Consider the following 72,089-nt stretch of genomic DNA (forward strand, 5'->3'; position numbering starts at 1 on the left):
TAGAAGTGTGAAGGACCAGGAAGTGGCAATGATTAGCAAGGGGGAAGTTCGAAAGGCACTACAAAGAATGAAAAATGGAAAGACAGCTGGTCCTGATGACATACCGGAAGCAATTGGAGAGGTGGCTGTGGAGTTTTTGAACAACTTATTCAACATAATACTAGCAGGCAAGAAGATCCCTGAAGAATGGAGGAAAAGTGTGCTAGTTTCCATTTTTAAGAATAAAGGGCACTTGAAGAGCTGTGGCAACTATAGAGGAATAAAGTTGATGAGCCACACGATGACGTTATGGGAAAAAGTAGTGGAGGGTAGACCAGAAGTCAGTATTTGTGAGCAACAGGATGGTTTCATGCCTAGAAAGAGTACCAGAGATGCATTATTTGCTTTGAGAGTGTGAAATGAAAAGCACAGAGAAAGTCAGAAGGAGCTACATTGTGTCTTTGCGGATCTAGAGAAAGCCTATGATAGAGTACCAAGAGAGGAATTGTGGTACTGCATGCGCAAGTCTGGTGTGGCGGAGAAACATGTTAGAATAGTACGGGACATGTATGAGGGCAGCAGAACAGCGGTGAGGTGTGCCGTTGGTGTGTCAGAAGAACTTTAGGTGGAGTACATCAGGGATCCACGCTGAGCCCCTTCTTGTTTGGGGTCGTAATGGATAGGCTGACAGTTGAGGTGAGACTGGAATCCCCTTGGACTATGATCACAGATGATACTGTGATCTGCAATACAAGCAGGGAGCAGGTGGTGGAACAATTAGAAAGATGGAGGCACACACATTGGGAGAGGAATGAAGATTAGCCAAAGTAAAACAGAATAAATGTGCATGAGTGTGAGGGGCAAAGGAGGAGGAGTGATCGCGAAGGTGCCTGACTTCAAATATTTGGGGTCAACAATACAGACCAATGGAGAGGGTGGTAAAGAAGTGAAGAAACGGGTCCAAGCAGGGTGGAACAGTTGGCGGAAGGTGTCTGGTGCTCTATGCGACAGAAGAGTCTAGGATGAAGGCCAAAGTTTACAAAACTGTGGTGAGGCTGGCCATGATGTACAGATTAGAGATGGTGGCACGGAAGAGAGACAGGCAGGAGAGTACTTGGTGTGTCTTTTGGTAGGAAAGGGGAGAAGGAGACTTGGTGGTGGAACCCCAAATTACAGGGAGTCATACAAGGAAAGAGATTAGCGAAGAAGAAGTGGGACACTGAGAAGACTGAGGAGAGGGAAAAGGAGGACATCGAAATGCGACGTAGGGCAAAGGTAATGGTGGCAAAAGCTAAACAAGAGGCATATGAAGACATGTACACCAGGTTGGACACAAAAGGAGAAAAGGATCTCTACAGGTTGGGCAGATAGAGGGATAGAGATTGGGAAGGATGTGCAGCAGGTATGGGTGATTAAGGATAGAGATGGAAATGTGTTGACTGGTGCCAGTAGTCTGCTAAATAGATGGAAAGAATACTTTGAGAAGTTGATGAATGAAGAAAATGAGAGAGAAGGAAGAGTTGAAGAGGCAAGTGTGAAGGACCAGGAAGCAGCAATGATTAGTAAGGGGAAGTCAGAAAGGCACTACAAAGGATGAAAAATGGAAAGGCAGTTGGTCCTGATGACATACCGCTGGAGGTATGGAAGCGATTTGGAGAGATGGCTGTGGAGTTTTTGACCAACTTATTCAACAGAATACTAGCGGGTGAGAAGATACCTGAAGAATGGAGGAAAAGTGTCCTAGTTCCCATTTTTAAGAACAAAGGCGATGTTCAGAGCTGTGGGAATTATAGAGGAATAAAGTTGATGAGCCACACAATTAAGTTATGGGAAAGAGTAGTGGAGGCTAGACTCAGGACAGAAGTAAATATCTGGGAGTAACAGTATGGTTTCATGCCTAGAAAGAGTACCACATATGCACTATTGGCCTTGATGATGCTCATGGAAAAGTACAGAGAAGGTCAGAAGGAGCTACATTGTGTCTTTGTGGATCTAGAGAAAGCCTATGACAGAGTACCAAGAGAGGAACTGTGGTACTGCATGTGTAAGTCTGGTGTGGCAGAGAAGTATGTTAGAATAGTACAGGACATGTATGATGGCAGCAGAACAATGGTGAGGTGTGCCCTTGGTGTGACACAAGAATTTAAGGTGGAGGTGGGACTGGATCAGGGATCAGCTCTGAGCCCCTTCCTGTTTGCAGTGGTATTGGATAGGCTGACAGATGAGGTTAGACTGGAATCCCCTTGGACCATGATGTTCGCAGATGATATTATGATATGCAGTGAAAGCAGGGAGCATGCCCTGGAACAATTAGAAAGATGGAGACATGCACCGGAAAGTAGAGGAATGAAGATTAGCCGAAGTAAAACAGAATATATGTGTGTGAATGAGAGAGGTGGAGGGGGAAGAGTGAGGCTACAGGGAGAAGAGATAGTGAGGGTGGAGGAATTCAAATATTTAAGGTCAACAATTCAGAGCAACGGTGAGTGTGGTAAGGAAGTGAAGAAAGCAGGTTGGAACAGCTGGCGGAAGGTGTCTGGTGTGTTATGTGACAGAAGAGTCTCTGCTAGGATGAAGGGCAAAGTCTACAAAACAGTGGTGAGGCCGGCCATGATGTACGGATGAGAGACGGTGGCACTGAAGAAACACCAGGAAGCAGAACTGGAGGTAGCAGAAATGAAGATGTTGAGGTTCTCGCTCGGAGTGAACAGGTTGGGTAGGATTAGAAATAAGCTCAGCTCAGACAGCCAAAGTTGGATGTTTTGGAGACAAAATTCGAGAGATCAGACTTCGATGGTTTGGACATGTTCAGAGGTGAGAGAGTGAGTATATTGGTGGAAGGGTGCTGAGGCAAAAGAGCGAGAGGAAGACAAAAGGAAGGTTTATGGATGTGGTGAGGGAAGGCATGAGGGCAGTTGGGGTTAGAGAGGAAGATGCAGAAGATAGGCTAAAATGGAAAAAGATGACACGCTGTGGCGACCCCTAACGGGACAAGCCGAAAGGAAAAGAAGACTTACCGGTGAAAAGTTACTTCTCGCGACTGCCTGCACGGTTTTGACAACCAATAGCGCAACAAGATTCAAACAGATTGACACCTAAAAAAGCCAAACCTGATATATTCCAATTAAATCCGATGTTATTATGTTGCACAATGTACAATTGTAATGATGTCAAAGGATGTCAACTTCCATGCGAAATAGTACCCAAAGCAATGTTTTGCCCTGACCAGATGTTGAAGCCGCATTACCACGCTAAAGGGGTCTGTGAGGAGTCTATCCGATGTTATGTTGCACAATGTCCAATTGTAATGATGTCAATGGATGTCAACTTTCATGCGAAATAGTACCCAAAGCAATGTTTTGCCCTGACCAGATGTTGAAGCCGCATTACCACGCCAAATGTTAGTTCCGCCATGGTCAACAGCCTCTGACTTCCGGTCAGGACAAAAAGCATGGTAAACAATCAACATATTGTTCTGGAAAACGCTGCGATAAATCTATATACTTGTGATGTTTTGGATCCCTGAATTTAATCCAAACATTTGCAGAATGCCCAGGAAGGTTTTCAAGATATATTGACATATACATATCTAATAGAAGGCACAGACCTTCACAATATTCTCATGATATATTTTCCACGTTCATAATTATAATAATTAATTATGAAGGTTAAACTTAAACACACTTACCGGAGAAAAGTTACTTCTTTGTAACCGCCTTCACGGTTTTGACAGCTAACAGCGCAACAAGAATTACCCATATTGACACCAAAAAAGCTAAACCTAACGTATTCCAATATTATGTTTCACAATGTACAATTTTAAGGATATCAAAGGATGTCAACTTTCAACTGAAATAGTACCCAAAGCAATGTTTTGCCCTGACCGGAAGTTAAATCCGAATTACCAGGTTAAAGTGATTTGTGTCATTGCACATTGGCAGATTATTTCACAGCGCAGCTGGGACGTCATACGGGCGGAGTGGAAAGAAGAAGCGAGTAGGAGAACGACCTCCATTTTATTACGCCTGAGACTTAAGTTTAGCGTGAGTTACGGGAAATTCTTTCAAGCTATTCCTAGAAGATGGGGAATAGGGTCACCCGCGAGGATTATGAATGGGTTTATACTGACCAACCACATGCTAACAGGAGGAAAGAGATCCTTGGTAAGTTAAAGTCTTTTTAGTAAATTTGAATAAAGTTGAACGTTATCACTTGAGCCCAGAGTATGCTGCTTTACCCTTGTGAGATTATTATACGTGTTCATTGGCAACCTTATAAATAATCATTCAAACAATGTTATCGCCTTACAGTCTAAGTTAACTATCAAACGTTAGCGAAGATTCAAGATCGTTGCCCCATACATATCATCGCAGAAGCTAAGCCAACGCAGTTACCTGTTCGTGAATGTAATGTAGTGTACACCAGTGGTTTTTAAACATTTTCCACGAAGTACCACCTAAAAACATACTTAGCTCCACGTGGGCCCAATATGTATATATTAAGTGGCGCAACGTCGGCCTCACGGTTCTTAGGACCCGTGTTCGATCCGGCTCAGCCTGTGTGGAGTTTGCATGTTCTCGCAGTGCCTGCGTCGGTTTTCTCCTTTCCTCCAACATCCCAAAAATATGCAACATAATTGGGCACTCTAAATTTCCCCTAGGTGCGATTTGTCTCTATGTGCCTTACGATTGGCTAGCAACCAGTTCAGGGTGCACCGCGCCTCCTTGCTTATCCCGTTGACAGCTGGGATAGGCTCCAGCACTAACACCTAACCCTCGTGAGGATAAGCGGCAAAAAGAAAATGGATGGATGGATATTAGACCAAAGTGTTCATTGAAAACTAAACGGGTTGCATTTTGTAAAGTGTATTTACTATCATTACAATCCACTGTACAGTAGCTACCTTTTAAATATCAGCACTTCACTAAAATATAGGGGGGAAAACTCCTTATTCCATTAACAGGAATGAAGAGTATCAGATAAAATCACAAGGTAGATATGGTTTGATGCAAAATGTTTCTCATTTTCAATTGTTAAAATATGCTATGCATTTTTTTCAATGTTAATTGTAAATGAAACTTTTTCTGAGTGGTCAACAGCTCTCAAAACAAGTGTTGAACTGTTTCAAGAGCATGGATTGATAACATAACTTTTTTTTTTTTTAAACCCCACTGACTCCGTGAATGGCTCACCAGCAAGACCAAGCCATGATACTTCCTGCGAGGAATGATCAGAATCCTCTTAATTTGCTCTCGTACAATAACAGGCAATCTATTGTCTGGGAATACTTTTGAAACAAGGGATTAAAATGACATTTAAAAAAAGGTTAGCGGTAATGTTGTAATGCTGATTATTATTGTTACTTGGGCAATTTTGCAAATGATACAGAGTCTTCTAGCAATTTAGAAGAGTTGGAAATAACAGAACTGTCCAGTCATGATTTTTCCGTTTATTGACAAAATTCCGTCTTTTTAAATTGCATGGATTAAAAAAAATTTTTTGTTGTTCTGCAATATTCCGATCGTAACCCGTGCCAGAATCCACATGTGTTCATTTTCCGATCCAACTTTTGCAAGCGAGGCGGAACGAGGCGGAAAATGTGATGCGCGTCTGTTGATTGGTCGAATGTGGAACAGGCAGGTAATGGCGTCATTTGCAAGTGAACACATTGGCCGTGCTCGAGAGGAAAGACACTTCGCGAGTGAAAGAAATTGATAGAAATGTCAAAAATGAGTTTCGATGGGATTGGATGGAAGGAGAAATCGTCTACCATTGGAAAGAAGGTAGTTACCACTCTGTTAAGCGACTTCATTTGCAAAATTGATCGACTAGGTAAAGGAAACATGCATGTTAACTATGGATCAAGAGGTTTTAAGGCATTGGAAGTTCATGCGAAACGACAAAAAAACACTTAAATCAACTGGAAGCAAGGAAAACAAAAATTTTTGGTACATTCGGATGTCAAACCAAGGCCAACAAACCTTATGGACTTCATCCCTTGTTTACTTCCACTACTCCTGGTATTGAGAGGCAAGAGCCACCGAAACAACCAACCCCAGTTGCAGACAGGGTCGTCAATGACGAGGTGACAGTTCAGAAGTAATTACTTGTAAATATGTCTGTATTATTTACTGATAATGAAACATCAAATTCATGCGTTTGAATCATTTACAAAACCAATAACTTAAAACGTTTTTAAATGGATAAAATATACACGTTATGAGAGCACGCTTGCATGCCATGATGCAAATCTGAATTCAATTTAGTTTCAGTTCTACTAGTTCACTTAGTTGAATTTGTAATTTTTTGGGGTAAAGGACACAACAGCAAACTCCTTTTTACATTTTCCTTTGCCAATACAGCTCACTCTACCAGAGACTGTTCTTTTTCTGTCTCTCTCTTTCTTGGCTCCTTCGTGGCAAACATTACATCCAAAGCTGCTCACGGCCACTTCTGACACCATGTGTTGTCTTGTTATATTGCAGTCACTCACATTTGAAAAAAATGTATGGGTGTGGTCAGTCATGCCCGCAGATTTAAAGTTGCGGGCGGTGTTGTTTGTAGTTATGAGTGTACCCCTTTAAGAGCAGAGAGGGGCGGTGTCAAGTTGTTTTAAAACATTTCTGATACCTCACTCAGGAGTTCGGTATCAAATTTTAATAGGTTCGTCGGAGATAGGCACTCAGAAATGAAGACAAGACACACTTCTGGCTACCAACAATTGGCACTTTATTGGTCCCACACAGAAATGGTAACACAAGCACAAATCACGTGGTATGAAGCTAAGTAATATCCAACCAGCTCTTAGAAGAATATCCAGCTCTTACCGTGCGCCAATAGGAGGGAGAGCCAACACTCCAGGTAGAGAGCAGCTTCAATACCGGCTGGGCATCCGTACGCAACCCGCAGCAGACTCTACCGAGAGTATCTAAAGTTCTCCTTTTATACTCTAAGCGTGTGCGGAAGGAGGGGTGAGTGGCCAATTCATCCCGCCTGACGCCACACTATTCTTTGTTACCAACAAATGGCGTTGCACGACATCATATAACACAAAAACATCTTTTTATGACATTGCTGGTTATTCAAAGCTATTGCGATCGTCTTTTAGGTTATACAAAGCTATTGCGAAACATATACGAAGCTATTGCGAAACATCTTTTAATTATGGAAAAACAACACAATAAAATTATTCTTACTTCACAAGTAAACAAGGAAGTAGAAGTGGGCTACGCAGCAGAGACGGTGCTTCCGTGTTTAAAAAAGTTTTTTTTTTAGAATGACCAATAATGAAATAGAATGACCAAGTTACAAAGATCTACCCACTACTAAAATGCAAAACATGTTTATTTTAAAGTACATTGAGTATTCTTTATGTGTAAATGTATGTTTTTGTACCTTGCATAACAGCATCAGCCAATGTTGCACAATACAACATAACTACGAAATTTTTTTGTAACTGAGTTCACGTTGATCACTAAACACCACATGAATGAAAATGCACATTTGAGCTGTCATTCACGTTATTAGATTCGTCCAACTGCAGTGAGAAGCACTAACAAGCGCCGATGTCCTTCCACACATCCAGGGATGAGAATTTTCTGCGGATTCGCGGAATTACGAGTTTTTTCAGCTGAAAATGTAATTGTTTTGAAAGGTGTAGATTCGTTGGAATTTTTTTTTTACGGCTTGACGTGGGGCGAGGCTGTGATCAAGATCGGTCGCCAGCATCTATCAGCAACGCTAGTCAAATTAGTCACAGCTGTGATGTCGGAAAAGGGCAGTGCTACCTGTATTAAATTTGGTGTTTATAATAAAACAACGTTCCGGTTTCCGTCAGCATTTTGGTGGTACTTCATCGGTATTTTCACTCTGTTAACATTTCGTAGAGAAGCATTCTGTTTACTACGGCATAAATATAACTTATAGAAATACGTATGCATATGTTATCAAGCGGTCTGCACGTTTTCCAGTATTGCTGAAGTCTTGGAGCGAAAAGATGAAGATCATGCCAGGGAAATTTATACAAACCCTGGAGTAAAAAACTGTTTCAGATAGGCAATGGCTTGAAAAAAGTGTAACCATGCAGATGGGAATGAAAACGGTATCAACATGTCTAACCGAACACATACAAAAAGTGGATGTTCCTGGCAAAGTGCTGTGGATTTATCCAGGAGCATATCCAAACCAGGAAACACAAAGGTAAGTTGGATGTAAATTTTTCAAAGATTATGTAATTGACAACTGTTAATACAATTGGGCCTCTCTGTAGCACTAGCCCTGTAGATCAAGCATTTTATCACTCACATTTATATTTCATGATCTCTCTGTCTCTCGCTCATCTGTACTGAAGTATAATTTGTAAGTGCAGTATCCTATTTGATATAAATTTCACTGTCTACATTTTAATATCTGAAGTTTGGCAAAATTATTTTGGTTGTTTGGACTCATATTTTAAGTTTTCAAAATGTTATGACTGCCCTGCAGTTACACTGTTAGAAGTAACCGGAGGTACCATTTAACAGTATTTTATTAAAAAATGTTGTGCCCAAAGGGGGGCGCACCCCCCTTTTACACTTATTGAGCACCCCTATTGTAGACTATCACACGATTCGTCACTTTAAACTGCTCCCTTTGCAATGGTCTATAACGGGAACCACGAACGGGTAAAGGCACTCTGTAAGAGCTACACAATGTAGGATGTTAATAGACTTATCTCTTACATGTTCTAAATGAAGAAGATTTTCCATTTTGCACAACTGTTTTAAGGAATAGTTCCTACAAACAGAAATGTCTCTTGTTCTTTGTTCTTGTTGTGTGGTTGTTCTTTGTTCTGAATGTCATACCAGGGGAGCACCGACTGCCGGAGAAAAATTCCTTGCGTGTTTTTACGCACTTAGCCAAGAAAGTTGATTCTTATTTCCTACATTTCAGAACTAGGCTAGGTAGATTTTTTTTCATTTATTTATTTTTTTCTAATCCTACAATATAACATCTTTTCCGGAAGACAGCGTGCACCTAATAATAAGCCGCACCCACTCTTTGTAGTGTTTTCCCTCCCATACACGAGCCATGCCTTACCATACACTGCATATATATATATATATATATATATAATATATATATATATATATATATATATATATATACACACACACACAGTACGTACTAGTACATTTTGAAACTAGATATTTAAACAAAAAGACTTTGTAACCCCTCTTTTAGCCGTCACCTTATTGTGGTGAAGGGGTTTGCGTGTCGCAATGATCCTTGGAGCAAAGTTGTCTAGGGCTTAATGCCTCATGAAGGGTTATCAGTGGCAAACAGGTCCTGTGTCAGGGACCACACAAGTCACAATTCCATAAACCCTATGATGATTAAAAATAATAGATCTAGGTTTCCCGGGCACGGGTCACTGGGGCCCCCTTCTTGACCCAGGCCTGGAGGTGGGGATCAAAAGCGAGTGCCTGGTGGCCGAGCCTGCACCAAATGGGGCTCGGTGGGGCACAGCCCGAAAGGGTAATGTGGGTCCCCCTTTCCATGGACTCACCACCTGTGGGAGTGGCCATAGGGGTTTGGTGGAATGTGAGCTGGGCGGTGGCTGAAGACAGGGACCTTAGCGATCCGATCCCCGGCTACAGAAATTGGCTCTAGGAACGTGGAATGTCACCTCTCTGGCAGGGAAGGAGCCGACTAGATATTATGGGCCTCTTTTCCACACACTGCTTGGGCTGTGGTACCAGACCTCCTGAGATGACTTGAATTCTGTTCCACTGTGGAGTTGTTGATGGTGAGAGGCGTTAAGCAGGTGTGGGTATAGTAATTACTTCCCAGGTCAACACCAGTATGTTAGCAATCACCCCGGCGGATGAGAGAGTGAGCCTCCCTCCACCTTCGGGTCTTGACTGTTGTTTGGGCCTATGCGCCAAACAATGTTTTTGGAGTCCTGAGAGGGGGTGCTGGAAAATGCTCTTACTAGGGACTCCATCGTCTGCTGGGGGACTTCCATGCTCAGGTGGGATATGATGGTGAGACAGGGAGGGTGTAACTGGGAACAATGCCCTGTGATCAGAACCCGAGTGACCGGACTTCTGTGCTCATCACGAGTTGTCCATAACGAACACCATGTTCAGGCATAAGAGCGTCCATGTTACACTAGGCAACAGGACAGCATAGGTTGCAGTTCGATGATTGTCTCTTGCAGCCATGTCTTGGATACAGGTGAAGGTAGGGCTTAAGCTGTCAACTGATCACCACCTGGTGGTGAGTAGGCTCCGATGGTGGAGGAAGATACTGGTCTGACGTGGAAGGCTCAAACGTATTGTGATGGTCTGCTGTAAATGGCTGGCAGATTCCCCTGTCAAAAGGATTTTCAACTCCTGTGTCTGACAGAACTTTGGTCATGTTCAAGGGATAGTGGGGGACATTGAGTCCAAATGGACTATGTTTCGCACCGCCATAGCTGAGGCGGTCGACCATAGCTGTGATTGTGAGGTGGTCCGTGCCTGTTGTGGCAGCAATTCCCATGTGGCGGTCAGTGCCTGTCATTGCTGTAACCCCGGAATACGTTGGTGGACACATACGATGAAGCTTGCCATCAAGTTGAAGAAGGAGTCCTCTCAGGCCTTTTTGGCCTGTGGGACTCCCGAGGCAGCTGAAGGATACCGACTGGCTAGGGGGAATGCAGCTCTGGTGGTCGCCTAGGCAAAAACTAGAAGGGGGAGGGTTAAGAATTGAAGCTCTTCATAAAATAGATGGCAGCATCTCAAGACATCAACCAGGAAGTAAAATTAAATGCAAATGGACAATGACCCGAAGCATGCAACTGCTAAAATGGTTAAAAATGTTGCTTGAGGGTAACAAAGTTAATGTGTTGGAGTAGCCATCACAAAGCCCTGATCTGAATTTGATTGACAATTTGTGAGCAGATCTGAAAAGGCATGTGCGAGTAAGGCAAATTACAAACCGGAGTGAGTCACACCAGTTCCGTCAAGAGTAATGGGAATCCAGCAGAGTACTGTCAAAAGCTTGTCGAAGGTTACCCAAAATGTTCGACCCAAGTCATGCAGTTCAAAGAAAATTCTACTCAATAATTGAAAAATGAATGTAAACTTTTGACCTCAACAAAAATAAGGCTTGGAAAAAAAAAAAAAAAGCTCTTGGTTCCAAATTCCTGACTGCCCCAACAGTTTTACACCACGTAACGAATATGTCTGACGGGGGCGGCACAAATGAGCGTGTGCGCTACGCGCTGCACATAAAGCACAGAGTTAAGTCGGGTGTTTGATAATGGCGTCAGGTCGCTATCAAAACGAGTGCTCAGACTATGTAGAGAGGAGCGTAAAGGGCACATTAAAAAAACGTGAGGGCGCGCACCCTTCAAAATGCCCGACGCCATAGTTTAACAGCAGCCGTGGTGAGCGGCGGGATGGCCATGTACCACTTACCTGTGGGCGCTGCTGCACCCTGAGTATGTTGTGCATTAAAGCCGTTTTTCATGCCACTTGTAGCCACATCGTTGTGTGTACGTACATGCATGTGTTCACGAGCATCAGCTCGGGTAACTGCCTCATCCCATGTCAAAGCGTTACTGAGCCATATCAAGTCAAGTTCCGGTTTCATGTTTTGCCATGTCCGATTTTTGACATTGTTTCAAGGTTTTTGGACCAAACCTTTATGAATTTTTATCTCGTTATGCACGCGAGAGCATGAATTAACGAGAATTGACAAGAAAAGGATGGCACCATGTGCTTGAGAGGGAGTAAAAATATAGTTTATAAAAAAAAACTACCTTCCAACCCGACTTCTGAGATATAGGAAATGGGAACCACAACATTTTTAGCCTAGTAAAAATTTCAATGAAATTCTCATTATTGTGGCTTTTAACAAAATTAAATAATTTTGGTGATCCTGACTGACTTGAAACCGGAGAGATTTAGTCTCATTTGACTTCAGCGACACAAAAAGTGAAATGGGTGTTTATAACAGCGTATGTCAACTTCTGGCTTCTCCCCAATCCAAGTCATGGTGTCAACTTCATACTGGTCATCGGCAATCTGTTTTAATTAATATTTTGATGGTCTCTACAATTTTTTTTATGAGCATACAATAATGTACCTTGACAAACATATTAACAATAATCTTATTATGTCATTTACCAATGTGACTGCTGTGATGAAAGTCCTCCGGATTTTCCCGGAATTCCAGATTTTTAAATTTTCATGAAAATTGTTCCGGAAAATTGAGGGAAAATTGCCTAAAATTAATCTGGATATTAGTTGACAACATTGAACGAACATGCATTTGAGTTCGTTGGTTTGCTTTTACGAGCGTAGCCACGTTGAGGCACTAACACGAGTAACAGTAACACCCCCTCCCTCGCATTCTCTCAAGACGTCGCTTATTTTGTGTGGTCTTGACATTAATTTATGTGTTTATTTCATAAACGTTAACTAAACAAGCCTGCTCCAAAACAACCGCTATTCACCCGGAAACAGGAAATGCAAGTTAACCGTACTGACCATGTACGAAAGTGCATGTTCAGAACTGCGTCACGTATTGCGAGCGCATTTACGTCGAAAGTCATCAACATCATGAGCCATGTCAAAGGAAATTCAGTTACACCGGGGGTTCTCACTGCGTCGATCGCGAGGCAGTGTGATGGCACGCACCCCCCCCCCCAAAAAAAAAAAAAAATTGCCCGATTTTTATTTATTTATTTTGGGTCAGGACTTAGACTTAGAAATTTTACTTTCAATTTTGGTCTGAATTTTGTTCACAGATATCGCCAGAATGCACCACAGCCAATTATTTTTTCCAAAATTTCACAGGGGGCATGCCCCCGGACCCCCGAGTGCTCACATTTGTATTTTCACGAAAGTCCACTTTCATCTCTGACTGTACCGGGCAACAAGTTACCATCATACTCTACCTGGAACGTCCAACCTCAACGGTGGTGTTGGTGTTGTTGGGTTCCTCTTCTCCTCCTTCAGACTACATTTTACACTCAGGCAATGCATATGCAGTTTTCTCCACAAAAGCAAGACAGCTCTTGTGAATTATCTTTTTTTTTTTGTTTGTTTTGTTTTGTTTTTTTTATGTTAGGTGTTGGGATGGAATTAAAAAAAAAAAAAAAGCACACTGTCATCTTTGATGACTGCTCTATTTTTTCTCGGAGTATTTCTGCGGAGTGGAAGCCCTACTTCTTTCCTCACAAAACTTTTAAGTTATCTTTTGTATTCAGGTTTGTGTTTTGGTCAGATTTCTATCCAGTTCCCATTGTTCTATTTCTTTATCATCACAATTCTTTCTCACACAAGACTCTGGTGTTAAATTCAGAAGTGCTTTTTCTTTTTGTAATATTTACCTGAAATCTTCCTCCATTTCTCCCCCCTTTCTTTTGATGGTGTCTACTTGACAGATCCTGTGGGGGTACAAGTGTGTGTCAACCCAATAATCATCCAAATCTGCATCTCTCCCTTTTCTTCTGTATTCCTCATGTGAAATTGGATTGCTGTAAATAGCTGCCCTATGCTTTGCCTGCCTTTTTAGCTGCTGCCTTCTTCTTTTCAACGGAAGCTTGCCTGCAACAAAATTCCATACACTATATCATTATTCACCGCGACATTTCATTAAAACAGAAATACAGAGAAATAGATGTACCACTCCAAAACTATTTAATCAGACAAATTATAGTAGGTTGCTTCTCCTACTCTATACATTTTTTACAGCACCGCTGACTGGCTGAGTTTTAATAGTCAGTGAATAGTGCTATTAAATGTGATAAATGTCATGTAAGATATGGAAATGAGCAAGGATTGTGCTGCTTCACCCGCGTAGGAAAGACAAGTCTGATGACACAACCAGAAAGTCGATCAGTGAACTGTGGCCTCGGGTGTCTTGGTGCCAAGTGCACATATGGCCATCCTTATGCTTGAACTTGATGTTCATTAGGTACAACCTGTGATGAGCACAGAAGTCCAATAACAAAACCCCAAGCCTCCCAGTCATGCTTTTTCAGGTCTCACTATCATTGCCGACATGAGCATTGAAGTCCAAAACGTAGAAGAATTGACTCCTCAGGGGGAGCGCTCTCCAGCAGCCCTCCAAGGACTCAAAAAAGGGTGGGTACTCTGAACTGCTGTTTGGTTTACAGGGACGAACAATAGTTCGGACCCATCCCCCACACAAAGGGAGGCAGAGGCTACTCTCTCGTGCATCGCAGTGAACTCCAATGTCCAGGCACTGAGCCGGGGCGCAATAAATATACCAACCATACCTTACTGACCTAATAGGGCCATCTAATTGCAAGTGGCTATGGCCACAGATGACAAGATTAACATAATGATCAAACTCTTTTTCCTGAATGTCTCATCTTGATCTGTCCAAAATTCATAAACGTTCTGACATGGAGCATTATAAGCACAATACACTTTTTAGTAAGTGAAATTAACCTTTCAATAAAAAACATTCATTTACCAGGTTTAGATTATTTAATACTCAATAAAAAGAAGACATGCAGCTGTTTTTTTTTTGTTTGTTTGTTTTTTCAAGTGGTAAAACTACAGGGTTGAATCTGATGTGGTCAAAAATTTGGGTGCATCTAATTTTTATGCTGGTGCAGCCCAAAAAAATTTTGATGCACCAATGCAGAACAAAATCACAGTGAAAGATTAGTGTAGAGCCCTGGCATATTTCTTTTAATCCATGTGGTTTCATCCATCAATTCAATAATAGCTAGTGCTGTCAGTCGGGTGTTAGTAAAACCACATTATTATTGGTTAGTACGTTAAGCTTTACTCTGAAATAATCAAACCTGATATTGGGAACTTCACTGTTTTTGGAAAACAAAATGAGATCCAGTTAGATCAGGAACATTTTCCAAAGTAATTTTTTTTATGAATGTATTGTTTTCTGATACGTTTTTTTTTTTTCTTTTTCTTCTCACAGTGAAATATCCCCAAATCAAGTCTCTGATGGGTCCCGACCTCAGGCTGAAATGGATTGTGTGCATCATGGTGGTGATACAATTTTTAGCTTTTTATTTAATCAAAGATATGGACTGGAAATGGGTTTTGTTTTGGACTTATGCCTTTGGGAGCTGTATCAACCATTCAATGACTCTTGCTATCCATGAGATCTCCCACAATACCGCTTTTGGAAACAACAAAGCTATGTGGAACCGATACTTTGGCATGTTTGCCAACCTCCCAATTGGCTTACCTTATTCTGCCTCATTCAAACGCTATCACTTAGACCATCACCGCTACCTTGGAGGAGATGGTGTAGATGTCGATATCCCAACTGATTTTGAAGGCTGGTTCTTCTGTACACGTTTCCGCAAGTTCATCTGGATTATTCTGCAGCCTCTTTTCTACACCATACGACCTCTGTGTATCAACCCTAAACCCGTAACTAATTTGGAGCTGACCAATGTTTTTGTCCAATTCGTGTTTAACATTCTGCTCTTTTGGGTGGGGGGAGTTAAACCTGTGGTATACATGCTGGCTGGCTCCATGCTGGGTATGGGTTTACACCCCATCTCTGGTCACTTTATAGCTGAACACTACATGTTCCTCAAGGGTCATGAAACCTACTCCTACTATGGCTCCCTCAATCTGCTCACCTTCAATGTAGGGTATCACAATGAGCACCATGACTTCCCCAGCATTCCGGGACGTAGGCTACCTATGGTTAGTAAACCAGAAAGATCTTATTAATAATTTCTTTGAGTTATGTTATCAGCAAAGGGAGCAATGCCCCCACAAAGTTCACCTGAGCTCCTCTCATGACAGTAAAATCACATGGGCTTCTTTTTTCATAAATTTTTTTTCATCAATTTTTTTTCAACAATTATTTTATTGAAAAGATTTTCTCATGTAAAATGTATTTTTTTGTGTAAACGAGTATCAGAAAGTGTTGAAGACAAAGACTCCCAATTTTTCTTTATAGCTGACATTTGGAGCACAAAAAGTATTTATACTCTGCCGAGATGCCATTGTAAACTTGTAAATCCCCGTTTGCCACTAGTTATGAGATTGCAAAACTTTAAAAATTATTTGGATTTATTTGTGCTACACATGAGTCAGCGGTTGTTTTGGATTAATTGTCAAAATCCAATGAAAGAACAAGTCCCGAATCAGATTTTCACATTAAAATCAAAACTAGCCATAGAGTAAAATGTTACTTTATTCTGACAAGCACTACAATGCTGTCCACACCTGCTGCCATTTTGACTTTGTGCGCAAAGCGTCTAGTTGTGAACGCATTGTAGCTTCACTGAGAACCCCAAATATTTTATTTTTCAAATAAGTAGATAAACGAGCTTTGCAGTGAAAGACGCTTGCATTTGCCTCTCTCTCCAATGACCTGCATGGGTACCATCAAAGTGCCACCACGGATTCAGACTACAGCATGGCGACATTTTAATGGGAGAAAGTTGATCCAACACAGCGTGAACCTAGGATGGCTAGATATAGTCAGGTGGCTAAATTGGAGCAGGCTAACTGGAATGGCGACAACTTGGTCTTGTCCGTGAGGATTTATGGCACTAACGATCAGTATTAACCAGCTCCAGCAATCAACCTGCGGCCAAGGTACGGTGAGGGATCTTCCTTGAAGTAAGAAGTTTTAAACTATTAAATAAAACTTTTCTGGACAAAGAAATGTCAGCTAAAAGGTGTTTTTCAAAAGAAATCACAAACATCTCAGGCTACTTTCTTACCAGTTGTTGATGTGCTGGGTTATGCTTAAAAAAATCCAGAGCGAAGTAATTTTAGTTCACAATGTGTAGAAGCTGCTCCCTTATAAAGAACAGCTCCAGGAATTCTGCTGGCTGGTCAGAGTCCAGGTATGTGGTGCCAGACAGATGGTGCCATGAAGTTTTGTGAGGTCCCAGTTGGCAGACAACCAGCCATGAACAGCCACACCACTGCTTGATGCAACTCCTTCCCATAAATGATAAAAAAAATAATTAGCATAAAAAATGAAAAATACCATTGCTGGAGTGTAATGCAGCCCTATGGGGGCACAAGCAAATGCAATCTGGAGGCCGTTCCCAAGCCCGGATAAATGCAGAGGTTTGTGTCAGGAAGGGCATCCAGCGTGAAACTGTGCCGAACAAATATGAGCGGTCATCTAAAGAATCCCATACCGGATCGGTCGTGACCCAGGCTAACAACACCTGCACCGGGCATCGGTGGAATTTCAGTTACTGTGGGTCAAAAACAAAGAAGAAGGGGAATGCACAGACCCTACAACTGAGTGTAGGGAGTTTGAATGTTGGGACTATGACTGGAAAAGCTTAGGAGTTGGTTGACATGATGATTAGGAGAAAGATTGATATTCTGTGCATCCAAGAGAGCAGGTGGAAAGGTAGTAAGGTTAGAGGTTTAGGAGCGAGGTTTAAATTATTCTACCACGGAGTAGATGGGAAGAGAAATGGAGTAGGGGTTATTTTAAAGGAAGCGCGAGCTAAGAATGTCTTGGAGGTGAAGAGAGTATCAGATCGAGTGAAGAGACTAAAATTTGAAATTGAGGGTGTTATGTATAATGTGGTTAGCGGCTATGCCCCACAGGTAGGATGTGACCTAGAGTTGAAAGAGCAATTCTGGAAGGAACTAGATGAAGTAGTTCTGAGCATCCCAGACAGCGAGAGAGTTGTGATTGGTGCAGAATGTAATGGACATGTTGGTGAAGGAAACAGGGGCAATGAAGAAGTGATGGGTAAGTATTGCCGACAGGAAAGGAACTTTGAGTGACAAATGGTGGTGGACTTTGCAAAAAGGATGGAAATGTCTGTAGTGAACACTTATTTCCAGAAGAGGCAGGAACATAGAGTGACCTACAAGAGCGGAGGTTGAAGCACGCAGGTGGATTATATTTTGTGCAGACCATGTAAACTCAAGGAGGTAACTGTAGGGTAGTGGTAGGGAAAAGTATAGCTCAACAGCATAGGATGGTGGTGTGTAGGATGACTCTGGTGGTGGGAATTGATCAGAGAGACAGGCAGGAGAGTACTTGGTGTGTCTTTTGGTAGGAAAGGGGAGAAGGAGACTTGGTGGTGGAACCCCAAAATACAGGGAGTCATACAAGGAAAGAGATTAAGCAAAGAAGAAGTGGGACACTTGAGAGGACGGACGAGAAGTGAAAGGAATACATTGAAATGCGACGTAGGGCAAAGGTAGAGGTGGCGATGGCTAAACAAGGGGCATATGACGACATGTACACCAGGTTAGACATGAAAGAAGGAGGAAAGGATCTCTACAGGTTCCCCAGACAGAAGGATAGAGATGGGAACTATCTGAAGCAGGTAAGCGTGATTAAAGTGATTATAATGTGCAATTTTCTAATGCAAATTATATTATGTCGATGAAAATATATGTTCACTTGTACCATAAAATACGTATCCTGTTAATGTTTTTTTCCCCAAAAATATGTTTTGGAATTAAATTCAGCGGACTCTGACCTAGTTTCCATCAACTGAAAAATGACTCATTTCGGGGGCAACGCCTCTGACATCACTCAAGGTGGACCGACTATTGTGTGACTTACATGAGCATGGAGACTCGCTGGATTTGAGAATTGCTCAGTGATTGTAAGCTAAAACCAATCCATAACAATTGTGAACACGTGTGTGGTTCAGTTTTGTCGCAATTCGAATAATTTTGGTCAGTGTCCATTATTTTCCCAAAGACCCTAGCCTCAGAAGGCAGTGGGTAAGCTTTGAGCAAACGAAGAGGGCTAATTTTTCCAAACCCGGTCAACAGTCACTGTCACCTGAACCTGGACACGCTTCAACAAGCTTAGCCCCCCCAAATAAAGGGAAAGAGCTTTTGTTAAAAGACAAGTTGCGGAGGTGTGTTTATAATCTTTTTATTTCATGAAAACGTTGAACACTGTTTATATGGTTGAATGATAGAAGCACACGTTGTACTTAGCGGAAAATATTTTATTACTGCAAATACTTTGATCATTCACAGCTAGAAAAACAGGATAATGTATGCAAATGGCAGCACGGTGGAGCAGCTGGAAAGTGTTGCTCTCACAGTACTGAGAACCCGTGTTCCTTCCTGACTCAACCCTCTGCATTTATCCGGGCTTGGGACCGGCCGACAGGTCTCGTTGTGCCCTGTAATTTGTTGGCAACCAGTTCCGGGTGTACCCTACCTCTTGCCCATTGAAAGCTGGGATAGGCTCCAGCACTGCTGCGACCCTTGTGAGAATAAATAGCTAAGAAAATGGATACAAACCTTTGTATTTATTTATTTTTATTTATTAATTTTGTTGCAGGTTTTTTAATTTTAATAAAATATTACATAACATTAAAACAAGCAGTATTACATGCTAGTCATTCACAGGAGACTTATTTGCAACTTATCAAAAACAATTTTTGAACCATTTGAATAGAATGAAATAAACCTGTGCTTCATCTATACACCCATCCATAAATTTTCTTTGCCGCTTATCCTCACGAGAGTCGCGGAGAGTGGGGCCTATCCCAGCTGTTAATGAGCAGGAGGCGGGGTACGCCCTCAACTGGTCGCCAGCTAATCTCAGGGCACATGGAGACAGACAACCATTGCACTCACAATCACACCCAGGGGCAATTTAGAGTCACCAATTAATGCATGGGCCAGGAAGGAACCGGGTTCTCAGAACTGTGAGGCCAACGCTTTACCAGGTAGGCCACCATTTTATCAATACATTTTTTCTTATTTTTATAAACTTTGAACCTTATTTTTCCATTAATTAAAGATGTCGCAGGAAGCATCTTCTGCACAAGAGGTTGACATCAAACCCGCAGATGCTGAATCTCCATCTTTGGTCCATTCCAAAAGTTGCCAGACTGAAGTGGCTATTCATGATGAAACAGATCTCTCCTACAGCAGAGAGAATACTGCAACATGTATTTTAAGGTGTTCTCAAAGTACTCTTATTGAAAGACCAAATAATAATTCTGTGCTGTTATATAACATATTTATACAAAATATAAGCATACATTTCAATAAAAATGCTATGATTCTACTTCTGTGGTGTGTTTACTTCATATACAAACAAATACATCAACATTTAAACAAAGGGGAATAAATCAGGATGTAGAACAATTAAATCCTGTGTACTCTTGGCCCTCTGGACAAAGGATAGAAGTGACACGCGGTTATTTCTGCCAAAAATTTCCCAACACCATCTCACAAGCTGTCTATAAGCAGTATGGTCGCATTAACCTGAAAATATGACAATTTTCCAGAATGGGAACAAGCATTGATTGGACAAATGCTGCTTTTTGTAGGGTGACATGGAGGAGCAGCTGTCAATCAAAATCAATCAATCAAAAGCCTTTGTCATTATATGCGGTGCATACAACGAAATGAGTGCTTCTCTACAAGGTGCAAAGTGATATAAAATTGAAAAACATCTGTGGTAAAAATGACAGATAAAACATCAAGGCACAGTTATTGCTAAGATAAATAAGTGCACAAAAGTGCCGTTGCATAATATTCCATTACTGTACTATTATGTTCACTGGTTTTGAATTCAAGGATTTGATGGCTCTGGGGAAAAAGCTGTCCTTGAATCTGGTTGTCCCAGTTTTGTGGGACCTGTACCGTGTGCCAGAGGGCAGCAGGTTAAACAGGTGATGACCAGGATGTGAAGAGTCCTTTACAATATTAGTGGCTCTGCTGTGATAGCGGGAGTTGCCTATGTCTTCTATGGAGGGCAGAGAGCAGCCAGTGATCTTCTGGGGACTGTTGACCAATCTTTGCAGAACTTTCCTGTTCGGTGCTGTGCACACTGACACTGACACACTGTGATGCATTATGTGAGGATGCTCTCCACGGTGGTTTTGTAGAAGGCCTATACCAGCTTAGCTTCCAAGTTGTTCTTCCTGAGCACTCTCTGGAAGTGGAGTCGCTGCTGGGCCTTTTTCACCACCGCAGTGGTATTTACAGTCCAAGGGAGTTTGGCCGTGATTTAGACTCCCAGAAATTTAAAAGAGTGGACCCTATCCACACACTTCCCATTGATGAACAGTGGGACTGGGTCGACATCGGACCTCCGGTAGTCCAGGGTGATTTCTGTCATTTTTGTGGTGTTCAGTGTAAGGTTGCTTACAGAACACCACTTTGACCATTTACCAATCTTGTCTCTGTAGGCAGACTCATCTTCTTCTGAGATGAGCCCGAACATGTCATCAGCAAACTTGATGGGGAGTTGCTGGGACGAGCTGGTATGAAGTCTCATGTGTACAGAGAGTATAGCAGAGGACTCAGTACACAGTATTTGGGGGACCCGGTACAGAGGGTGATTGAGGGAGAGAGGTGTGTTTGTAAGTATATTTGACAGACTGTGGACGGTTTGTGACGAAGTCTTTAATCCAGCAGCAGATGGAAAGAGATAGTCCAAGGAGGGAGGGTTTGTCAACCAAAATACCTGGGATGATGGTATTAAAGGCTGAACTCAAGTATATGAAAAGCTTCCTGATGTAGTTCCCTTGGGGTTCCAGGTGGCTGAGTGCAGTGTGGAGAGCTATTGTGATGGCATCCTCGGTGGGCCGGTGTTCTCTGTAGGCAAACTGGTATGGGTCGAGTGAGGGGAAAAAGTGAGCCCCTTTATGTGGCGTGCAACCAGCCTCTCAAAAGCACTTCATGATCACAGGTGTGAGTGCAACAGGCCTGTAATCATTTAGACTGGCAATGGCTGCTTTCTTTGGGATGGGGATGTTATTGCAGATTTCAGTCAGGAGGGAATGGTTGATTGTTGCAGGGATCTGTTGAAGATTTTTGAGAAAACACTCGTCAGCTGATAAGTACAGACCTCAGTACCTTTCCCGGCACTCCGTCTGAGTCAGCAGCCTTCCTGGTATTTAAAGTCCTGAGCACACCTCTCACTTCATGTTCTTGAAGCGTCGGTGTGCTGGTAATGGATGGGAGGTGAATATGATGAGCCTGGGTTTCATCTGTCCATCTCAAAACGGGCAAAGAAATGGTTTAGTTCCTCTGCCAGCGAGGCGTCTGTGTTTCCGGCACAAATTTTGTTCTTACCGTTGTAGTTTGTGATGTGTTGTAATCGTTACAATCCCTCCCACATTTTTTACTTGTTTTCTGTGAAGCATTCCTCAATATTTCTTTTGTAGGCCACTTTGGCCACTCTGATGCCCCTCATTAAGTCGGCTCTTGTGGCACTGTACTGTGCTTTGTCCCCTGACCTGAAGGCGGCGTTGCAATGACTCGGGAGTGCTTTAGTCTCTCGGGTCATCCAGGGTTTTTGATTGGGGAAAACCAGGATCCATCTATTTACAGTCACAGTGTCTACAGTTTTTGATGTAATGCAGAACAGTATCTATATGTTCCTGGAGGTTCTGGTGCTAGGGCAGGGGTGGCCAACTAGTAAGAGACTAAGAGCCACTTTTTTTTCTGTTACTGCAAAGAGCCACATCATATACATGGGTACACGCTCCATCCGTGGCTATTGCAGTTAGTTTCAGTATGGGCAGATTTGCTTTTGCAAACGCAGCCATCATTGCTTCTTTCACATCTTTGCCACGGGTTCTGTCTTTTAATGGCACAATATCAAGGAGTTCTTCTTTGATCATACATTCATTTGACACAGACTGTGCAAATATTGCCAACTGAGGCTTGTCTTGTATGTCACAACTCTCATCCAATGCCACACTAAAATACTCACGTTTGAAGGTCAGAGTGCAACTGTGATTCAACACCTGTATTAATATCCGATATTCTGCATTCAACGCTGTGGCAGGACAGTTGAATGTCTGATATGCTTGTCGTCTCCAGGAGCCAAGATTTCGAAGGCGTCAATGAGGCATTTTTTAAATGAAGTGCCCTTCCGTGTCTGGCTTTGTTCCAAGCCAGCTGATCTGATGCAAGAGTTACGGTCTCCAAGTGTTTAGTAAATTTTTGGAAAAACTGCACCTGCTTTTTCTGCCTCGCTTTTCAAAGTGACCGACTTGTTCTTGCGAAGTTCAGTCCCTTTTGGAAATTGCTGTTCGATGTTAGGGTGGAGTGAGCTGAAGTAACACTGACGATTTGAAGCTTTGAAATGCGCTAATGCTGCGTGATATAAGGCAGATCGGCTTGCCATTACGTTTAACAAAAAAAAAAAAAACCTCTCCCACTCTGGCAAAAACATCCTGTGTTCTTCTTCATATTTTTGTTTGGCTGTGCTTTTTTTCCCTGCCATTTCAAGAGGTAACTTGACGGAAATTGGCCACAACACAAATGTCACACCAATGATTCTCTCGTCGCTCATTTGACGTCACTCAAACAGGTTTACAATGTCAGTGTGCCATCTCGCTGTAGGGGGAGTGAATGACAGCGCCAGCCATGCATTTTTGACGCATGTCATGTGAAAGCTCCTGAAAAGCTGCATGAAGCTAAAGAGTCGCATGAGGCTCGCGAGCCGCGGATTGGCCAGGCCAGACCTTGGGGCATAGACCTATGTGGGCGTAAGGGTGACGCAGACATGGTCGGACCCAGCAAGATGGGGAAGTAAACATAGTCCAGGGTTTTGTCTCCTCTGGTGGGACACGTCACATACTGGATGAATTTGGGTAAGGCCGTCTTTAAACACGCTTCGTTGAAGTCACCAGCAACGATCAATACTCCGTCAGGGTGGGCAAGTTGCTGTTTGTTAACAGTCACGAGTAGACTGCCAAGTGCTGCGCTTAACGCTAGCGTCTGGCGGGATATTGACAATTACTACAATGACTCATGTTGGCTCCCTTGGAAGACAAAAGAGTCAGCACGAGACTGCGAGGACCTTTAAATCAGGAGAACAGTGGGTGTCGATGATTCTGCTGTTAGAACACCATTTGTTGTGTGCATAGCCCCCACTTCTTACCAGAGTCTTTCGTTCTGTCATGTCGATGTAGGTTGCAGCCTGCTAGCAAAACTGCAGCATTGGGGATTCATGGGTCTAGCCACGTCTTCTTCTTTTCCTTTCGGCTTGTCCCGTTAGGGGTCGCCACAGCGTGTCATCTTTTGCCATCTTAGCCTATCTCCTGCATCTTCCTCTCTAACCCCAACTGCCCTCATGTCTTCCCTCACCACATCCATAAACCTTCTCTTTGGTCTTCCTCTCGCTCTTTTGCCTGGGAGCGCCATCCTCAGCATCCTTCTACCAATATACTCACTCTCTCGCCTCTGAACATGTCCAAACCATCGAAGTCTGCTCTCTCGAATCTTGTCTCCAAAACATCCAGCTTTGGCTGTCCCTCTAGTGAGCTCATTTCTAATCCTATCCAACCTGCTCACTCCGAGCGAGAACCTCAACATCTTCATTTCTGCCACCTCCAGTTCAGCTTCCTGTTGTTTCTTCAGTGCCACCGTCTCTAATCCGTACATCATGGCCGGCCTCACCACTGTTTTGTAAACTTTGCCCTTCATCCTAGCAGACACTCTTCTGTCACATAACACACCAGACACCTTTCGCCAGCTGTTCCAACCTGCTTGGACCCGTTTCTTCACTTCCTGACCACACTCTCCATTGCTCTGTATTGTTGACCCCAAGTATTTGAAGTCGTCCACCCTCGCTATCTCTTCTCCCTGTAGCCTCACTCTTCCCCCTCCACTTTTCTCATTCACGCACATATATTCTGTTTTACTTCGGCTAATCTTCATTCCTCTCCTTTCCAGTGCATGTCTCCATCTTTCCAATTGTTCCTCTGCATGCTCCCTGCTTTCACTGCATATGACAATATCATCTGCGAACATCATGGTCCAAGGGGATTCCAGTCTAACCTCATCTGTCAGCCTATCCATTACCACTGCAAACAGGAAGGGGCTCAGAGCTGATCCCTGATGCAGTCCCACCTCCACCTTAAATTCCTCTGTCACACCTAAGGCACACCTCACCATTGTTCTGCTGCCATCATACATGTCCTGTACTATTTTAACATACTTCTCTGCCACACCAGACTTACGCATGCAGTACCACAGTTCCTCTCTTGGTACTCTGTCATAGGCTTTCTCTAGATCCACAAAGATGCAATGTAGCTCCTTCTGACCTTCTCTGTACTTTTCCACGAGCATCCTCAAGGCAAATAATGCATCTGTGGTACTCTTTCTAGGCATGAAACCATACTGTTGCTTGCAGATACTTACTTCTGTCCTGAGTCTAGCCTCCACTACTCTTTCCCATAACTTCATTGTGTGGCTCATCAACTTTATTCCTCTATAGTTCCCACAGCTCTGAACATCCCCTTTGTTCTTAAAAATGGGAACTAGAAAACTTTTCCGCCATTTTTCAGGCATCTTTTCGCCCGCTAGTATTCTGTTGAATAAGTTGGTCAAAAACTCCACAGCCATCTCTCCAAATTGCTTCCATACCTCTACCGGTATGTCATCAGGACCAACTGCCTTTCCAGTTTTCATCCTTTGTAGTGCCTTTCTGACTTCCCCCTTAGTAATCATTTCCACTTCCTGGTCCTTCACTCTTGCCTCTTCAACTCTTCCTTCTCTCTCATTTTCTTCATTCATCAACTTCTCAAAGTATTCTTTCCATCTATTTAGTACACTACCGGCACCAGTCAACACATTTCCATCTCTATCCTTAATCACCCTGACCTGCTGCACATCCTTCCCATCTCTATCCCTCTGTCTGGCCAACCTGTAGAGATCCTTTTCTCCTTCTTTCGTGTCCAACCTGGTGTACATGTCTTCATATGCCTCTTGTTTAGCCTTTGCCACCTCTACCTTTGCCCTACGTCGCATCTCGATGTACTCCTTTCGCCTCTCCTCAGTCCTCTCAGTATCCCACTTCTTCTTCGCTAATCTCTTTCCTTGTATGACTCCCTGTATTTTGGGGTTCCACCACCAAGTCTCCTTCTCCCCTTTCCTACCAGATGACACACCAAGTACTCTCCTGCCTGTCTCTCTGATCACCTTGGCTGTCGTCGTCCAGTCTTCCGGGAGCTTCGGTTGTCCATCGAGAGCCTGTCTCACCTCTTTCCGGAAGGCCGCACAACATTCTTCCTTTCTCAGCTTCCACCACATGGTTCTCTGCTCTGCCTTTGTCTTCTTAATCTTCCTACCCACCACCAGAATCATCCTACATACTACCATCCTATGCTGTCGAGCTACACTCTCCCCTACCACTACTTTACAGTCAGTAACCTCCTTCAGATTACATCGTCTGCACAAAATATAATCTACCTGCGTGGTTCTACCGCCGCTCTTGTAGGTCACTATATGTTCCTCCCTCTTTTGGAAATAAGTGTTCACTACAGCCATCTCCATCCTTTTTGCAAAGTCCACCACCATCTGCCCTTCAAAGTTCCTTTCCTGGATGCCGTACTTACCCATCACTTCTTCATCGCCCCTGTTTCCTTTACCAATATGTCCATTACAATCTGCACCAATCACAACTCTCTCGCTGTCTGGGATGCTCAGAACTACTTCATCTAGTTCCTTCCAGAATTTCTCTTTCAACTCTAGGTCACATCCTACCTGTGGTGCATAGCCGCTAACCACATTATACATAACACCCTCAATTTCAAATTTTAGTCTCATCACTCGATCTGATACTCTTTTCACCTCCAAGACATTCTTAGCCAGCTCTTCCTTTAAAATAACCCCTACTCCATTTCTCTTCCCATCTACTCCGTGGTAGAATAATTTAAACCCTGCTCCCAAACTTCTAGCCTTACTACCTTTCCACCTGCTCTCTTGGATGCACAGAATATCAACCTTTCTCCTAATCATCATGTCAACCAACTCCTGAGCTTTTCCTGTCATAGTCCCAACATTCAAAGTCCCTACACTCAGTTGTAGGCTCTGTGCATTCCTTTTTTTCTTCTGACGCTGGATCCGGTTTCCTCCTCTTCTTTGTCTTCGACCCACAGTAGCTGAATTTCCACCGACGCCCTGCAGGTTAGCAGTGCCGGGGGCGGGCGTTGTTAACCCAGGCCACGACAGATCCGGTATGGGATTCTTTTGATGAACGCTCATATTTGTTTGGCACAGTTTTTACGCCGGATGCCCTTCCTGACGCAACCCTCTGCATTTATCCGGGCTTGGGACCGGCCTACAGATTGCACTGGTTTGTGCCCCCATAGGGCTGCATTGGTCTAGCCACGTCTCCGTGATGAAAATAATACTGCAGAAACAAACAAAGCTGCTCGTGGCTTGTTTTAGTTCTAATTCGTCCATTTTGTGGGTGATGTATCTTCTTGTATATTGCTTCCTTAGCTTAGCAGCCAGGCCTGCCCGACATACTCGTTTTTGCTTACACTCCCGGCGCATTCTCTGTCACTTGCTGAGAGCAGCTATCCACGGAGATCCCGGTGGTCTCGCGATGTCCTCCAGGATTTTGTTTACCTTTTTGGTATTCCTTTGTTATTGATAAACTATGCTTCTGTTCCAGATCGATTATGTCCTGGAAGCTATATGTGACTTTGGATTTACCGTAATCCACGAGTACCACCAAAATAATAATAAAGAAAATGCACCAAACTGGAGAGCTAAGAGCAGCTGCACCTGTGCACGCTGCCCTCTCATAAAACAAAACCCTGAGGAGTTATCATGAGATTCACTTCCTAGAGATTCAGAAGATTTGAACTTTGGCCAAAAGGAGCCCATATATGCAAAAAATTTGGCTTTCATTTCGCGGAGGACTTAACCCAGGAGGACAGAGATAATAAACAGAAACTGTGGTCCCTCATAAAGAAGGCTCGGGAAAACAGTCTACTTCATGGGAGGGAAAGGGTAAAGCATTGGCCTCACAATTATGATGACCCATGTTCAATCCCGGCCCCACTCGTGGAGTTTGCATGTTCTCCCCGTGCCTGCGTGTGTTTTCTCTGGGATGTCCAGTCGTGATCTCCACTTCATTCTGCTTGATGACAGCTGATGGCTCCACCCGTGACCCTTGTGAGGATAAGCGATGAAGAAAATGGATGAATGTGAATGGCAAAAGGCTAGGCTGATTAGGAGAAATATTTTTTTAAAAAATAGCTCTTACTCGTGTTGTGGAAAATTCAGTCACTGCCAATACTGTTCCTGGAATTGTCAGTAGGCAACCTCCAGTACCCACCGGTTCAGACTGGTTAATAAATCCTGGGTGCTCTGTCATGCACTGTAGTTGGTCTGGATAGTCTGCCATTTTCTGGTGAATATATTGACTCTGATGGCAACAAAAACACTTTTCTGCTGTTTGCATAGGAATGGACCATCTACATGCCTGTGGATATAATAAATGAATAAATACAAATCTGCTCACATTCACAAACTTCTACATGCTCAAACAAACCATATCAGTCCAGTACACAGAACCATCCACCCCTTTTGCTTTTGTATTTTAAGCATTTAGTGCCCAAACAAAACCACTATTTTCATTAAAAACTTTTGCAGTTTTGCTCATGACATCTTTGAAAAATTGTGATTAAAATGGGGTTTGGACGGGTCTGGGTTTTGTCTGGTTATGGCATCAGTTTAGCACGTGAAATTACATTGATGGTGAAGCAAGTTAAGACCAGCTATTGCTCTCAAATTAACTTGACACAATTTTAAATGAATTTCATTCTTTGAAATTCTTATTTGTAAAAATATACCAACTTAGAATGTGGACTATGTTAACATCTTCAGTGTGTTTTAGTGCATTAATAAACGAGCCTTGTACACGCAAAATAGTGATGCACATCGTACTGCTGATAGTTTCTCTGAGGCGCACAGGCAGATCCATTGGGCTTGACAATGACCGGCCGGGAAGTCGCATCACTATTTGCTAAATATACGGCATTTGCATATTTTTAAAAGACCAAAAACTTTGTGTATACATTCAGGATACCGAAGCCTTTACTATTTATCAGTTTATGACTAACTAAAACCAAACAAGAACTTCACAAATGCTTACCAGTCTTTGATTACAACACGAGACATATCCTTCTCCCTGCATTCTCGGCACCTTCTTGGCCAGCCATTTCGTCTCCATTCGAACGTGTGTGCTGTCGAACTGGCTCAAATTGATAACCTTTAACGCCTTTATGAAACTTATATTCTTCGTAGGACCCTTCAGAATAGTGTTCATTGCTCAAAATATCGGGAAATTCATCGTCGTTCTCACAATGTAGTCTATTGGTCGCCATGTTGACACCTTTATTGACGTATTGGGTCTCGTCGTCTAATTCAGCTATGCTGTCGTCTTTCCGGCGGATCAAGCAATGTGCAATCATTTGTTGCCGATAATTCTCGATTCGAATTCTGGATAATAAACTCTATAACATTAGCAAAAAGGTGCATTGGGTGCTGCCATACACTTTAAAGAGAGATGGAAATGTGTTGAGTGGTGCGAGTTGTGTGCTAAATAGATGGAAAGAATACTTTGACAGGTTGATGAATGAAGAAAATGAGAGAGAGATGAGTAGAAGAGGCAAGTGTGAAGGACCAGGAAATGACAATGATTAATAAGGGGGAAGTTAGGCACTACAAACGATTAAAACTGGAAAGGCACTTGGTCCTGATGACATACCTGTGGAGGTATGGAATCAATTTGGAGAGGGAGCTGTGGAGTTTTTGACCAACTTATTCAACAGAATACTATTGGATGAGAAGATGCCTGAAGAATGGAGGAAAAGTCTGCTAGTTTTCATTTTTTAAAAACATAGGCGATGTTCAGAGCTTTGGGAACTATAGAGGAATAAGCAATTGATGAGCCACACAATGAAGTTATGCGAAAGAGTAGTGGAGGCTCGACTCAGGACAGAAGTATCTGCGAGCAACAGTATGGTTTCATGCCTAGAAAGAGTACCACAGATGCATTATGTCCCTTGAGGATGCTAGTGGAAAAGTACAGAGAAGGTCAGAAGGAGCTATATTGTCTTTGTGGATCTAGAAAAAGGCTATGACAGAGTACTAAGAGAGGAACTGTGGTACTGCATGCGCAGGTCTGGTGTGGCGGATAAATATGTTGGAATAGTACAGGAAATGTATGACAGCAGCAGAACAATGGTGAGGTGTGCCGGAGGTGTGACAGAAGAATTTAAGGTGGACGTGGGACTGCATCAGGGATCAGCTCTGAGCCCCTTCCTGTTTGCTGTGGTAATGGATAGGCTGACTGATGTTGGACTGGAATCCCCTTGGAGCATGATATTCACAGATGATATCGTGAAAGCAGGGAGCAGGTGGAGGAAGAATTAGAAAAATGGAGGCATGCACTGGAAAGGAGAGGAATGAAGATTAGACAAAGTAAATCAAAATATGTGCGCGAAAGAAAGGGGTGCAGGAGGAAGAGTGAGGTTCCAGGGAGAAGAGATAGCGAGTGCAGATGACTTAGAATACTTAGGGTCAACAATCCAGAGCTATGGTGAGTGTGGTAAGGAAGTGAAGAAACTGGTCCAAGCAGGTTGGAACAGCTGGTGATAGGTGTCTGGTGTGTTATGTGAGTCCCTGCAAGGATGAAGGGGAAAGTTTATAAAACAGTGGTGAGTACGAATAAGAGACGGTGGCTCTGAAGAAACAACAGGAAGCTGAACTGGAGGTGGCAGAAATGAAGATGTTGAGGTTCTCGCTCGGAGTGACCAGGTTGGATAGGATTAGAAATGAGCTCATTAGAGGGAAAGCCAAAGCTGGATGTTTTGGAGACAACATTCGAGAGAGCAGACTTCGATGGTTTGGACATGTTCAGAGGCGAGAGAGTGAGTATATTGGTAGAAGGATGCTGAGGATGGAGCTCCCAGGCAAAAGAGCGAGAGAAAGACCAAAGAGAAGGTTGATGGATGTTGTGAGGGAAGACATGAGGGCAGTTGGGTTAGAGAGGAAGATGCAGGAGATAGGCTAAGATGGAAAAAGATGACACACTGTTGCGATCCCTAGCGGGACAAGCCGAAAGGAAAAGAAGATTGGGGCAGTGTGAAGTGTATTCTCTCCCCGCCACTTTTGTTGCCAACACGTTGGTGCATCCAACGGCAGATGCACCAACAACAAATTATAGAAATATGTACTATGAAATATTTATTTCTGTTTTCTGTGCTTATAATTACCACAAAATATGTTGTTGCTACAGTATGAGGAGCAAAGGTAAAAAACAAAAAAGAGGTCTCCATTAAACATCACATTGTCTGAAAATTGTCTTTTAGCACTAGAGTCTATAGGTAGAAGTGACAAAAATATATAAATATCCAATTCATCTAGTTGTCTTTTGTTTACAGGATGCTTGATTTGTAAACTAGTTGAAGCTCAGGCGATTGACATTAGATTTGAAGTTTGCAAGTTCTTGTCTTTCACTTGTTGCTGGGCTACATCAGAATTGGAATCATATTTAATGGCTAAGTATGTCACAACATACAAGGAATTTGTCTCTGGCAGTTGGTGCCGCCCTTGTACAATATCGATGTTGAATACTGAGGAAAAAGAACAGACAGACAAGAATGAAGAACAAGAGACATTCAATTAATAGGAAATATTCCTTATAAGAGTCACTATTGTGCAAAGATGCATTTAGAGCAGTTGGAGTACCGCAACTCCCCATATTATGTTTAGCTTGTACAGAGTGCCCCTACCCGGTCGCAATTTACCGTTACAGACCAGTGCAATGATAATTGTGCAAAGGGTGCAAAGTCACGAATGGTGGAATAATCTACAGCATATATTAAAATTACTAGTACTGATTCGACCAGCAGGGTGTGAGAGTGTGTCCCAACAACGACGCAAGGCAGAAAATAGTAGGTTCACTGATCAAGAATTTAATGACTTAATTCCGGATTTTTAAATTTTCATGAAAATTGCTCCGGAAAATAGAGGAAAAATTGCCTAAAATTAATCCGGATATTAGTTGACAACATTGAACGAACATGCGTTTGAGTTCGTTGTTTTGCTTTCACGACCGTCGCCATGTTGAAGCGCAAACACTAGCAACAATAACGCCCCTCCCCTCACATTCTCTCAAAACGTCACTTATTTTGTGTGGTCTTGACATTAATTTACGTGTTTATTTCATAAACATTAACTAAACGAGCCTGGTCCAAAACAACCGGCAAGTTAACTGTACTGAGCATAGACGGAGCATGTACGAAAGAGCATGTTCAGAACTGCTTCACGTAATGCAAGCGCATTTATATCATCAAGTCATCAACATCATGAGCCATGTCAAAGGAAATTCAGTTACAACAGGCAAGAGTGCTCTTTGCGTCGATCGCGAGGCAGTGTGACTGCGTAAAAAATAAAAAAAAAAAATAAAAACGATAAGACTATCATCCACGTCCCCACAACAATACGTCACGATTGCCTACAGGAATGTTTGTTTACAATGTATCGCTAACTTGTTGCCACGAACGGCGATTATGTTGAACTAAACTTTCAGCATTTTCAAAACATTGCGATGACAGACCGTTCGTGTTTATTCCTTGACAGGCCAGTGCATTTAACTTTTCTTCAGATAGTTTGTCAGATCAAGAATTTTTATTGTTGAAAATTTTTAAATACCATTTTATATCATCTAATACCAGTTGAAATTGGAAATGATAATTTCTGAGTTTGAAATTTTATTTTTCCATTTTAGTTATATATTTATTATTTATATATTTATTTATTTAATTTTTTATTTACAGTTATGTTACATTAATCCAGTAAGTTATTTTAAGGCCATCCCTAATCACACCCGCAGCTTTATCTGCAAGCATGACTGACCACACCCGTACATTTTTCGTGTGTGTGCAGATCGGCAAGTGTGTGCGTGTGGCGTGTGTGTAGAGAGAGAGAGAGAGAGAGAGAGAGAGAGAGAGAGAGAGAGAGAGAGAGAGAGAGAGAGAGAGAGAGAGAGAGAGAGAGGAGAGAGAGAGAGGAGAGAGAGAGAGATAGAGAGAGAGAGAGAGAGAGATCGAGAGAGAGAGAGATCGAGAGAGAGAGAGAGAGAGAGAGAGAGAGAGAGACGTGGAGAGAGAGAGAGAGAGAGAGAGAGGAGAGAGAGAGAGAGAAGAGAGAGAGAGAGAGAGAGAGGAGAGAGAGAGAGAGAGAGAGAGAGAAGAGAGAGAGAGAGAGAGAGAGAATCTGAAGGAGGTTTACTGACTAAGGCTGTAAGGTGGTGGTAGGGGAGAGTGTAACTCGACAGCATAGAGAGAGAGAGATTTTCTGTACATAAAAGTCGTGAACAAAATTGGTGACAACAGAGTCCAACTCTCACCGGAAATGAGTCCATCTTATTCCCGGCAATGCAGACCAAACTCTGACACCGGTCGTACACGGACCGAATAGCCCATACCAAAAGAGTCAATTTTGCAAAACACAATAATAATTAAAAACGTTTTTGTAATTTTGTAATTACCTGAGTTTACTATGATGACTTGCTCTGAATTGAATCAGCCAGGGATGTATAGTCCGGACAGCAGCTGCTGCCAGTCACTCTCAAGCACACTTCCAAATGTTCATCAGTCATGGTGGAGAGGTATTTGGACCTAATAATCTTCATGTAGGAAAAGGCGGACTCACATAAATAAGTGGCGCCGAATCATGTAATCAAGGAGAGAGCACATTTTTTCATGTTGGGGTATTTTTCCCTGTGTAAGTTACTGAACTGTCCATGAGTGTTCGACGTCAGCTCAATGTCCATTTGTAGAGTCAAAATCTCATCTTCCACTCCAGAAAAGTTCTTGTGAAACAGTGCTGCAATGTTTGATGCAAGTGAATCAACCTCAACATCTTCCTGAAAAAGATAGCACATAAATGTTTGTCAAACTCTGACATACAATTGTTGATCTGCTGTGTGTAGCGTAGACTGTCAAGTTGCTCACAGGCCTTCCGTTGTGTCTCAAGCTCTGACACCAGGTTCTGGAAAATTGCACAATCATAGCCCTGCAGCTTTAAGTAAAACTGCTGTATCTTTCGTTTGAAAGTGCTAACTGAGCTTATCATATCGGTCAGTGTTTTGTCTTTTCCTTGCAGCTCAACTTTCACAAAGTCTGGGAAAGCATTGTCCATGGCAACAAATCCATTCACACCCCCAACCATTGCAGGTCCTCCATCTTTGGTGATAGACACTAATTTATCCACTTGCAGCTGAGTTTTCTCGAAAGTTTTTAAACCTCTGAAATATGTCCTCTCCTTAAGGTTGTCTTTTCATGGGAAGTAATAATAGCTCATCTTTTCCAGTGATATCACTAAACACCATACGAATGAAAATCCATATCTGGGCTGTCACCCATCCGTAGATTCGTCCAACTGCAGTGAGAAACACTCATCTCCAATGTCCTTTCACATTTGCCGGGTAAATACTCAGCCATGGCTTCACAGCGACGTATAAATCTAAATTAATTGTCTACAGCTACAGTGTTTTGACTGAAGATATAGGCCTTATTTTTAAGGTCATGGACCATTGAGTCAGCTGCTTAGGCTTACCTCTTTTACCATCTCTTCGTCTTGGAAGGACTTATTTTTAGCGATGACGTGACAAGTTCAAGGGTGTATTACCACCTCTCGCCCCAAAAATGGCTGGGCTAGAATCCAGCATGCCCGCGACCCTTGTGAGACTAACCGGTGTACAAACCCAATTCCAATTAAGTCGAGACATTGTGTTAAACATAAAAATAGAATAAAACTATTTGCAAATCAGGTTTAATCTATATTACTTTAAATATACTTCTAACACAAGATGTTTGTTTAAACTGCTAAACTTTGATTCTACCAAATAATTATTAACTTGGAATTCTATGCCTACAACACTTTCCAAAAAGGCTGGGAAAGGTTGTTTAAAAAAAAAAAAAAAAAGACAGAGTTGTGGAATGCTCCTCAAACACCTGTTTGGAACATCTCACAGGTAAACAGGTGGGTGGCATGATTGGGTATGAAAGGATTTTCCCTGAATAATTCAGTCATTCACGAGCAAAGATGTGTTGAGATTCAACTCTTTGTGGAAAAAGTGCCCAAGAAAATCCTCAATGTGCAATTGCAAGTAAGTGAGGGACTTCGTCTATAGTCCATAATATTAGAAAGTTTAGATTTTCTTGATATACACAAGGCTGAAAACTAACAATGAATGCCTTCAATGACCTGTGCGGTACCGCCTAAGTGACCAATCTCTCATGCTACATCAAAAGCCGACAATGTGTAAAGGATACCACTGCGTTTGCTCAGGAATAAACGAATGAGTAAATACTGTATAGGTTGGCACTACATCTTTAAGTATAACTTGAAACTACTATGCAAATCAAAAGCCATTTATCAACAACACTTAGAAACCCCGCCAGCTTCTATGCGCCCGAGATGAGTTAGACTGATGCTGAGTGGAAAAGTGTTCTGTGGTCTGACAAATCCACAATTGAAATTGTTTTGGGATTCTGTGGATGTTGTTTTCTCTGAGCCAAAGGCAAAAGAACCAATTGGATTGTTTGGATGCAAATTTCAAATGTTAGTTACTTGCAATTCTCATCTTTTCTATTTCTATATTTGCAGGTGAGGAAAATAGCAGCAGAGTATTATGATGACCTTCCACAATATACATCGTGGGTGAAGGTCCTGTATGATTTCATCATGGATGATACATTAAGCCCATACTCACGAGTCAAGAGGAAGCTGAAAGGAGATGTCAAACTGGAGTAATTTCATTTAGCGGTTTTCTGAATCAAACGTCTTTGTATTAACATTCAAAATAATGCTAATAAAAATAATGTACTTTTAAATCACATGAAAATATTTATCAAGGTCAGCAAATCCAATTTATCATATGCATAATTCATACCCAATTCTTGGGATTATAATTTAGAGATTTATATGAAACACTGTTTATAGGCAGTGTTGACTGTGCCTGGTATGGGTTGAGTACTTTTTTTTTTTTTTATTTAGGAAATCAGACAGAGTAAATCATTTAGTTGCAATAAACGTTTTGAAATCTTACTTTAATATGACAGAAAAATGTCAACTTGTTGTTAATGTGCATTTTTATTGCCTTCTGCTCTCTATTGCAATGATTCCTGACAAGTGTGCCATGAGTGGTCTTCCGGTGTGCTGTGGGAAATGTTCAAATTTCACTTAATTGGTCAAAATATTTACAACAAATAATGTATCTTCTTTTTATGGCAATGACATGTAAAGAGAGAAAAAATGCTCTTCTATTAAATGACAAAGTGTATAAATGACTTGCATATTCACTTTTTGTGACATTGTCGGTGTGCTGTAAGATTTTTCAAATTAAGATAAATGCCTTAGCTTGTTCAGAACTGCTTCACGTAAATGCAAGCGCATTTATGTCATCAACATCATGAGCCATGTCAAAGGAAATTCAGTTACACCAGGCAAGAGTGCTCTTTGCGATGATCGCGAGGCAGTGTGACTGCGTAAAAAAAAAACCATAAGACTATCATCCACGTCGCTTGATTCAGTTTAGGCCAATACGTCGAACGCATGCACATAAATGCGCGTTCTAGCAAGCCGGCCTCCTATTTACGGCAGTCCAGTGGTGCGTGCCAAACCCCACCCCCACAACAATACGTCATGATTGCCTACAGGAATGTTTGTTTACAATGTATCGCTAACTTGTTGCCACGAACAGGCGATTATGTTAAACTAAACTTTCAGCATTTTCAGACCGTTCGTGTTTATTCCTTGACAGGCCAGTCCATTTAACTTTTCTTCAGATAGTTTGTCAGATCAAGAATTTTTATTGTTGAAAATTTTTAAATACTATTTTATATCATGTTCTACTAATGTGTGTGTTTCTTTCGGCTTGTCCCTTTCGGGGTCACCACAGCGTCTCATCTCAGATGAACGCACATATGTTTGGCACAATTTTTACACCGGATGCCCTTCCTGACGCAACCCTTCTCGGGGAGTGGAGCCCACAACCTCTGGTTTACCAAACCAGTGCTCTAACCACTGAGCTACAGGGCCTCTTATCATGTACATATCATGTTCTACTAATACCAGTTGAAATTGGAAATGATTATTTCTGAGTTTGAAATTTTAGTTTTCTGTTTTAGTTATATATTTATTTATTTTATTTTAAATTTACAGTTATGTTACATTAATCCAGTAAGTTATTTTAAGGCCATCCCTAATCACACCCGCAGATTTATCTGCAAGATTGACTGACCACACCCATACATTTTTCAAATGTGAGTGACTGTGTGTGTGCGTGTTTGTGTGTGTGTGTGTATATATATATATATATATATATATATATATATATATAAAAGGCAACTGATTATACTATTAGTATTACTAGATCTATATCTAAGATAGTGAGCAATATGGTCGAGTGTATCAGTACAACACGACGTAACAAGTTTGAGACTTCAACGTTAATAGTAATTACTACAGATCAACTTCTTTAACAGTTGATCTGTGTCTGAGTCTGGACCTTCAATTACTACCCCTGCAGTAACTAATGACTCAATAACTGGCTTTATGAAGTCTAATGCATCTTGTTGTAATGGATATTGTTTCATCTGTTTTTTGTCTAATTTGTACGGGTTGCACTCCCCAAATGAGTCCCACATCTGATAGTCCTATTGACCATATCTATTATGGGACGACTTAAAAATGTTTCCTCTTCCTCTGTTAAGCGGTTGGAGTCGATACCGCGTCACTTTTTATGAAGGTGACGGCCTGCACTAACACCTGTACTTGTCAAATTTTCCTCGTCTAGTTTTCAATTAGTTGCTGTTTGATCTCTTTTGAGGAAACCTCACAACCACTCCGTGTGTGTCATATGGTTTAAACAGTGACACATGTGGCAACATTAATTTTTCAAGGCCTGTGGGAGTCCGACCTTGTGCCTGCTGCCCCCAGATTATCTGTGTGCAGATAGTCAACTGTTACTTTTTTTCCTTCTTCTTTTTTCTGGAGTGTATTTGTTGAGTTTGTTTTCGTAATGATATCTGGGCCTGGAGTTTTTTTTTTTTTTTTGTACCACATTGTTACATTAAGAAAGTCTTCATTCATTTTATCCTGTTTTTCTGTTAGGAAATGTTCGGCTTGCTGTAGCAGTGTCTTTCCCATAAAGGTTGTAGCTTGTCCGTTTCTTTTTATCTTTCAGAATGTTCTCCACATGGAGGGAATGATTAACATATTTCTCCTATGTGTCAATAGTGAGGCCAATATAATGTTTGTTAACCCAGCTGTAATTTGTCTTTTAAACCTGCATGGAGAGCATGTCAACTGCTTTTGAAATGGCCGATTCTCCATCTTCCTGCAGGCCACTCTAAATCTTGAATACAGTTGTCATTCTCACCATGTATTCCTCAAAAGGCTCATCATCTTTTGTTGTTTTCCTCTTATTTTAGTGTAATTTGCTCTATGTCTAAAACGGTGGGTTGCTCTCTGAATTTTCCATATCTTCTACATATTGATTCATGTCGGCTTTGTGTGAAGTGTTATCTTCCACAGGATTTTTAACATTACCCATCGTCCAAATCCTCTACACTAAATAGTCAGGTCGGCGCCATTTTGTGCGTCGGGGTTGATTACTTGGATCCTTGGTCACAAGTCGCCTAGCTTGGTGATAAATTGGTCATTTGTGCAGCAGTCTGCGTGGGAGATAGTAGTCCTCCCAGTCTTTACGACCATTTCAAGTCAGTTCCGTCTGATCAAGTCATTCTGTGTGGTGGTGTAAGTCAGGGTAGGGGGTGTGGTTGGTTTTCTCTATTCATTATCTTGTTCTTTCCTTTTTCTCCCTCCTTCCTGTCGTCACCACCATTACGTATCGTCATACCCATCTTAGGTCATTTTAGCAAGGTGACCTTTATTTCTACAATCTGTGTAATTTTTCAGATGATTTATTTTTTGCGAATTATGATGGCCAGCGGAATTGTATTTTATCTATGTAAATATTTTAGCTTATCTGGGCTTTGTGCTGTCATGATCCTGCTGCTCCAGCACGAGCTGTGCGGGTGTCCGCGCAGGTGCGCTGATTGGAAGGTGCACGCCTGCGCCTCATTCAGCCTGATTATGCTGTGGATTTATATGACCCCGATGAACACTGGCCGGCGCCAGTTCGTATGATCTTCATGTCCCGTTCGTGTGCTCCGGTATCCCTGATTGAACCTGTGTGTACCGACATTCGTCCGTTCTCCGACCAACCTTGTAAGCCTGACTCATTCGTTACTTCTGCCTGCTTTGATTGTTCTCCTGTGGACCGACTCCTGCCTGTCCGCTCACCTGCTCTCTTCGCCCGACGTCCCAACTACCGCTGCTGCACCGGACTGCCTGCTCGATCCCCGACCTCGGCATATAATAAACGTGTCTCTTCTTGAACTACCTTGCGTCTTCCGAGTTCCTGCATTTGGGTCCTACTTTCGTTCCGATGGGATGTGATGGAACGAACTGGCCAACACAGGACCCAGCAGGAAAGACCCGGCGTTACCGGGACCGATGCAAGGTAGACCGTCTGCCGGAGGACCAAGCCTGTCCAATCCGGGTAGGCTCCCTGACGTCCTCCGCTTCCGTGTCTTACGCTCCGCCAGCGAAGTATGAATACGTCCTGAACACGACCCGTCCGGCTCCTCATATTCTTCTGGACTCTGACTTTTCGGAATATGAGGAGGACCGTGATTTGTATGACCGGCTGCCTGAGTACGACTCCGATGACTTTGATTTTGAATCTCTTTGCCCGGCTTTTCATCCCAGTCAGTTTGTTTCACCTCCCCGCGTTTCCAGCACCCGAACGACTTCGCCCTGTAGGTCCAAGTACACCAATCTGTACGAGGGAACCCGCTTGGCCATCTACCCGGGACCTCCGCGTGGCGACCAGAGGAGACGCCCCGGCCGGGCGCTCCCTTGTGCCTCCCGCCGCGCGGCAACTAAGACACAGTCCTCCCACTCCTCGCCGGCAACGGCGAAGCCCGCAGACCCGCAGCTGGTGGCGAAGCTTCCAGCCCAGAGGGAGGAGGAGCCGCCAAATCATGAGGCGTTCTACCATGAAATGCAGGCGGAGATAGAGCGGCAGAGCGTCGAATTGGCGGCTCTCACAGCCCAGGTCCGGCAAGGATGGGCGAACCAGCCGAGCTACTCTGACATCGCAACGGCGACGGACTCGCTGCTGATGCAGGTTCACGTGGCAGTTGGAACTGACCTGCTCCCGAGACACGCCCACGTGTCAGTTTCGACTGACTCTCCGCCTGCTCAGGTTCATGTTGCCGTGGAAACCGACCCGCCCCCTTGCCAAGTGCACGCCGCAGTGGGAACGGACTCGGCACCTCGCCAAGCGCACGTAGCTGTGGAAACCGACCCGCCCCCTTGCCAAGTGCACGTCGCAGTGGGTACGGACTCGCCACCTCACCAAGCGCACGTAGCTGTGGAAACTGACCCGCCTCCTCGCCATTCCCACGTCGAGGTTTTGGGTGCGCCTCATTCAGCCTGATTATGCTGTGGATTTATATGACCCCGATGACAACTGGCCAGCGCCAGTTCGTATGATCTTCATGTCCCGTTCGTGTGCTCCGGTATCCCTGATTGAACCTGTGTGTACCGACCTTCGTCCGTTCTCCGACCAACCTTGTAAGCCTGACTCCTTCGTTACTTCTGACTGCTTTGATTGTTCTCCTGTGTACCGACTCCTGCCTGTCCGGTCACCTGCTCTCTTCGCCCGACGTCCCAACTACTGCTGCTGCACCGGACTGCCTGCTCGATCCCATACCTCTGCATATAATAAACGTGTCTCTTCTTGAACTACCTTGCGTCTTCCGAGTTCCTGCATTTGGGTCCTACTCTCGCTTCAATGGGATGTGACATGTGCTTTGACAAATTTCCAATCCTTGCCATTTAAGTTGTCCCTTTCCTTCTATTTACTAATATTTTTTCCCATTTTGCGAATTTTGAGCCAACACACTACACCTAGTGTGTACTACAGTTGGAGTTTTTGTATTAAACAGGGTGACTGTTAAATACTCTTGCATGGTATTCCTCACGCTTCTACCGAGAAGGGTGGAGGTATCTTGCCTTCGCATCCAAACAACTCGTCACTTCCTATCCTGTCTCTCACTTGTTTATACAATCACACACGGTTTATACTGCAGTTTTATTAGATGTTATTTGATACAGACTGTATTTTATTTTCCACGGGATTTAAGTACGTATACGGGTCCGTTCTCATTACACGGAATTTAACTGTAACCTATACAGACATGCATGTGTTGTCCCACCATGCCAACTAATCTAAAATATATGTGAAAAGACTATTAAAATGACATGAGAATAACAATGATAATAGGTATAAACATAGTATAAATCTACGACAAACTCGTTCAAGAACACAAAAGTCTATTTGATGGGTTCAAATGCAACACCTGCTAAATCCACTGTGCTCGTTTGTAATAAATTGAGATGTTTTTTTTCTGGAGAGTGAAGTGTATTATTGATGTGTATCTCTTTTATTATTGATCTGTATCTATTAATGCATATCTTTTGCTCACACATGCCAAATCATCAGTTAACCTTACTGGTTAGACCAGGGCATAGGAATGTGCCAGTTATTACCATCTTAGTCATGATGAAGATAGTTTGTGATGCTCTTATTTTATAATGCGGTTCTCTTGTGATACTCTTTGTGATGCTCTTTATTTTCCTTTCATACGTTTGTGATGCGGATCCTTCTGATAGTATAAGAATGCTGCAAGTCCTCTCTATCTTTGCACTTGTGACCTGCTACAGCCATTGTCTGTCACTCATTTGTGCCCAGAATATTCTGTAAGTAAAAGCTTTGAAGAAACTGTTCATCATCTCCAGCCTGTATTTGGATAACCAACATTCTCACTATCCGAAATTAAATGAACACGCAGAGCAAAAAGCGTCCTCCAACAATTGGTGACCCCGACATGATTTCAGACTGAGGTGTTGATTGACAGACAGAACATTGGCCGTCAATCAATTGACACGGTGAAAGGACATTTATCCTCCAAAAGTGATCCTCTGTTAACTGGTGTTGAGGTCCGTGTCACATTTGAATTTGTGTCAGTGTGAAATTAGTTTGTGGCTGGTTGAACAGTGGGGAAATTGTGGGTGGTATAGTCCTGGGTTATAGGCCCTGGTGGGACACCGTCGCGTCCCACCTAAATGGTTGAAAAGCCGTAGTGTGTGTGGGCGTACCACTCTAAAAAGGGTTTAGACGTGTCCTGAGATCGGAGGTTGTGCCGACACAAAGAGGTTGTAAATCCCGTGACTGGCAGACAGACCAGTGGGTTGAAGCCAGTCCAAAACTTTCTGAACCGAGAGGTTTTCTCGTTCTTTTCGGACCATCCTAGAGACTAGAATTCCTCATTTGAAATCAAAGGACGAAGTGTGCACTTTTAAAAGTTGAGAAGAATAACCCGGATGAACAGTGAAATGCGCAATTGTAATTTTATTTTAGGAGAGGTTGTTTGGTTGTTTCAAGAATCCTAGAAACTAGAATTCCTCAAATAAAGTAAGATTTTAAGAGTACTTTTGAGAAAAAAAAATCAAGTGCTTTTGCTAAATTAAGGTTTGAGTACTTTCGTTTGTGTGGTATGGAGTACTTTTGAGAAAATAAAGAGGTTCGAGCCCTTTTGATAAAAGATGATTTCAATCAAAATACAGGGAGAGTTTGTTAGGGAAAGTGAGTGGTTCGATTTGCGGAAAATACCAAACCATTCTGAACAAGTGGTGCTAAGTGAACAAGTGAGGAATGCATGTGGTGTGTGTGTTGGAGGATTGCCTGAAAAAGGAACGAGAGAATGAGAAAGAACCGTTTCAAGAATGGATGGTTCCCTCCAATGCCTTCAACAGCGTGTTTGGTGACATTAATGAGGGAAACGTAAAAAGCTTGTGGTAAAAGAGCGGCAGCTCTAAAATTGGAAGTAGAAAAAACTAACAGGTTGTCTCCAAAAGGTAGAAAGGTGAGAGAGAATGCTGAGAAAGTTGCGGAAATGAAAGCGAGAGCAAGGATGATGGTGATGGGATATGCGTTAAAGTTGTCCCGTTTGGCTGTCAAGGAAGAGAGTGTTGGTCTGGTACCTTCAACACCCAAAGTGCCCTCCGCAACGCCTCCTTACTTGGAGGAGAAACATCTTTCGGCGTTGTCTCCAAATGACCCATGTGTACCACCTTACCATGAAGCCAGGAAATTTCAGGCTCCAGTGTTGAATGTAACTGCCGGTTCACTTGAAGTAGATGTAGATGATTAAACATCTCTCACTCGCTCACAACAAACATCAAACATGAATACGGTTGCGGTAACTCTGGCTGCTGGAGTGACCGCTGCCATTAAAGAACTAGAAGGAAAATTGGACAAAGTTGTAGATTTGAGAGCCGACCCATTCACATGTTGGAATCAGCGAGGAATGTACAAGGCGGAATTAAATAGACACCAAGAGGTTCCACAAAATATTAGAGATCAACTTGAGAGAATCACCACTGAACATGAAGACAGAGCGAACGCTGAAGCGGAAGAGCAGAAACGTGCCCTCCGCGCTGAACAAGAAGCAGCCCGACTGAAGAGAAAACAGGAATTTGCTGTCTACGCTGGTAGAGGCCCTTCAAGTGGGGAAGTGGAAAACAGGCTATACATTGATCAGTCACGGAACTAAGTAACAGAATTAAAGCTTCATGTCCAGAATCTTTCAGGTGCCCACCACAGCTCTGTTCTGCATCAAACCGGAGGTCCTGAAGACCCCGAGAATCTTCCGAAAGTCCAGCTTCTCATCCGCCTGTGACTCGTTCCAAAATCTTACAGGCTCCCATGTTGGGCAAAGTTGATCCAGTTACTGGTAACACTGCTATGAGTGAGTCCGCTGATGCAGAAACTTCCACTTATGCAATCTGGTGATATCAATTGCCTTCAAGCAGTGCTGAGAGCGGTTACAGGACAAATGTTAACAGTAGGTGATATCCGTGTCCTTCTTACACAATCATGTGCGCTTTCACAGTTGAATATTCAGATGCAAAATTCAGGGTTTTTTTTCCCTCCCCGATCAGCAGGTTCTTACGCGGGAAAATTATTTGACCTTGTCTACAGCGTTAGATGCTTTTTTTTTCCCCTCCGAGTGTGTCATTTCAGATGTTTGCTTCTAAAGCAGTTGAGGAGGCCATGGCTTTTGTTGACCGAGCCCTCACTTATTGTACTCTGAAAATAGGACACGCCTAAACGGCCTCCGCCTTACATTCACAAGTGTTCCAAGAAGCCATTTTGAAGGGCGTTCCCAAGTCTGTGGCCCAGGCCATGTAGGCAAATCCGGACCTTCCCGGTGCTGAGGTTGACGAGTGGTTGTCACATCTTAAACCTCATTTGAGGAGATATGCTAAAGAGAATCTAAGGTAGACAAACACAAAAGTACAGAAACACAACTTTTCTCTGTTCCAGTTGCAATATCTGAAAAATCAGGAAGAAGCCACTCATACTGTGATCTCATCTTCCTCTGTCGGTTCGGAGCCCATGATGTATCAAGCAGGTTCATTCATAGGTTGAGGTGCGCCCCCTGGTGGCTCCAATTGACCCCTCCGTACAGGGCACTTTACCACGCCTCCTGAAGTTACGTCACCCCATGTGTGCTAACCTCAGACAAACAATTAGCAAAAATGGCGGTGCAGCAAGAAAAGAATAGAGCGAAACTGTCCGATTTACCAGCTGATTTCTCACTTGCATTCTTAGCTAACAGTGAAATATCATTGAAAAGCAGACAGCAGGGCTTCAAGTATTTCAGCGAGGGGTATTTCAATGGTATTTACATGCATATCGACGGAGAAACCATTGATATTAGCGCGAGATCTTTCCGGAGTCAGAGGAAGACCGAGAAGTCACATAATATAATATATTATAACCCAAAGACAAATTCGTCATTGACAGTTTCCTATTTTCGTGTTACATATCACACTTGTGTGCTGAATCTGTATGTGTATTTGTATAGCAGTTTGTGAACCGCCGTATGAAGGAAAAGAAGGCGAGGCTTGATTTACGAGTTGTTTCTCTCGTTTTCTTTGTGTAATGTCACGCGCTCCCCTCAATAATTATTCTTGAATTAGTGCCGATCCTACGTAAGTCCCGACCTAGTACGACAATCACTACTTTATAGTGTCCTCAAACATTCTTCCTTCAGTCTTGGTGTCTCGGTGCACGTCGAAGGCTTTTAGGACTCGCGAGTCCGGTTTAGCTTAGCTCCCTAGCCGCCAAACAGAGACACATTCGTGCAGTCAGATCATCGCAAAATATCGCTCAACACAGATCAAGTGTGTCAATCATTCACACGTAGCTATGTTATGCAAGCGAAGAACTGCGAATTCATTTATATGAGACATGTATTGAAAATTAAATATAGGGCTTACCTTCGTGCAAACATATCTGTTCCGGTTGATTTTGGATGGATTCAGTTGATCATACGATCTTCCACAAAGTTTGACCTATCAAAGATATTTTTCATACTGGGTCTTCAGTTTTGGAAAGGGTACGAATTGAACTCCACCAACTAGCCTTTCAGGATACCTGTCGTCACTATTACAAAGTCCGTGACTACACCTCTTAACCATATCTATTGTTAAAGAACCCAAATACGCGATAAAACGCTGACAAAAGCTATACTGGACCATGCAACGTTGTCTGAGGGAACGGTGGGTGCAAAAAAGGGGGCGTGGTTTATGCAGATTTCTGGCCTCTGATTGGTCAGAGCAATTTCTACAGAGGGGTCAATTGTGGACGGCCCGGTCATTGGGCCCACGCTTGCAGACAGCGACCTCAAGTGTCCGGATGGAGAGGCGGAGGCCAACAACCTGCACGGGGCTACAATCGATGAGGTTACAACCAGTACAGAGAGAGAGGACATCGTACACAGCACCAGCAGCTACCACAGCAGCTGCCGCAGCAGCAGCAAGGATATCGCTCAGTGCCAAACCAACAGTATCTACCGCTCTCTGGTGGACAGTTTCCGCAATGATGGTGCCCTGAATTCACATGTTTAGGCCTGCAGGAGCCTTTGATGATCCTGACGGTAGGAGGCATTAACTTTATCATTTATGGTCGACACAGGAGCTCGGCATTCTGCTATCACAGCCTGATACCTCTTACCAGGAAAACCATCTCAATTGTTGGATTCAAGGGTGAAGAAACTGCCCTGCAATTGACAACTCCAGTGACTGTTCAATGTTTTTCACAGACTTTTTTGCATTATTTTGTGTTTGCACTTACCTGTCCAGTCAATCTCTTGGGGAGAGATCTCCTCATCGCCACGTGCCCTCTCATCAAATGCAGCCCTGATGGACTTATCCTGGAATTTCCAGATGGTAACACCTACTGCTGCTCTGCCTCCGGTGCCACCTCCCAGTTTCCGCTTCTTGAACAACGCCCTGTGGCATGCGCCATTACCGACATCTATTGGGCAAGAGTGGAAATTGACTCCAGTGGTTGGCTTGAGGCTGAGCACTTTTGGACTCTCTGGTCACCTTGGGTCCGTAATCTCAGATCTTATGATATGTTAACTGATTGTATGCATTGCACTCTGTACTATGACAGATCAGGAGAAGTCATCTACAGCGATGCATTTCAGGACATTGATAACAACATATGGGAATAGAACATGGGTGATTTGTTTGTGGGCAAACCAGGTGTTGCCTTTTCGGTTTTATTGACTTCACTGAACAACTTGAATGGTATAAGATGGCGGATCCTTCTATGCCTCCTTGTCAACCAGATCTCTCCTTGATGGTTTCGCCTCAGCACACAGCGAAGGATCTTGGTCCGTTTGTCCTGACATGCACACAGGCTACAGATTGGCAAAATTCATTTCACTCTCAATTGCTCTATTCCTCATCACTTGATCCTTATTGGATTCAGTCTAGCACATTTTTGCCAACTTTTGTTTTGGAGCACCAAGCTTCTGGATAGGCACCATGGACGTGAAACAACCGACAGCGACTTTGCTGGTCAACTTCTTGATTCCCTACCTGCGTCGCTGTGGTCCACGAATCCCACTGATGTTGGTCTCTGCAATGTCTCACCTGTTGCGTTTCTGATGAAACCAGGACGAAAATATATTCCCAAATACTCTGGAAAAAGGCTGGGATGGTTAGCTTTTCGGACACAATTGACGGCCTGCTCAAACCAGGGGTGTTATGTGAAATTCATGAATCTGATTATAACACACCAATTTTACCCGTTGAAAAGAAAGACACTGGAAAGTTTCGCATGGTCCATGACCTGCAAGCAATTAATGCGGCTGTTTTAACTCCACCGGCTGGCACACTTTGATGACATTCTACAAGGGTTGATTTCACAATACACGGGCAGAATAATCCCGTTGAATCAACCTGGGACCAGGTAGTCTAACCCCAAGGTCCTGAAGAAGCTGACTGCGCCCCAGCTCGACTCATCCCAGAGGAAAAGGTCCCCTCTCCGTGATGTTCAACACGAGTACCTCTTCGACACAGAGATTGGCAGGAATGGCCATCGTCTGGGTCGTAGCCATCCTGGTGCGGTCATTGCAGAAGCAACCTCAGGATGTCCCATCCCAATTTGCACGCAGCATATCACAGGGGGGTTCTATGTAATGTCCACCACTACTGTGACCAGGAAAGGAGAATGCCTAATCGTTCCGGGAAATGCTCGACTTACGTTCGAATTCAATGCATGAAAATTTTACCCTTATTCTTGGGCTCCTAATTATCAGTATTATCTGTCTTCTGTATCTTGGTCATACTATACCACTGTAGCGTACTCTGGGTTTGATTGGTAGATATCCTGTGTCTATCATCCCCACCCTATCGAATGTGTGCAGATAGCTGAGCGACCTCAGTTTAGTACGAGTAGGCCCCCTTGGTGCAGGACATGCTCATTTGAGTTTATCAGTGGCTCTTCGCTCACTGAACATCTCTCTTGACAACTGCGACTCTGCACGCCGGCCCCCGTCATACCCCCACCGCCTCAGGTTGTATAGATTTCTTGCTAACCCCATATGCTTCGAATGTGGACTTTACCCCTGTTCGGGTTTGTCAGAGATTCCTACAGGCTGCTCAAGTGCATAGACCAGGGCAGTTGGTTGAAGGCCAAGGAGCGGGAGATCATGCTCAGTTCACTCAAGAAATGTCTGTAGCAGACACCCTGGGGGTAGCGTCAGGGGTGAGAACGATTGGTAGCAATTCATGGATGGAGAGCCTAACCCTGCAGCCAACTGCCTAGCGTGTATGTTAGCACGTCCCGTTATGTTCCTGAAACCCCCCCCCCCCTTAGATGCCCCAGCAAACGCGTCGTGTATTCTTCCAGTCATGTCTCAAGACATTCCTTGTAAAGGGTGGGATATATTTCATCCCTTGTCTCCGGCAACTGCCCATTGCTGGTTTTCTATGCCGGTAAAGTTTCCCGGAGTTCTACCTGCTTTTTTAAAAATTCGTTCACTCTCCCACATGAAGCGAAAGTTGGAATGATTCCCCAACAACACTGCCGGATAGGGTTCAGATGACCAACAGGTCTGAAGGATCGGAAGCCTTGACTCGTGGACGGGCAGACGTGTGGTGGTAATGTGGTGGAGTCACCCTATTCAATGTTCTCCCTTCTTGTTGGACAGGCCGATGCGCCCTGGTGTCTGCTATTTATCCAACATTTGTCGCTCCACTAGATGCTCGTGCTAGTCTCCTCGAAGTAATAAGCCAGGCCATTACAAAAAAAATGGAATGGAATTATGAAAAAGGTATCACATCTCATAAAGTTGATGTAACATAATTCGTCCAGGGAATGGAACACTTGAGAAAATCTTACCACTTAAATGGTGTGAAAATACAACAGATTTGGATGACAGCAAAGTACTTTCTCACAGCAGCAGGGAGTTCAAGAGTTAATATAGCGCACCTCTGCTAGAATTTGACAACAGGGCAAATTTTTTTGCCATTCGAAGAGCAAAATAAAACAATGAACCATTTGACAAATATTGAATCAGAATGACTGCATGTTTTAAAGCAAACAGTGTCATTCCTGAAGATCACATTCCAGGAAGTGTGTATCAAAAGCAATTTAAAAAATGCGAATTCAAATAATCCTAGAAAACAATGGAGTGAAAAACATTGGGTTGACAAACCAAGTGGCAACCTGTAACAATACGTTAACCAAGCACTACACGCAGAAAGAGTGCTACAAAATAAGAAAAAGAAAGCTGACACCTTTCTGACAGAGGAAGGAGAAATTTATGGAGCTTTATGCGAAACATTTAATAATCGTGGCCACAGGCGAGGAAGGGGAGGGGATGCAAATTTGATAAAAAAAAATAAATGATTCGCTGGCGTTGTTGAGGAAAAAGGTCACATTTCACATCGACTTGACTTCAAAATGGCTAAATAATATGATAGAATCCATGGATGCAACATTGACAGCCGTATTGATATTTTTGTTCATATGGTACCGTTGGGCACCTGTAAAGCTGACAAAAACACATAACCACAGAACCAATAATTATACTGAGTCAACTATGCCTACCACACATAAGATAAAGAGGAGCAACCTCGTTTCAAATAACATTGATAAATAACTATGCAGCACTCACCGAGGCATGAGGGGAGGATTCCATGTGTGCTTCCCAATTAATCCGTTAAACACGATTTTAATTCCTTGGCAGAGTCTAACTGTAATACTCAAAGGGACTCTACAAGATAATAGGTATAGATCAAATAAACGGTATCTGACAAATAATGTACGAGACTCCATGTGGAACACCCTGGTGGCGGGAGAAGGTAACAGATGGACCCCCTCCTGAGGAACATCATATTCTCGCCATCACAAATGCATAATGACCTTGTTTTAGACAGAAATGCGCCTTACAATACAGGTAAATTTAACTACAGTTTCCATTATTCCCCCGGCTTTTAAGCCTTCTACCACATCTTGCTGGGGATTCCATCTATGGGCTTATGCTAAAGGAAACCCCCATTTTCTTCTCATCTTTTGCCAATTTAATGCTACCCTAAAGCCTGTATACTATGGAGGGAGTTGAAGTATTTCAACCGAAAAAGCGTGAGGAACATATATATTTTTTTTGGCAGTGACAGGTATTTCACAAATGGGAAACAGCTGGTTGTTATTAAAGGGCCACTGTCATATAATGCATGATTTTTAGTATGTTATTAATGAAAAAACGGCAGCCGACATGGACCCATGCGTTTTTTCACCACAAAACCTGATTTAGATGTGTACAGCTTTTTGTAACTCCCGCCATGATAATCCTCTTGAGGGATTTGTATTCGAGAAGAACGTACAACTTAAGTGACGTACATGGCAGGGCCACCATCAGGTGGACTCGTTTGTTTCTATTGGTTTTACCTCCGGGAAGGTAGCTCGTTGTCCCTTCGTGTTAGCCAAAATGCTGGCTCGTTGCATTGCTGGACATTGCTTGAACACTCGGGAGGATGGATTTACCCTTCATAAGTTTGCAAGAGACCCGGTTCGTCATGAAAAATGGATTGCACAGGTGCAGAGGATGAGAACTTTGTGGGTTCCAAATGATAGGGAGGTGTGTATACAGCTACTAAAAAAAATAATAGTTTGGGGTGGACCACGTAATCAGTCTCTCAAAACGTAACAAAAGATCCGCGTACGTATGAGGGGCGTGCTAAATGTGTCGATGTGCGCGTCGGGCTCGCCGGCGAAGGCTGCTGCGTCACTTCACCAGCGAAGGCTGGGCATCGGGCTCGCGGACGGCGGCGGCTCTGAACAACGCTGCCGACAATGCCGCACTCAGCCGCATGCGACAACATCGCCATAAAGCGCCCCGGCTCCACGGTGTTGTTCATTGCGGGCAGCTGCGGCTATGAACAACGCCCTAAAGCAACTCGGCTCGGCTCCTGATAAGCCCACTCGGTGACGAAAATGAGCCACACTGGCCGCGTCCGCCAGTCACAGCTTCGGCGAAGGCTGCGTGTCAGGCTCGCGGATAGCGGCAGCTCTGAAGAACGCTTCCGACAACACCTCACTCAGCCGTGTGCGACGACAACGCAGTAAAGCGCCCTGGCTTGACGGTGTTGTTGTCATTTCTGCTACTTCAAGTTCTGCTTCCCGTTGTTTCTTCCGTGCCACCGTCACATATAACACCAGACACCTTCCGCCACCTGTTACACCCCGCTTGGACCCGTTTCTTCACTTCCTTACCCCACTCTTCATTACTCTGTATTGTTGACCCCAAATATTTGAAGTTATCAACCCTTGCTATCTCTTCTCCATGGAGCTTCACTCTTCCCCCACCGCCCCTCGCATTCATGCACATATATTCTGTTTTACTTTGGCTAATCTTCATTCCTCACTTTCCAGTGCGTACCTCCATCTTTCTAATTGTACCTCCACCTGCTCCTTGCTTTCACCGCAGATCACAATATCGTCTGGGAACATCATTGTCCAAGGGGAATCCAGTCTGACCTCATCTGTCAGCCTATCCATTACAACTGCAAACAGGAAGGGGCTCTGGGCGGATCCCTAACGCAGTCCTACCTTCACCTTAAATTCTTCTGACACACCTACGGCACATCTCACCGCTGTTCTGCTGTCCCCATACATGTCCTGTACTATTCTAACATATTTCTCAGCCATACCAGACTTGCGCATGCACTACTACAGTTCCTCTCTTGGTACTCTCTCATTGGCTTTCTCTAGGTCTACAAAGACACAATGTAGCTCCTTCTGACCTTCTCTGTACTTTTCCACGAGCATCATCAAGGCCGATAGTGCATCTGTGGTACTCTTTCTAGGCATGAAACCATATTGTTGCTCTCATATACTTACTTCTGACCTGAGTATAGCCTCCACTACTTTTTCCCATAACTTCATTGTGTGGCTCATCTTTATTCCTCTGTAGTTTCCACAGTTCTAAACATCTCTTTTGTGCTTAAAAATGGGAACTAGTATAGTTTTCCTCCATTCTCCAGGCATCTTCTCTCCCGCTAGTATTCTATTGAATAAGCTGGTCAAAAACTCCACAGCCACCCTTCCAAACTGCTTCCATACCTCCACTGGTATGTCATCAGGACCAACCGTCTTTCCATTTTTCATCCTGTTCAGTGCCTTTCTCACTTCCCCCTTACTAATCATTGCCACTGCCAGGTCATTCACGCTTGCCTCTTCTACTCTTCCTTCTCTCCCATTTTCTTCATTTATTAACTTCTCAAAGTACTCTTTCCATCTACTTAGCACACGACTGGAATCAGTCAACATATTTCCATCGCTATCCTTAATCAACTTGACTTGCTGCACATCCTTACCATCTCCATCCCTCTGTCTGGCCAACCTGTAGAGATCCTTTTCTCCTTCTTTCGTAACCAATCTGGTGTACATGTCATCATATGCCTCTTGTTTAGCCTTTGCCACCTTTACCTTTGCTCTATGAAACATCTCAATGTAATCCTTTCGCCTCTCCTCAGTCCTCTCCATGTCCTACTTCTTCTTCGCTAATCTCTTTCCTTGAATGACTTCCTATATTTTGGGGATGCACCACCAAGTTTCCTTCTCCCCTTTCCTACCCAAAACACCCCAAGTACTCTCCTGCCTGTCTCTCTGAAAACCTTGTTAGTTATATTCCAGTCTTTTGAGAGCTCTTCCTGTTTGTCTAGAGCCTGTCTCACCTCTTTCTGAAAAGCCTCACAACATTCTTCCTTTCTCAACTTCCACCACCTGATCCTCTGCTCTACCTTTGCCTTTTTAATCTTCCTACCCACGACCAGAGTCATCTTAGACACCACCTGTATTTATATTTTGTTAGTTTTATACTTGTCTTGTTTTTCAAAAAACTGTCTCTACAACAATCATTAATAGTAATCATTGTGCACCTGCTGATGTAGTTGTAATATAATCTCGGGACATGGCAAAGGACACGCTTGTCCTGGTCCCTGTGATTGTCAGAACAGAATCCCTCAACTAAAATAAATGCTCAATTATGGCACAACATTTTATCAAGACTGTTGATAAAACATAAATAAATAATAATAAAGTATTGAACACTGTTTGACCTCACCTTTTTTTTGCATTAAATATTTCTACATGAAACCTTTGTGCATAGTGCAGTTTATCCTCTACATTAAACATCCTTGGCCAAGACTTAAAAAGCAACATCTGGCTCATATCCAATCTGAAAAATATTCATCATAGCGCTCCATTAACTTTTAGAAAATATTTTTGGAAAAATGTGTGCATTATTTTCGAGAAATTACGGTAAATTGTCTGCGCAAGGTGTAATCCACCTATGTTTTTTTTTTTTTTTTTTACACATCTGTATCTAGTAATTACAGTCTGGAGACATGGAGAAGTCTTTCTGTTTAGTGATTGGTAGGTGTATTGATTTTGTGCATAAAATTAATTGATCAACTCTCATATGATTTTTTTTTTTTTACTTTGTGGGAGAAGCTTTACTATTTGCTTGACAAACTCTTGCAGTTCAACAGTTGACTGAAGTTTTGGTACTCTTTCTTTTTTTTTTTTTTTTTTAAATTGCTGCTTTCAGTTTATTGTATTGAAGAAAATTCCCGCTTGTTATTTAGAATTCTTGGAACAGTTCATCATGTGTCCTAAAACATTATTGTTGAATAAGTATGGGTGGTCAATTCCATGTTGTTCACGGTTGCTAAAATAATAATTATTAGTATTATTAATTTCAAAATCTGGATTATGCCTCCTGTCTCGATAATCTCTCAGTGGTATTTTGGCAAATCTTGTATTTCCCTAGTTTTTATGACAAGAAAGAAAAGGATATTTCTAAAAAAGGGAAAAGGTACAATTTATCAGGAGTTTTTACCCATAACTGAACCAAAAGACAAAAAAAAAAAAACCCACATAAATTACACAGAAATGAGAGACAGAGTAGAATAAAGAAACACACTCCTTTCATGACCTCAAAACTTTTAAACAATGAGCTGTGTCCAGCTGGATTCAAACTTTATGGGAATTTGTCCACAGGGGAGAAAAAAGGAAGTGAAAAACAGGCAGAAGAACATCTTGCCCAATTTGAGGAACTAAAGAGAATAGTTTACCCCAAATCTTATGCTTGTAAGAGACATCTGTGCCCCAAAGTGGATAATGCACTTTAATTTGGCTGTCTACGATAAAGGAAATAGGGTATGGTTGAGAAAACAATAGGGGTGCATCAACCCAAAAAAACAGGAACAAGTCGAGTATAAACATTATCTTCACAAAGGCAGTTCATGCCTTCAAAAGGGATCCATCCATCCATTTTCTACCACTTCTCCAGGTCAGGTTGCGGGGAAAGACTTCAGACTTGAAGAAGGTGTTCGACCATGTCCCTCGGGCTGTCCTGTGGGGGGTTCTCCAGGAGAATGGTATACTCAACCCCCTGATATGAGCTGTTCGGTCCCTGTAGGACTGGTGTCAGAATTTGGTCCACATTGCCGGTAATAAGTTGGACTCATTTCCGGTGACAGTTGGACTCCACCAAGGCTGCCCTCTATCACCAATTTTGTTCATAACTTTTATGGACAGACTCTTTAGGCGCAGCTGAGGCGTAGAGTGTGTCCGGTTTGCATATCTCTGCTCTTTGCAGATGATGTGGTTCTTCGGGAGTATGGGGTACTGAATCCCCTGATATGGGCTGTTCGGTCCCTGTATGACCGATGTCAGAGTTTGGTCCGCATTGCTGGCAATAAGTCGGAATAATTTCCGGTGAGAGTTGGACTCAGCCGAGGCTTCCCTTTGTCACCAATTTTGTTCATAACATTTATGGACAGAATCTCTATGCGCAGCCGAGGCGTAAGAGTGTGTCCAGTTTGGTGGCGTCAGCATCGCATCTCGGCTCTTTGCAGATGATGTGGTTCTGTTGGCTTCATCAAGCTGTGATACCCAACTCTTCACTGGAGTGGTTCACAGCCAAGTCTGAAGTGGCTGGGATGAGAATCAGCACAACCAAATATGAGACCATGGTCCTCAGTCGGAAAAGGGTGGCATGCCCTCTCCGGGTTGGGGATGAGATCCTGCCCCAAGTGGAGGAGTTCAAGTATCTTGAGGGTTTGTCCACGAGTGAGGGAAGAATAGAGTGGGTGATCGACAAACAGATTGGTGCAGCGTCTGCAGTGATGTGGACTTTGTATCGGTCCGTTGTGGTAAAGAGGGAGTGAAGTTGAAAGGCAAAAGCACGAGATGTGGGTTATGACTGAAAGAACAAGGTCCCGGATACAAGTGGCCAAAAGGAGTTTTCTCCGCAAGGTGTCTGGGCTCACCCTTAGCGCTAGGGTGAGAAGCTCCGTCATCCGAGAGGGGCTCAGTGTCGAGCCGCTACTCCACTGCACTGAGAGGAGCCTCCCTGACATATTCCTGGTGAGGTGCTCCGGGCATGTCCCACCGGTAAGAGACCCCAGGGATGAACCAGGACACGCTGGAGACTACGTCACTCAGCTGGCCAGGAAACGCCTCGGGATCTGTCCAGAAGAGCTGGAAGAAGTGGCTGGGGAAAGGGAAGTTTGGGTAGAGTATGAAGCCTTTGGTAAAATCAGTAATCAGTAAAATCAGTTAAAAAATGCAGCCCTATGGGGGCACAAACCAGTGCAATCTGTAGGCCGGTCCCAAGCCCGGATAAATGCAGAGGGTTGCGTCAGGAAGGGCATCCGGCGTAAAAACTGTGTCAAACAAATATGAGCGTTCATCTAAAGAATCCCATACCGGATCGGTCGTGGCCCGGGTTAACAACGCCCGCCCCCGGCACTGCTAACCTGCAGGGCGTCGGTGGAAATTCAGCTACTGTGGGTCGAAGACAAAGAAGAGGAGGAAACCGGATCCAGCGTCAGAAGAAAAAGAGGAATGCACAGAGCCTACAACTGAGTGTAGGGACTTTGAATGTTGGGACTATGACAGGAAAAGCACAGGAGTTGGTTGACATGATGATTAGGAGAAAGGTTGATATTCTGTGCATCCAAGAGAGCAGGTGGAAAGGTAGTAAGGCTAGAAGTTTGGGAGCAGGGTTTAAATTATTCTACCACGGAGTAGATGGGAAGAGAAATGGAGTAGGGGTTATTTTAAAGGAAGAGCTGGCTAAGAATGTCTTGGAGGTGAAAAGAGTATCAGATAGAGTGATGAGACTAAAATTTGAAATTGAGGGTGTTATGTATAATGTGGTTAGCGGCTATGCACCACAGGTAGGATGTGACCTAGAGTTGAAAGAGAAATTCTGGAAGGAACTAGATGAAGTAGTTCTGAGCATCCCAGACAGCGAGAGAGTTGTGATTGGTGCAGATTGTAATGGACATATTGGTAAAGGAAACAGGGGCGATGAAGAAGTGATGGGTAAGTACGGCATCCATGAAAGGAACTTTGAAGGGCAGATGGTGGTGCACTTTGCAAAAAGGATGGAGATGGCTGTAGTGAACACTTATTTCCAGAAGAGGGAGGAACATATAGTGACCTACAAGAGCGGCGGTAGAACCACGCAGGTAGATTATATTTTGTGCAGACGATGTAATCTGAAGGAGGTTACTGACTGTAAAGTAGTGGTAGGGGAGAGTGTAGCTCGACAGCATAGGATGGTAGTATGTAGGATGATTCTGGTGGTGGGTAGGAAGATTAAGAAGACAAAGGTAGAGCAGAGAACCATGTGGTGGAAGCTGAGAAAGGAAGAATGTTGTGCGGCCTTCCGGAAAGAGGTGAGACAGGCTCTCGATGGACAACCGAAGCTCCCAGAAGACTGGACGACGACAGCCAAGGTGATCAGAGAGACAGGCAGGAGAGTACTTGGTGTGTCATCTGGTAGGAAAGGGGAAAAGGAGACTTGGTGGTGGAACCCCAAAATACAGGGAGTCATACAAGGAAGGAGATTAGCGAAGAAGAAGTGGGATACTGAGAGGACTGAGGAGAGGCGAAAGGAGTACATCGAGATGCGACATAGGGCAAAGGTAGAGGTGGCAAAGGCTAAACAAGAGGCATATGAAGACATGTACACCAGGTTGGACACGAAAGAAGGAGAAAAGGATCTCTACAGGTTGGCCAGACAGAGGGATAGAGATGGGAAGCATGTGCAGCAGGTAAGGGTGATTAAGGATAGAGATGGAAATGTGTTGACTGGTGCCGGTAGTGTACTAAATAGATGGAAAGAATACTTTGAGAAGTTGATGAATGAAGAAAATGAGAGAGAAGGAAGAGTTGAAGAGGCAAGAGTGAAGGACCAGGAAGTGGAAATGATTACTAAGGGGGAAGTCAGAAAGGCACTACAAAGGATGAAAAATGGAAAGGCAGTTGGTCCTGATGACATACCGTTAGAGGTATGGAAGCAATTTGGAGAGATGGCTGTGGAGTTTTTGACCAACTTATTCAACAGAATACTAGCGGGCGAAAAGATGCCTGAAGAATGGAGGAAAAGTGTTCTACTTCCCATTTTTAAGAACAAAGGGGATGTTCAGAGCTGTGGGAACTATAGAGGAATAAAGTTGATGAGCCACACAATGAAGTTATGGGAAAGAGTAGTGGAGGCTAGACTCAGGACAGAAGTAAGTATCTGCGAGCAACAGTATGGTTTCATGCCTAGAAAGAGTACCACAGATGCATTATTTGCCTTGAGGATGCTCGTGGAAAAGTACAGAGAAGGTCAGAAGGAGCTACATTGTGTCTTTGTGGATCTAGAGAAAGCCTATGACAGAGTACCAAGAGAGGAACTGTGGTACTGCATGCGTAAGTCTGGTGTGGCAGAGAAGTATGTTAAAATAGTACAGGACATGTATGATGGTAGCAGAACAATGGTGAGGTGTGCCTTAGGTGTGACAGAGGAATTTAAGGTGGAGGTGGGACTGCATCAGGGAACAGCTCTGAGCCCCTTCCTGTTTGCAGTGGTAATGGATAGGCTGACAGATGAGGTTAGACTGGAATCCCCTTGGACCATGATGTTCGCAGATGATATTGTCATATGCAGTGAAAGCAGGGAGCATGCAGAGGAACAATTGGAAAGATGGAGACATGCACTGGAAAGGAGAGGAATGAAGATTAGCCGAAGTAAAACAGAATATATGTGCGTGAATGAGAAAAGTAGAGGGGGAAGAGTGAGGCTACAGGGAGAAGAGATAGCGAGGGTGGACGACTTCAAATACTTGGGGTCAACAATACAGAGCAATGGAGAGTGTGGTCAGGAAGTGAAGAAACGGGTCCAAGCAGGTTGGAACAGCTGGCGAAAGGTGTCTGGTGTGTTATGTGCCAGAAGAGTCTCTGCTAGGATGAAGGGCAAAGTTTACAAAACAGTGGTGAGGCCGGCCATGATGTACGGATTAGAGACGGTGGCACTGAAGAAACAACAGGAAGCTGAACTGGAGGTGGCAGAAATGAAGATGTTGAGGTTCTTGCTCGGAGTGACCAGGTTGGATAGGATTAGAAATGAGCTCATTAGAGGGACAGCCAAAGCTGGATGTTTTGGAGACAAGATTCGAGAGAGCAGACTTCGATGGTTTGGACATGTTCAGAGGCGAGAGAGTGAGTATATTGGTAGAAGGATGCTGAGGATGGCGCTCCCAGGCAAAAGAGCGAGAGGAAGACCAAAGAGAAGGTTTATGGATGTGGTGAGGGAAGACATGAGGGCAGTTGGGGTTAGAGAGGAAGATGCAGGAGATAGGCTAAGATGGCAAAAGATGACACGCTGTGGCGACCCCTAACGGGACAAGCCGAAAGGAAAAGAAGAAAGACGGCGTGGTACACAAACCTTAACAGTGTGGAGACACAGGTTGCTTACAATGGATACCACCGCATGACGAACCCAGCCATTGATGAATTGGTTGTAGGCCTTTGTAATTCTTTAGTTGGTCCATGGTATTGTCAAGAAGAGGAGATAGTGGACGATGTCTGGATAGGTTACTGATGCCCACAGCGGTGTGCTCCATTTGTGTTTTTTCAAGGCACATGGGTCGATATTCTCCATCAAAGCACACTTGTCATAACGGTTTCTTGAAACAACATCTAATGAGCACCGATAACTTTTAGCAAGTCTTTTTAGCCATCATGGGTCACTTTTAACAGTCGTACGAACATTTGTGTAACTCCGGTCTATTTGCAAAAGCATTAGAGTGAACCCATCCAATATGGCCAAGTCCCCCGGATGTAGTCACATGGTAAAAAACAGTCTATAATATTCCCCATTCAAAACGTCAACTACCTATTTTTCATCTTAGTGTACCAGGCATTTCAATTGACCTTTCTGACCTGTCAATCACTCGTACAATAATAGCCAATCAGATAGCCGCATTGTCTTATCCCCTGGCTTGACCCACCTCTCTTGTAGTCATGTCCCACAAGCAATGCTGTTTATCGGTCGCGTGCAGTTGAAAAAGTTAATGTTACGAACAAAATGGTCCTCAGATGCGCTTGGGGAACGTACAATTCTGATGGAAGATATCCGGCTAAGTTACCATGGGCCCGGTTGATTAATTATCCAAAGCCTAAAATACAGTTGACGAAGTGTCTACGATGGATTAAGGCTTGCGAAAGAGCCCACGTACAACTTAGTGTGGACAATAACAAACGCAAGGGTGTATGTTTGTAGGTAAGTGAGGGAGACATATCTTCTCTGAGTTTGATTTCATTATTATCAGTGCTTTATACATTGCAGGAGAACAACTTTTACTTTGTTAGTGTATCACTGACCTGTTGAATGAACTGTGTAATGTGTTGCGGGTTTCGTGCAGATGTGGGTGTGTTGATGTGAGAGAGAGAGAGAGAGAGAGAGAGAGAGAGAGAGAGAGCCGGACTGCACATGCGTGAGGCTGAAGCGCGAGTGTGAGAAGAAAAAGAAAAGTTGATTCACGGCGATCTGGAACTGTTGTGTGTAAATAGCAAATAAACAGAGTATAACAGCAAGTCGATGCTCAGTGATATTACTGCCCCGCCATTGTGCTTTGGAGTTGTGACCCGAGAAGGGAGTTAACCCCGAGGAGGACAACCTTGGCCCAGGAAGAGACGTCTCCCCTGCATCTCCTGACTTACGGTCAGGAGACCGGAGCAAGAAAGATTAACACTGGCGAACACGAAGGGACCTTCTCACGTTGTCTAGGGAGTGGTGAGCGTCATCTCTTTTTCACAATCATCGGTAAAGTACTCTCTTTATTCATCAGAGTTAAGCTAACAAGTGATGGCTGCTGCTCGCAAACCTTGCGAATATGTCGGACCCGAGGAGAGCCCCCTGATTCTTAATATAGCGATGAGTGATGCTTCTGGGAGTGCCAGGTGTGGGCGCGAAGCTAAACAATGTTGGACGGTGAAGAAATATGAAGATTATAACCCGTTTGGATGACGCAACTTGTGAAAACACACTTGCTGATGGGGAGGAAATGCTCACTTTTCCCGCTCTAACCCTTTTGCTGATGACGTATATCAAAGCCAGTGTCACGAAACAGGAAGTACTACACACAGTTGCTCAGCCCCTTCCCAACTATTGCAAATGACAAATTCGAACCCATTCTCCTCTGACTATATGGAACGTCTTATGCATAACACACCACAATTTTTTAAGCCAGAAGAGTGTAGTCCAGGGGCAGCTGGAGACATCCAGCAAACTCTTCTTTGCACTCAGTTCCGCTCAAAGCTACCAACGAGGCACTGTTCGCCTCGCCAACCCCTCTCTGACACTGAAGAGGGAGATGAGCCGATGGAAAGGATCCCGATGTTACGACCAGGCCAATATGACGGCACAACCACCACCATGGAGGGAATTCCTGCACAGGTTCAAATGTTGTGCAGAGTCCAATCAGTTGTCTGGAAAAAACACGACTAAACAACTAAAGTTCTGCTTCGTTGGAGCTGCGGGGGCTATCATCCAACCCAATCCTCGCTCATCTAAGTGGGACTACCACCGTTTAGTGGATGAGCTGGAAACTGCCCATCTCCAGACCATGCAGCTGCAGTTGCTGTGGAGCTTAGGCAAAAGATGCGTAGACCTGGTGAAGCCCTCCATGCATTCCGGGATGACATTTATGACAGAGTAGCTGTGGCGTACAGTAGTAACAGGACAGAGAGCGAGCAAGACTCCATAGCTGTCAAAGTGTTTATGAATGGGGATAGGAGATGCGGATGTAGTTCAGAAACTGCTAGAAAGGCGCCCAGCAACACTTGCCCAAGCAAATGAAATAGCCCGCTGCCAAGAGACCACCAAAAGGGCTGCGTCATATGTCACCAAGGCCAGGCGGCAGGATGCCCGCCACGTTGTCGAAGGGTGATCACGTACTGCTGTCGTACGGGAGAATGATGACGGTACTGCTCCTCAGCCGGTTCCTCCTCCAGTCTGTGTGGCCCGCTCACACCCTCAACAGTGAACCAGCGGAGAAATTTGGAAAAAAAAAAAAAATCGTTACAAGTTTGGTGCCACAACTGTCATGGCTGGGGCCACATCCAGAAAGAGTGTCCTTCCGCTCAACACATCACCAGGACGTCACAATTGAGGAGTACCCCTTGCAACAGTCCTGAATCAACAATGCACCAACTCAATTCCCAGGAGAGAGAAATGTGTATAGCCGTGCAAATTTACAAGCTGAAAGTATGTCCAGTGTTGGACAGCAGGGCCCGAAGGAGTGTGCTACTTCTACATTACTACGAGGCTATTCACCCACAAATGAGGCCTCGCCTGCAGCTTTCGACTGTTAAGACCTTGATGGGTGTGGGACCAGGGGACGTGCCTGTGCTAGGTGAAGCCCAAATCTTTGTCAATCTCTGTAATAAGGAAGTTATCAATGATTTTATAGTGGCAGATATAACAGGCAATGAAGTAGTGCTCGGGCATCCCTTCCTCATTCAAGATGAGGCTCACCTTGACTTTGGCAGGCACCACATCATTCTTTTTGATGAACATGTGCCCTACTACCATACAGACCCAGGCCAAAATGACTGGCGGTGAGGATAACCAAGACTGTTGCAGTGGAACCGGGGTGAGAGTATATTGTGAGAGGCAATGTACACAGGAGTGTGGCAGCCCAAGGAGACATGATGCTTAGCCCCATCAAAGGTTTTGTTGAGAAGCACAAAGTCCTCATTCCCAGAGTCTTGGTCAACACCAGGCCGTCCAAGGTTGTACCTCTTTGCCTTTATAACCCTGGCAACAAGACTGTGATTATTAAAGAAGGTGCCGTTGCTGGGCTGCTCCAACCAGCCGAAGTTGTGCAGTGTGGCACCAGCTTCCGAGGCACTGGCTAGCTCGCCTGTGGTCCCTCTGCACCTGCAGGAACTCTATGCAAAGAGCACCACCGAGCTCCATAACCACGAGCAATTTCAACTTAAGCATTTGCTTTGTAGTTATGGGCACCTGTTTTCATCAGGGCCTGCTGACTTGGGGCGAACCAATCTGGTCCAACATGACATCCTGACATGCCCGGGTGCCCGTTTTTCAACAATCGCCACAGAGGATGAGGAGAGAAAAACCACAGGATGCGGACAGGCAGATACCCGACAGCCTGGAGAATGGTGTCGCCCAAAATAGCAACAGCATCTTGGCCTCCCCCAAAGTTCTGGTACGTAAGAAGGATGGAACTACTGTCTTTGCGTTGATTACAGAGGCCTTAACGAACGCACCATAACTGACGCATATCCGCTACCCCTTATCCAGGATACGCTGGATACACTCTCCACTGCCAAATGCTTCAGCACGTTGGATCTCGCATAAGGCTACTGCCAGGTGGAGATGACACCAAGAGCCCGCAGAGCAGCAGCCTTCTGCACTCGTACTGGCCTCTTCAAGTGGAATGTCATGCCGTTCGGACTGCAATGCTCCAGCAACATTCCAACGGCTGATGGACCGCGTACTGCTTGGCATGCGGTGGGAGACCTGCCTGATCTATTTGGACGACATCATTGTGCTGGCCAAGGATGTACCGGAGATGCTTCAGCGGTTGGGCCAGCTATTCGAGCGACTCCAGCAAGTTAATTTGAAATTGAAACCAGCCAAATGTTGCCCATTTCGTCGCCAGGTTGCATATCTGGGCCACTGAACCCAGCAAAGTGGAAAAAGTCAGAACGTGGCCCTTGCCAGCATCGATCCAGGAGGTCCGACGCTTCATCGGACTGGGTTCCTACTACCGCCGGTTTTTAAAGGACTTTGCTTGGATTGCCGAACCACTGCATAATTTGACGAAGAAGAATGCTCACTTCCAGTGGCATTCAAAGCACCAAGCAGCTTTTGATGAGCTTAACGGTCACCTCACCTCAGCCCCTGTCCTCGGCTATCCACTGGACCATGGTGACATGGTGCCAAACACTGATGCAGGTGATACATTCCTTGCTCTCATAAATCCAGCAAGGGACAGAGTGTGTACTGTCATATGGCAGTCTTAAGCTGACAAAAACTGATCAGAACTACTGCACCACAAGATGAGAACTGCTCGCAATTGTTGATTTCACATCCATTTTCGTCAGTACCTCCTTGGACGTCCTTTCATGGTGCGCACTGATCACAGCAGCCTGCACTGGTTGACAAAAATGAGAGAGCTGGAAGGACAACTAGCTCGTTGGCTTGAGAACCTGGCCAAATACAACTTTGAGATTTACCACCATCCGGGTCAGGTGCACACCAATGCTGAACGCCTCACTAAAAGGCCATGACGACAGTCCTGCTCCTGCAAAATACAGGCTCCATTTACGCTTCCTGGAGGCGTCACTCATCAGTCAGTCCAGTGTAATGTGGACTCTGACCTCAGCTCTCTGTTGCCAAGTCCAGTGGGGTGGGAGCGCTTCCGCTTGATACGGTAACTGAATCCAGTGGGGGTGGAGGAACTGCCGGCTTTTACAGAACTGTGTTCAGTGGGGGTAAGTCAAAGCACCCCTTCACCTGAGACAAAGATTTTGACCCATAACGGTCCGACTAATGTATACATTGTAAAACTGATTGGGAAGAATCCTGGTACTGCTTCTCTTGTTTTCTGGCTGAACCATGGGGGAGCTGAGTCAAGCCCAGGATGCGGAGACTGATATTGCACCCAATATGATACTGAATGAAAGACAGTCTTCCATGGGCGGTGGTTTCGCCATAAAGTCCAGCTGTCAAGGTGTACTGGTCTCAATGGAAACAGCTATACCTTCAAAATGGGGTTCTGGTCCGTCGCTTCTCCTGCCTTAATGATACTGAGTTCTACCCACAAATCGTGCTGCCACGCAAGCGAGAACCGGTGGTGATGAGTAAGATAGACGAAGGGCCTGTGGGTGGATATTTTGGAGTTGAGCGGACCATGGCCTGACTAAGAACGCAATACTACTGGTACCGAATGAGGGAAGATGTTAGTCTCTGGTGCCAAACGTACACCAGCTCTGCATCCGGAGCCCGCTCCCATAAAAGACCACAAGCTCCAATGGGATCAGTCTGAGTGTGAACGGCAATGGAACGGATCGCCCTGGACATTATGGGACCGCTGAACGAAACTGAATGCAGAAACTAATAGTGCTGGTGATACAGGATTATTTTAAAAAGTGGACATCGTACATTCGGAGCATTGTTGAGATTTCATGCGACAGTAATTCGCTTTGTTGATACTCGCCATTTTTGGTTTTGCCCACCAGTGAGAAAAAATACATGATTCGTGGCGTCACTTCCGCAAACAACTGGTATCTTTCTCTCTGAACTTGAAACGTAAGCTTTAGTGTACACTTCCGACTAATTTATACACATATCGAGATAAGTTTGTAATGTAGCGCCGGAGAAAAGGAGTCGGAGGCGGAGTGTCGGACACAGCAACACAACTTGCTTTTTGTTCGACATCAAAACACTACTCGCATAACGGCGGGAACTCTGTTAACCTTTACTCCGGCAGCGCAACAACAAAAACAGTCCGTGCGGAACCCCGCACCCCAAATCGAGGTCCCGCGGGTGAGTTATGTAAACACCACAGTAACATTTATATCCAACAGTACTGTATACAACCTGCAATACATAATAATAGTGATAAACTGCGATTGTGATGATCGTGATACAAAATAATTGTGATGAAGCTGTGATATACGCCTGTGATACTGAAATATATTTGGGATAGAAGCCTCTAATACACCTAGATGTAATACTCCAAACACATTAATAGAAATTGTAATTATATATTTTCCACATTCATAATTATAATAATTAATTATGAAGGTTAAACTGAAACACCGTTACCTGTGAAACGTTACTTTTTTGCAACCGCATGCACGGTTTCGACAGCCAACACAAGAGCACAACAAGAATTAACCATATTCACACCAAAAAAGCTCAACCTAACTTATTCCAATTAAATTAAACGTTATAATGTTCCACAATGTACGATTGTTAGGATGCCAACTTTCACGTGAAATAGTACCCAAAGAAGTGTTTTGCCCTGACCGGAAAACGAAGCTGAATTAACACGTGAAAGGGATCGGTGCGCCATCTAATTTTTTTATTCCACGTCGAAGAAGAGAAGAACAAGAAGAAGAAGAAGAAGAAGAAGAAGAAGAAGAAGAAGAAGAAGAAGAAGACGACGACGACGACCGGGGTATAGTCTTTCCTTTGTATTTTCGTAACAGGAATTTCCAAGATTCGAATTGTAAAGGTGAGGGGGTACATTAATAACAGATATATACATCCTTGAAAGGCGTTTAAGCCATCCGTTTTTTGTAAGTTTTGGTGTGACAACGACTTTTTGTTTCTATTTTTTACTTAGAGAGCTCTCAATCTACAACACGTGCATTTTAAAACTTAAACCAGTGCTTCTCAAATATTTTCTTTCACCTTTTTTTCTTCCCGTACAGGAAAACACACACACTGTAAATAATCATATGGAATAGTCATCCTCTGCATGAATGTATCACAAAATCTGCTCAAATCTGTTCAGGAGCATGGCATTTGCTATCAAATCAAGGTGCAGCCCTTCCTATGAGCTTGGGTATATGAGGTCAAACGTGACGAAATTAGTCCCAAGAAACTTCTTCATTTCACCATTTGTGGCTGGGTTTCCTCTTCTATCATGAAGTGTATAGATTTTGACCACGCGACCTCATCCGGGCACGCAGCCATGTTGGATGCGTTCACTACTGATGCGCCGTTCACTCTATTGCGTTTGGATACTGACTGGAGTTACACAAATGTTCGTACAACTGTTAAAAGTGACGCATGATGGCTAAAAAGTTTTGGAAAGAGATATTTGAAGAAACCATTATGACAACAAGTGTGCTTTGATAATATCGACCCATATGCCTTGGAGAAACACAAATGAAGCAAGAATTTCGAACCGTGGGCATCTGTAACCTGTCCAGACATTGTCAACTATCTCCTCTTCTCGACAAGCGCCTATAACATGGAGCAACTAAAGAATAGACCTTTCCAACCTGTCAATCACTCGTACAATATTAGCCAATCAGATAGCCACCTTGTCCTAACCTCTGGCTTGACACACCCCTGCCGCCATGTTGTCCCACAAACATTACTCGTCAGTAGAGTACACTCGAAAAAGTTAATGTTTTGAAGAAAATGGTCCTCAGATGCGCTTGGGGAAGATGAAATTCTGATTAAATATATTCTGCTAGGTTACAAGGGGTCCGGTTGATTCATTTTCCAAAGCCTAAAACACAGTTGACGAAGTGTCTACGATGGATTAAGACTTGTGGAAGACCACACATAAAACTAAATTTGGACAATATCAACAAACACAAGGCTGTATGTTCGACGGTAAGTGAGGGAGAAGTATTATCTCTGATTTTGATTTAATTATTATAAGTGCTTCACACATCGCAGGAGAACAACTTTCACTTTATTAGTGTATCACTGACCAGCTGAATCTAGTTTTATGCCAAAGAGTCGAGTTAGTGATATGTAAATGCGAGATATCCTGCAAGAGGAATGTCTCTTTGCCTTTTTGTATCACATCAGACTTTTAAGACAGAGCACTGGGTTCGATTACGATTCAAGTCAAATTTTTTCATGTGGTGACTACGGTTCTGACTGAGTTAATCACCATTGTTTAAATGCACTTGTAGAAAATCAAACCTAACTCACTTATAAAGACTACAATGATATTAGTCATGATCTTTCCAAGTAAGAAGTACTCACCCTGCTTTACATGTGCTGTACGATTCCACCATTTTATCCTGTTGGATTTCAATATGAAGTTTGTGAGGCGTCAAACTTTTTTGCATCGATCGCCAGCATTTCACTGTAACTCCGACATTGCGTCCTGCTTTGTCCAAAATCAGAATTCCGTGTACATATCCTTGTGTAAAATAGTTGAAACCTCTCTGTAGAATTCTCTTGGACAAGTCTGACGCATTAGGGAGGGGGTGGGGGGGGGGAGACAGCATTATTATCTTGAATACGTGATAGAGAAGGGACTTCAAACATATTCTATTCAGTCTCCATTTCCCCCCACAAAAACCACACGGCAATATTATCTTGAATATGCGATAGAGAATCGACCTCAAAGCTGTTATGTTTAGTCCCTGTTTTGGAAGCTTGTGGGACATGGGATCTGTAGTAAAGGGGGCGGAGCTTATGATCGCCAGTCGGAAAGGTACATTACAAAGGTCTGGAGGCCAACAACCAATTCATCATGGCTGGGCTTGTGATGTGGCGGTATCCATTGTCAGCAACCTGTGTTTCCACACTGCTAAGGTTAGTGTACCGCACAATGCAATTTAAATATGTAGGCTGAGGCCACTTCATCTTTTAGTGATTTTTGAGAGTTGAAAGAATTCATTCGCGTGATTACAGTCAGTGTTGTGTTAAATTGTTGATTATACCAACGAAAGAAGTGTAGCTCATGATTTTCATTTTTGCAAATGTGCACATGACAATCACTTTGTGGTGGATGAGAAAATCAAGTGCAAGCCGAATGTGACACAGTGAAATAAAGATTAAGACGGATTCAATATAGAGTACAGTGGGGCGGGATTCCATTCAGTTTTTGTTGCTTTTGTCGGCTGACAGAAAATGCAGAATTTGAAAGACATGCATTGCATTCACACACAAGTATTATGTAGGCCCTTGGCCCTAAACTATACTTCTTCACAGAACTTGTTGCTAAGTAAGTGTGAAATTCTAAAAGGTATATAATACCTACCAAAACAAAATACCCCGAGCAAACTGACATAAGGGAATGATTTGGCTGTTAGATCTTCTCTGCTGATATGAGACAGCCACATTTGTCGCCGTTCTCTTGATAACTGCTAATTTTTCTCGCACTGGTTCTTGATCACAACTGGCAGTCGAAAGAAAGACTCTTTCCAACGCCAACTTTCGTGTGAGCAACCTATAACATAGCAGTGCACCCCTATTCATATGCCTTTCTGAACTGATTGCTACTTAGTTATGGTTTGTTGACTCGAATTCAGCCATACAAAATGGCACCTGTTCTCTAAACTGGAAGGTGTGTGACATCAAAACGACAGTGCCTTGTGAAAGTATTTGGCCCCCTTGACCTTTTCAACCTTTTGCCACATTTCAGGCTTCAAACATAAAAACATGAAATTTTTTTTGTCAATAATCAAGAACAAGTGGGATACAATCGTGAAGTGGAACGGAATTTATTTGATATTTTAAACATTTTTAACAAATAAAAACCTGAAAAGTGGGGCGTGCAATATTATTCGGCCCCCTTGCATTAATGCTTTGTAGCGCCACCTTTTTCTGCAATTACAGCTGCAAGTCGCTTGGAGTATGTCACTATCGGTTTTGCACATTGAGAGACTGAAATTCTTGGCATTCTTCCTTGCAAAACAACTCAAGCTCAGTGAGGTTGGATAGAGAGCTGTTGTGAACAACAGCCTTCAGCTCTGCCCACAGATTCTCGATTGAATACAGGTCTGGAATTTGACTTGGCCATTCCAACACCTGGATACATTTATTTGTGAACCTTTCCATTGTAGATTTGGCTTTATGTTTTGTATCATTCTCCTGTTAGAAGATGAATCTCTGTCCAGTCTCTGGTCTTTTGCGTACGCCAACAGGTTTTCTTCCAGAATGGTCATGTATTTGGCTCCATTCATTTTCCCATCAATTTTAACCATCTTCCCTGTCCTTGATGAAGAAAAGCAGGCCCAAACCATGAAGCTGCCACCATGTTTGACAGTGGGGATGGTGTGTTCGGGGTGATAAGTGTGTTGCTTTTACGCCAAACATTTGTTTTACATTGTGGCCAAAAAGTTTGATTTTGGTTTCATCTGACCATAGCACCTTCTTTCACATGTTTGGTGTGTCTCCCAGGTGGCTTGTGGCAAACTTTAAATTAGTCTTTTTATGGATATCTATTGTTCAAGGTGAAAGTTTTTAGGGACGGCCGGGTCTTGGTAGACTTGCAATGGTCTGATACTCCTTCCATTTCAATATGATTGCTATTCAGTGCTCCTTGAGATGTTTAAAGCTTGGGAAATCTTTTCGTGTCCAAATCCACCTTTAAACTTTTCCACAACAGTGTCTCAGACCTGCCTGGTCTGTTCCTTGGTTTTCATGATGCTCTCTGCTCTCTAAACAGAACCCTGAGACTATCACAGAGCTGGCGCATTTATACGGAGACCTGATTACACACAGGTGGATACTATTTATCATCGTCAGTCAACATTGAATCATTCAGAGATCCTTACTGAACTTCTGGAGTGAGTTTGCTACACTGAAAGGAAAGGGGCCGAATAATACCCAGCGAACCAAACTTATTTCAGCAGCTTCCATGCATGATCTTGCTATTTAGGTCAGGATCTACTGCTTGCTAGAGTCGTTGAGGGTAGGAAAATAGATTGACCAGTAAATTTAGAGCTTTACCTTTCGACTCATCTTTTTCACCACGACAAATTGATGGGGAATTCGCGTCACTCCAGACACTGCACTGATATTTGCCAGTGTCCTATGAGAGAGAAAAGTGGTGGCATCAATGAGCAGACTCACTGAAGTACCACATTTTCACATTTCTGTGAAGCAAATGGCAAAACCTATTATTGGCGATCAAAATCTGTGGCTGGATGCCACAAATATGTAACACCGCCTTTTATTATTCTCCAGGTATTTGGTAATTTGATCCACCTGAGAGAGCAAATTATCATTTGATCATTCTGAATAGGCAAATTGAACGCCCTTCGGTATGCCTGAAGCAACTAAAATCAACTTACCTTGCCTTAATGTGGCTGCAGCAACTAAAATGAACTTACCAAAAAAATTGCAATACAAAGCGCATCAATTTCCCTGAAAATTGATACACATCAAATCAGAGTCTCACATGATGCAAATAATGTTCTTCAGCGTCTCACACATTGCTCCCCCGCACCCCTATCCTCCTCAAGCATCACAACGCGACTCCCGCCTTTTGAGAAGTACTGAGTTACAGGAAAGAAACTAGATGTATTGGCAATTTTAACACCCCCCCCCCTCCCCATTTTTCTCTCTTGAAAGATTCATTAGACATAATAAATGAAATGGACATGAAGAACCGAGGTGTTGGCTGCGTGGATGCTCGGCTTCGACAGAGATTGGAGCAGGTATGTTGGAATTATATTATTCCTAAAATATTCTACCTCCCACACTTGGGGAGTGTGGGCGGGCGGAATGGGTGATAGCTGGAATATGGGGAGGTTCCCAGTATCAGTGCTGTGGACCAAGATGTGGCGACCCTCTCTGTGTGGCTGTCCTGCCTGATGAACCTAAAATGCACGAGCTATGCCTCTTATTCACTCACGCTGCACACTCTAACACTAGTAATTGTAATTTTTCTTTATTTCCCCCTCTAGTGGACCTTTCCAATGTTGATGTTAAGCTGCGCCCCCTTAGCCATGTCCCACAAGCTTTCAAAATGGCGATTGAACAGTCTATTCTCTATTGCGTATTCCCGATAATATTGGGGTATGTTTTTTGTCAAATGCGTCAGACTTGTCCAAGAGAGTTCTACAAAGAGGTCTCAACTATTTCAGGGAAGGATATGTACACGGAATTAAGATTTTGGACTGAGCAGGACGCTATGTCAGAGTTACACCGAAATGTTGGCGATCGATGCAAAAAAGTTTGACGCCTCACAAACTTCATATTGAAATCCAACAGGATAAAATAGTGCCCATGTAAAACAGCGTGAGTACTTTTTACATGGAAAGATCACGAGTAATATCATTGTAGTCTTTATAAGTTAGTGGGTGTATTCATTTGACTTGGCTCGTAATCGAACCCAGTGCGCTGTCTTAAAAGTCCGATGAGATACAAATGGGTAAATAGACATTTCTCTTGCACGACATCGCGCATTTAGTCTAACTAACTCGACTCTTCGGAATAAAACATTACACACTTCATTCAACAGGTTTGTGATACACTAACAAAGTAAAAGTTATTCTCCTGCAATGTATAAAGCACTTCTTTGAAACATTAACTTTTCCAAGTGCACGCTACTGACCGAGTATTGCTTGTGGGACAACATGGCGGCAGGGGCGTGTCAAACTAGAGGTTAAGATAAGGTGGCTATCTGATTGGCTATTATTGACGAGTGATTGACAGCTCAGAAAGGTCCATTATTTAATTGGTTCGAGGGGGTAGTGTGGAGTCGGGGAGTGCGGGTGTCAGACTGATTTTCAATACTTCAGTGTTGTTCCCTGGTCCAGGATCCTGCCCAGCCTGGCCCCCAGGATTTTAATGGATTTCACACACTCTTCCCCTTACTTTGAATGCACCATATACACTCATCTCTTGCGGAGCGGTGGGTCTATGGCTGTTCGGCAGCAGTACCTGGCAGCCTGAACACTGGCTCATTGGCCACTTGGGATGCGAGGGTTCACTTGCCTATTGGTGGTGTTCCTGAGGCCCCCCCTCGTTCCCCATATGGCTGCTTGGCGTTGGGGCTTCCCTGTCACGCTGCATGACTGCTCCCTTATTTCTAGTCTTCCGCTACTTCACATAATGCCAGTTTGTGTAAAGTTAACTAATCAGCATTCATCACGGCCCACGCATTCAAAGAGTTCCTGGTCATCATCGGAATACTATACCCATCAGGGTAAATGAAATAATCCAGGGGGAACCGTCCATATCCTGGTATTTTTTTTTTTTTTCCATGTGGGAATAGTGTGCAGGCTTTGATGGTAGATAGGGAAGTTCCTGCAAAGTTTCCTGTGGGAAAGAACCTTTTAAATGGAGTCACGCAAGCAACTCTTACCCTTTGCTAAAACCTAATAACCTCTCGTGATCACATGGGCTCTGGATGCCAGCCAAAGTGTTGAAATGGAGCATGGAACGGATTTCTTGGAGAAAGTGGTAAAGTTTGAGATTGCACATCCTATCCAGTCAGATACTTGTTTTTTTGCTGAGATCACATATCAATATCAAAGATTGGATTGGGATACACCGATGCATAACC

The 72,089-nt window shown here is 43.6% G+C and overlaps 2 protein-coding genes across 19 annotated transcripts in view; both read left to right on the forward strand.

Moving 5' to 3' along the window:
• The first annotated feature begins 3,872 nt into the window (after positions 1-3,872).
• degs1 (delta(4)-desaturase, sphingolipid 1) lies at positions 3,873-36,058 on the forward strand. Of its 4 annotated transcripts, XM_061837435.1 has the most exons (5): positions 3,877-4,142; positions 14,926-15,668; positions 33,870-33,940; positions 34,077-34,191; positions 35,376-36,058. In XM_061837435.1, the coding sequence occupies exons 1-5, from the start codon at positions 4,061-4,063 to the stop codon at positions 35,520-35,522; spliced, it is 1,158 nt and encodes a 385-aa protein (XP_061693419.1). In that variant the 5' UTR covers positions 3,877-4,060; the 3' UTR covers positions 35,523-36,058. The 4 variants fall into 4 exon arrangements, with proteins under 4 accessions (XP_061693420.1, XP_061693419.1, XP_061693422.1 ...); XM_061837436.1 differs by lacking the exons at positions 33,870-33,940; positions 34,077-34,191; positions 35,376-36,058 and adding an exon at positions 19,732-24,010 and having other exon boundaries at positions 3,873-4,142; XM_061837438.1 differs by lacking the exons at positions 33,870-33,940; positions 35,376-36,058 and having other exon boundaries at positions 3,881-4,142.
• A 24,049-nt stretch (positions 36,059-60,107) lies between these two features.
• The window catches only part of nvl (nuclear VCP like), a 167,483-nt gene continuing 155,501 nt past the window's right edge, over positions 60,108-72,089 (forward strand). For 4 of the 15 annotated variants that reach the window (XR_009797373.1, XR_009797372.1, XR_009797374.1 and 1 more), the window contains exons 1-2: positions 66,305-66,445; positions 70,151-70,236. Coding sequence is in view for 8 of the 15 variants with exons in the window: in XM_061836665.1 (XP_061692649.1) it covers positions 66,436-66,445; positions 70,151-70,236 (96 nt within the window). In the remaining 7 variants the exon portion in view is untranslated. Of the gene's footprint in view, positions 64,637-65,022; positions 65,331-66,304; positions 66,446-70,150; positions 70,237-72,089 lie in introns of those variants that run through there. The other 11 variants (XM_061836665.1, XM_061836667.1, XM_061836666.1 and 8 more) reach the window with 9 other exon arrangements.

The sequence above is a fragment of the Syngnathoides biaculeatus genome, chromosome 12, assembly GCF_019802595.1.
Source record: "Syngnathoides biaculeatus isolate LvHL_M chromosome 12, ASM1980259v1, whole genome shotgun sequence".
NCBI lineage: Eukaryota > Metazoa > Chordata > Actinopteri > Syngnathiformes > Syngnathidae > Syngnathoides > Syngnathoides biaculeatus.

What these genes read in the sequence shown, in the direction of transcription:
- degs1 (XM_061837436.1), top strand. Translation starts at nt 4,061, where the DNA reads ATGGGGAATAGGGTCACCCGCGAGGATTATGAATGGGTTTATACTGAC. An exon ending in CAGGAGGAAAGAGATCCTTG is followed by an intron (nt 4,143 to 14,925) that starts GTAAGTTAAAGT and finishes TTCTTCTCACAG; the next exon opens with TGAAATATCCCCAAATCAAG. An exon ending in CGGGACGTAGGCTACCTATG is followed by an intron (nt 15,669 to 19,731) that starts GTTAGTAAACCA and finishes CATTAATTAAAG; the next exon opens with ATGTCGCAGGAAGCATCTTC.